The 71,453-nt window shown below is 51.2% G+C and overlaps 1 long non-coding RNA gene and 2 pseudogenes across 1 annotated transcript; all 3 read right to left on the bottom strand.

The window, feature by feature from the left end:
* Positions 1-26,007: 26,007 nt before the first annotated feature.
* Positions 26,008-36,391, bottom strand: LOC124975608 (peroxynitrite isomerase THAP4-like; annotated as a pseudogene).
* A 2,579-nt stretch (positions 36,392-38,970) lies between these two features.
* Positions 38,971-40,975, bottom strand: LOC124975607 (uncharacterized). Its single transcript, XR_007106907.1, has 2 exons — positions 39,788-40,975; positions 38,971-39,681 (listed from the first exon to the last, which is right to left on the bottom strand). It is a non-coding gene; the product is annotated as an uncharacterized LOC124975607 (long non-coding RNA).
* Positions 40,976-65,970: 24,995 nt separating this feature from the next.
* On the bottom strand, positions 65,971-68,525 carry LOC124975606 (paladin-like; annotated as a pseudogene).
* Between the last annotated feature and the right edge of the window lie 2,928 nt (positions 68,526-71,453).

The raw sequence follows: 71,453 nt of genomic DNA, 5'->3' as shown, positions 1-71,453 counted from the left end.
AAATATTTAAATTGATCCTGTTACACACACACAAAAAAAAAAGAGTGGGAAAAAATAATTAAGGAATAACCACTGTGAGGGCTCCCCTTACATCTCTGTGCACATATATGTGTATCTTGTCACAGTGACACAATGATTAAGAAACCCATGGCTCTGGGATTTCTGTCTGTGTCCAGCGAGGTTTCCTGCATTTCCATCTGGGTACCTTAAGGTAGGAAATGAGCAAACAGAAGCAAACAGCTCTTCCACAGTATACTGATTTCCCAGAATTTGACCTTTTGCCCTTGTTTGAATGAGGTTCTATCATGGGGTTTGCTTTCCTTGTTTTTGAAAAGGCCCTACAGATAAGGGATCATAATAGAATAATGATTTATTCAATAAATACTCTGAAGCAGCTGCTTTTCCTCCGTGTTTTGGAGGGTCCTGCAGGTCTGCAGAGGTTCACAAATTACTCCTGGATAGAACAAGGGGAGAGTCCTAGAAATGGAGCCCTGGTCAACCATCTCCTCAGCAATCCCAACTGGAGAAGCTTAGTTTTTTAATGGCAAAAGAACATTTCAAAGTACCCAGTGTCCACAAAACACTCGGGTTACCAGTTTTGGAATTCAGAAGTAACCACATTGTGGTTTAGAAGAGAATAAACTCTTTGATCTGAAAGATTCTGTTGAACTTTCTATCACAAGTTACAGAAAATGGACTAAAAGTAACATCTTTAAGGTTCATCTGTGAAAATGGGATCTCAGTGCCTACTTCCTGAGTACATTATAATTATTAAATGAGATAAGTTCATATAGTAGGGGCTCAATAAATACAAGATAATATACATTGTAGAATACAAGTTCCCTTCATTCTACCTGTTTTTTTTTTTGTTTTTTGTTTTTTGGTTTTTTTTTTTTTTGGTGCTGGGGATTGAACCCAGGACCTTGTGCTTGCAAGGCAAGCACTCTACTGACTGAATTATCTCCCCAGCCCCTCATTCTACCTCTTCTTTCTGGATATGAAGATTACAACTACCTGACTAATCCTGAGTAAAAGATAAAGTTGTCTCTTTTATACCCATAAAAGTGACTACTTTACGCCCTTGCCACTATTGTGGGAAGATCACTTGACCTCATCAATGAAATGGGTATGGTAGAGTGTCCCAGAGAGATCTCAAGACTGTTGTATAGAATAAATAATGTATGCAAATATGTTTTGTCAATGTAAATGCAACAAAATATTTGTAATGCCCAAAAACTCTCCAATAATAAGATATCCTCTCAATAAGTGTCCCCTTTCCCTTGTACAATGTCAGAGTTGTTTAGGCAGACTCCCAAGATTATATAATTAATGAATAATACCCTGTTGACAGAAATTAATTACATACTGAGGAATATTCTGGTAAGTTAATGATGACATCCAAAGGCACAGAGAACATGGGTGAATCTGGACAATCCTGGTAACTGCAATGGGGGCAATAGCTGTAGAGTCAAAAACTTACTCCACACAGGTCTGTAATTAGCTTATGCCACCAAGAGGCCATAAGTAGAAACTCCTATACATCATACTGACCATGAAATAACAAGGTAAATAGAGGGCAGTTTTTCTATTTTTCTAGCAAAATGACAGCAGAACGCATGGCAAATAGGTTTGTAAATATACTTCAAAACATCTCAATCCAGTAGGGTTTTCCCTAAGAATGAGTGAGCCCTGAGTTGTGGCTGAGCATCTTTTGATGCTACTTAAGGTGTGATCTGGGAGTCTCTGGGTGCCTTTCCCAACATTGCAGATGTAAATGATTTATAGGGACAGTGTGGTTGGAAACATGTTCTGTTCTTTAACTTTGACCTGAAGTTTGTTACATCTTGTCTCTGAAAATTTTTCAGTGTCTAGGGTCTAGTTCAGTTCTTGATTAAATTAAATTTAATTTTATTTGTTCTGATTAGTTGTACGTGACAGTAGAATGCACTTATACATTTTAATAGATCATCGATAAATAAAGTATAATCTCCCATTACATATTGCAGGGTAATATAAGTCATGAAGTCACATATGTACATGAGGTAATAATGTCTGTTTTACTCTACTACCATTCCTTCCTTCATACTGCATTCCCTTCCCTTTACTTTCCTCTATCTAATACAAGGTACCTCTATTCTTTATTAACCCCCACTTATTGTGAAATGGCTTCCACATACCAGAGAAAACATTCAGCACTTGTACTTTGGGGTTTGACTTTTTATTTAGCATGATATTGTCTAACTACATCCATTTACCAGCAAATGCCAGGATGCCACAATTTCATTCTTTTTTAAAGCTGAGTAATAGTCCATTGTGTGTGTGTTTGTGTATGTGTGTGTGTGTGGGTGACATTTTCTTTATCCATTAATCTGTTGAAGGTCACGTAGGTGAGTTCCATAGTTTAGCTATTGTGAATTAAGGTGCCATAAACATTAATGTGGCTGTGTGGTTGTAGTATGTTGATTTTAAGTCCTTTGTGTATAAACCAAAGAGTGGGATAATTGGGTCAAATGGTGATTCCATTCCAAGATTTCTGAGGAATCTTCATGCTGCTTTCCATAATGGTTGCACAAATTTGCATTACCACCAGCAATGTATGAATATACCTTTATCCCCACATCCTTACAACATTTATTGTTGCTTGTATTCTTGATAATTGACATTCCAATTGAAGTGAGATAAAATATTGGAGTAGTTTTGATTTGCAATTCTCTAATTGCTACAGATGTTGAACATTATTTCATATACTTGTTGATGAATTGTATATCTTCTTTTGTGAAGTGTCTGTTCAATCCTTAGTCCAATTATTGATTGGGTTATTTGTATTCTTGCTGTAAAGTTTTTTGATTTTTTAACATATTCTAGAGATTAATTCTTTATCTGAGGTGCAACTATTAAAGATTTTCTCCCAATATGTAGGCTATCTCTTCACATTATTGATTGCTTATTTTGCTGAAAAGGCTTTTAGTTTGAGCCCATCCCATTTATTGTTCTTGATTTAACTTCTTGGGCTTTAGAGGTCTTGTTAAGGAAGTCAGGTGCAAAGCCAACATGATGCAGATTGGGGCCTGCCTTTTTTCTATAGTCACAGGATCTCTGTTCTAGTGCCTAAGTCTTTGATCCACAGTGAGTTGAGTTTCATGCAGGGTGAGAGAAAAGATTTTAATTTCATTTTCTTACATGTTGGTTTCCATTTTTCCTAGCATCATTTGTTGAATAGGCTATCTTTTATCCAGTGAATGTTTTTGGCACCTTTGTCTAGTATGAGATACCTGTATTTATGTGGGTGTCTATGTGTCCATTTTACTGCCAATACCATGCAGTTTTTATTATTATAGTGTTGTAGTATAGTTTGGGGTCTGGTGTTGTTATGCGTTCTGTTTCACTTTTCTTGCTAAAAATTGCTTTGAGTCTTCTGGGTCTCTTGTTTTTCCAAATGAATTTTGTAATTCTGTCTTCTAGTTCTATGAAGAATGTCAGTGGGATTTTAAAGGGATTGCATTAAAATTTTTTAATACTTTTGGTAGTATGGCCATTTTGACAATATTAATTCTGCCTGTCCAGGAACATGGGAGATATTTCCATCTTCTAAGGTCTTCTTCAATTTCTTAGTGTTCTGTAGTTTTCATTGTGGTGGTCTTTCACCTCTTTCAGTAGATTGAGTCCCAAGTATTTTATATTTTTTGAGGCAATTGTGAATGGGATAGTGTTCTTCTTTCAGTTGATGCATTACTGATGTATAGGAATGTGTTGCATTTATGGGTATTGATTTTATATCCTGCTAATTTGCTGAACTCATTTTTTAGTTCTAGAAGATTTTTGGTGGAATTTTGGATCTTCCAAATATAGAATTATAAGATCAGCAAATAGTGATAATTTGAGTTATTCTTTATCTATTTGTATATATTTAATTTATTTAATCTAATTGCTGTGACTAGAGTTTCAAGGACAATGTTGAATAAAAGTGGTAAATAAGGGCATCCTTGTCTTGTTTCAGTTTTTAGAAGGAATGCTTTCAATTTTTCTCCATTTAGAAGTATTTTGGCCTCATGTTTGGCAAATATGGCTTTTCTGATGTTGAGGTATGTTCCTAGTGTCCTTAGAGTTTCTCACGTTTTAAACATGAAGGGGTGCTGCATTTTGTCAAATGCTTTTTCTGCTTCTATTCAGATGATCATATGTTTCTTGGTTTTATGTCTATTGATATGGTGAATTACATTTATTGATTTCTGTATATTGGACCAACTCTGCATCCTTGTAATGAACCCCACTTGATCATGGTTCATTCTTTTTAATATGTTTTGGTATGTGATTTGCCAGAATTTATTGAGAATTTTTGCATCTGTGTTCATCTGGGATATTGGCCTGAAATTTTCTTTCCGTGATGTGTCTTTGTCTGGTTTTTCTTATCAGGGTGATATTAGCCTCATAGAATGATTTTGGAAGGGCTCCCTCCTTTTCTATTTCATGGAATAATTTGAGGAGTATTGGTGTTAAATCTTCCTTAAAGTTCTCATAGAACTTAGTTGAGAATCCATCTGATCTTTGAAATGTGGTTAAAACCTGGGTTGTCTATTCAAATTGTACCTTAATCACTAATTATGTTACTTCAATACATTAAAATATAGTTTTTGAATTTTTAAGAAATACTATGGGAAGTTGGAAGGACAGCACTGAGGATAATCCTTTAAGAGATGTTGGTTCTTATGATTACTATTATTTTAAATGACTCTGCCACAAGTCCCTTGTTCTACACGTAATAAAAATAAGATGAATAGATAAACTTCTTGAATAAAAACGTGAAAGTTAAACATCATTTAGCAATACAAAATTCCTTCCACTTCTAGATATTTGGCCCCCCAAATATTTGATCTCCAAAAAAACACAAGATAGTATTATATGTATGATTAGTATAAATGAAGAGAGACACTATTCACTTATTAAACAAATATTCACTAGTGTACTTTATTTGCCTAGCTCTTATCTAAATATTAGTTAAATAAAGCAACTTGGAAAAATAAAACAATATTAAAAATTTGTTGAAGACATTTTAGAGAAAAGTCAAATAATTTATGTATAAAATTTAAAGAACAGCAATTAATAATTGGTTTTTCTCTCTTCTTCCTTTTCGTTATATCTGTACCAAACACAACCTTTTCCACATCTCTACACTTAATCCTTTTTTACAGTATTTTCCATGGCATGACTGCAAACAACACTGGGTTTAATGAGGTAGTATCTGCAACAGCTAATATTTATTGAGACTTCACCACAAAATAAGCATAATGATCCCTGCTCAGAGCAGGAGGGAGGCCAACGGCCACCTTGTTGTTTCCAGAGACTGACATGAGAACATTGCTAGGTGACCAGATTTTTCAAAGCTCAGATGGAGACAGATGGTGCTCAGAGATGTTTTCCTGATTTAGCCATTTACATAAAGAGCCTGACAGCCTGCATACCCGCTCCTTCCCTCTGTCCATTTAGGGAACCCTCTTCAAGGAGCAGAGCTGGGCCTCCTCCAACAGCAGGTCGGTGACGGTGATGAGAGGGGGTTCAGGACCCCAGAGGGGAGCCAGGTGGAGACCCCCCAAGAGGCAGCTTCCCCAAGCCAGTTCCCCACAGGTCCAGCCCTGGGCCTGGACACATAAGGCCTCATGTGAGCCCACCCTCCTGCAGGGATGGTGGGAAGAGTGGGTCACTCTGGGCTGTGAAAGGGGTGAACAGCCACCAAAGCCTCAGGGAGTAGCAGCTGGGCAGCATTTGCCCCCTGGAACCAATTGGGGAGGTGGTGGGGAGCCCACCCACCCCAGCACACAAAGGGCATTCCCACCAGTCAGGTGCTGTTGGGAGCAGCCTTGGGACCTCCTTGCCTCTTCTGTGTTCAGGTGGGGACAGCAGAGGCCAGGCAGAACTCTGAGTGTTCCATGGACCCCTGGGCTCCACAGTCACTGGGTCACATCATCGTCAAGGCCAGGTCATGGGTTAGGACATTCACCTGGGGCCAGCCCTGCTCTTGGCGCTGCAGACTTGAGCACATTCTGAACACGTGGCACTGCCTGAGGAAGGGACATTGCCACCAAGGCCATGGGCAGTGGGGGAAGGGCTGCAGCCCAGGTGGGTAGGACTAGTGCCAGTGTGTGCCGCCTCACTGCCCTGAAAGGAGGCCTTGCAACCATTCACTACCTTGGTCTCTCTGAACTCTCTTCCCTGAGTGGAACCACAGCTGTCCCCACCTAGCCACCTAGCCACCACCACCTTGTATTCCTACCACTCCCACCCACCATGACGTACTCCTCACAGGAAGCAAGATGGCAGGGTGTGCAGGGGCTCTGCAGGCTCCACAGGGTGGGACCTGTTACCTCTGTGCCCTCCGCTCCTCCCATGCTCCCTTCACACTGCTCCAGTCACACTTCTGCCTCAGGGCCTTTGCACTGGCTCTTCCCGATGCCTGAATGATCCTTTCCCAGGGGTACACAAGGCTGACTCCCTCCTCAGCTTTGCACCAGTGTCAAATGTCACCTCCTCAGCCTTCTCTGATGCCTGCTCCAGATGGCCTCCTTCTCCCATGCCCCACACCTCTCATACTCCTCCCCACCCCACTTGGCCACAGCATATTCACCTTCCAACGTTCAATTCACTTGCCACACTTCCTGTTCATCGTGTCCCATTACTGCAGTGTAACCCGCAAGGACAGAAATCTTTGTGTTTAAGTCAATAACACAGCCTCGAGATGTCTAGCACACAGATTGCATGCCACCAATACCAGCTAAATGAATGAATTGCCCACACAGGAACCCTCACAGGAGCCTTAATCTCCTTTTGCACCTGAGGATACTGAGACTCAGAGGCGTTCAGTACCTAACCCAAGGCCACAAAGCAAGGAGTACAGAACAGGGATCCAATCAGCTTCCTTCCCCAATACAAGGCTGCTCCGTACTTTAGTGAGTTAGATTGAGGCAAAAATGGTCTCAATCCTCTGCCCCCTGCTTTACCTGCAACCTTTGTGGACAGGATCATGTAGCATCTGCTGTGTGGCATCTGTGCCCACTCCTTGCTTTGATTTGCTTTGGCCAAGAGGATGAAGAAAAAGTAAAGTCATGCCAGCTGAAGTTCAGACTCAACCTTCTCCTGAGACACTGTCCCCAACATGGAGTAAGCCAGGCTGTTCCCAGTCATGTGATGGCAGATGCAAGCAAGAGCCCATCTGGGTCTCACCAAGCCACAGCTTTCCTGTGGACAAAAGAAGTGCTCGGTGCTGACTGCTGCTGAGGGATGGTTGTTATGCAGCATTGCTGTGGCAGCAGATAGCTGATGCACTCAGACCAGAACCCGTCTTACCTGCAGTGTCAGCAGTCTAAGTGTGAGTGGGCAGTTCTTGTGAAGGCACTTTCTGGTGGGTTTGGAGCAGAGGATGTGCCCACATCTATCATGAGACAGAAGCAGGAGAGGCTCTGGTTCTGGTTCCTCCACGGGAACCTTGGAGCCTGGGCAGAAGTTGCTGGACTCTCATTTGCCCAGCGACCCCTTAGCCATGGCTTCTCACCCATTAGCTTGCCACGTAGGTGTCACAGTGCAGGCCCTGGGTCCTGTTCTTCCTCTTCTCAGGATCTGACCAGGGAGGGCAGGTTGGGTGTGGTAGGTGGGAGGTGTGGCCTTTCTTCCTTAGTGGGGATCCCCTGAAGGCAGACATGGCAGGCACTATTTGTGAGTGACCCCAAGAAGCAGACAATTCAGTTAAGGGTGTGCTGAAGCCTGGGGCTCAACCCAGTGGGGACCCTGGGAATTCTGTGGATGCACCCCAGTGTCACCCCCTTGGGCCTGTGGGCTTTGGTTTCCAGCATCATCTCTGGGGTGCTCTGAATGGGGGTCAGTGGAGGAGATGTATCCAGTGGCAGAGAATCCCCGAGAGCCGCACAGCCTCAGCTGACCTGGTTACCATTGAGTACTTGCTATCTGTTTTAGAACAGCCCTGTCCACCCTCCAGCCTGGCCCTTAGCCTACTCTGGACACAGCAGGCTTCCCTGCCTTGGTCCTTTGTCCTTCTCTCCCCACAAGACCCAACTCTTGCATCAGCTCCTCTGTGAAGCTGCGCCTGCCTTCCAGGTAGTTGGTCACTCCTCCCCTGTGCCCAGTGGTCCTTTGCAGAGGCCTCTGTCATGGGGACAATATCTATCCACTGGGCACCTATGGTGGGCCAAGCACCAGGCTCAACAGTCCCTTACACGACCCACTTAATGGCACAGCTTTCTGAAGTGTGGGCAGGAGAATGGGCTCCATCCAGACAAGGAGCAGTGGCTCAGGGTCACGAGCCCAGAAAATGCAGGAGGCAGGACCAAGTGAGTCCTTGTCCTTGCTCCAGCTGAGATGCAGCCCCACAGCAGCACCACACTCTGGGTCCAGTGTCTTCCTTGCTGGGACATCAGACTGGGGAGGACGTAGCAGTCACCTGACCCAACCACAGCAGGGGATTTGGGGGGAATGCAGGGTGGGCACTGTACTGGGGTGCATGCAGCTGACAGATGTCATCCACGGCTCTGCCACCTTCCAGACACATGCTCCCGTGGGGCGTCACCAGCAAAAAATAGCAGTCTCATTTGAATGGTGTTACCAGAGGAAGAAACGAACTCAACTTCAGACAAATGAGAATTTTCAGAAGAGGAAGGCAGCATCCAAGCCTGGTGGAACACAGCCCAGCAATTTAGCACAATTAACTGAAGCTACAGTCTGTCAATAGAATAGCACATGCATTATCAGTTTTGCCACAAACCATTATTCATTATCTCTGGGTTTTGCTGGCTCACCCTCAGCAGGCTGCAGCACTCGCTTCTCTCCCAATCAGCTACATTTTAATCAGTTACTTTATGGGAAAATGTCCCTGGAAAACACGTGGCATCACTCCGTGTGTCAGTTGCTCTCAGATTGGAATGGGAATGTTCTGGGGTGCAGTAATGTGGTGTGACACTGTGCAAGTTAATTTATAGAAAAATTGATCATTGTTTGGAGCTGAGTGGGGGAGATGAGTTGCAGACTGGCTCGGCTTCAGATGATGTTAAATGGCCTCACGCTATGGAACCTGAAGGAAATCTTTGCAGGGACTCACCACGGTCTATAAATGTTTGCCCAAAATTCCCAGTTCGGTGCAGGGATCGACCAAGAAGACAAGAGCGAGATAGGGCCCCAGATTTCACGCATTGATTTAATGCCCTGAGTCTTAGAAGGTGGTGAGGAGCTTGGGGGAGGGGCTTGGGGGAAGGGGAGAAGAAGGGTCATGTAGTTCACACACATTTCCTGATCTGCGTTCATGGCCCAAGCAGGGTGGCTCTTGACCTTGAGGGAAAGAAGAACAGGGCTCAAAGGTAATTTTAAGAGGAGGCTGAACACCTGATACCTGCACCTGATAACTGAGATTGACAGCAGTCTGTCAACAGCAAATACTCCTGGGAGAAGCATATCTCACACCTGGCAGAACCTCAGGAGCTGCATTTGTGAGCACAGTGAGCCTGCAAGGGGTTGGCTGTGGGAGGCAGTGGTTTGTTTTTCTTTGTTTCTTTTTTATTTCAAGGCTGGAGATGGAACCCAGGGCCTTCCACACACCAGGAAAACACCTACCACTGAGCTGCACCCCAGCCTGGAGGCAGATTTTGAGAGGTGCCTCTACTCCCTCAGGGGGATGTGCTGGGCTGGTTTGAGTGTCTCTGCTGACTGGCAGGGAGGGAACAAACCACTAGGCTGTGTGCAGCTGATCCAGCTGCCCAGGAAGCTGGCCAGGGGGCAGCATGTGTGTTCTGGGGGAGGCACATCTGGTGAGCCCAGGAGACTGAGTCAGGCCTTCAGGGCAGTGTGAGGCTCAAAGGTGTCAGGCAGCACTTCATGTGGCATCCTGGTGTCAGGCTCCAGGCTGCAGAGGTGCCTGTGAGGCAAATAGTGAGCAGGGAGTGCTTCCTGCCCAGCCACCAGCATAGGCTCACAGAGCAGGTGGCACTTAATTGGGTCCTGGAGACTGGGTAGCATGTCAGGACATGAGAAATGAGAGAGTGGGCTTTAAAACTAGAGAGCTCCATGAGAGAAGCATGGAGGCAGGAGAAAAACACAGGCTGGAGAGGCGAGCGTCTGCAGGAGAGAGCAGAGGTGTGGAGAGCAGGGGGCCCGAGGGCCAGCAGGAGGAGCGGGAACTTTGGCTGGAGAATAAAAGATTTAGAGGTGACAACAAATGCCAGAGGGTTGGGGAGACCAGCCTGTCCTTGAAGCACTATTTCAGAGAAGTCAGTCCCCAGCAACCACCTGGACCTGGATGACCCCCAAATTGTCATTCCAGGACAGAGTCTCCCCTCAACTGCAGACTCAAATGCCCAGGTAGCTTGCCATCAGCCACCATCTCCTGAGCACCTGTGGGCACCAGGACACAGCACTGAGGGTCCAGCAGTGACAGACCAGAGAGGGGCCCATCCCCTGGTGCTCCTCTTCCAATGACTCAGCTCGCTGGGTCATCAGGCAGGTCATGCTCTCTGCCTGTTCGCTCTTCCTGTGCAGACTGGCATCTCCTCCTGTTCTCAGGAGAGGTCTGGGACCTGCAGGCCCCAATCTGGAAGGTCATGGATCTGCCTGGGCAGTGCACGTGGCTGATTCCTCCAGGTGCCATGCCTCCTTCACTGCCAAGGTTTCTCGAGTCTTTTGTCTGCCTTTCCCTCCTTCCTCATGACCACAGGTTGGCCAAACCTGTTGAGAGAGATGTGTGCACATGCCCACACATGAGAGTTCTGGGTCTCTCCCTGGACTGTCACCAGTCTTGGCACCTCAGATCCCTTCTGTGCAGTCCCCAGGATGACTTTACAGGACACAACTTGTTCATGCTGCTCCACAGCTCAAACATTCCCGGGCTCCCCACTGCTGGTAAGAAAAGCCCAAGCTCCATGGCAACACCAGAGACTCCGGTTATTGCCTGTGCTGTCTCCTCCATGTCCTCTCACCAGCTCCTCCACGCACACTCCAGCTGATTGCTTCATTGCTTGTGCGTGACCCTCAGTCACCGAGGTAGATGGGAGTTCCACTACATCACCTCCCAATGTCCATACCTCTTATGATGTGATTTTGCAGTTCTTCCCACCAAAGGCAAGGAACACTTTCTGCACCTTGACTTTGCTTGGCCAAGTGACATGTTCTCACCAGTAGAATGCAAATAGGTGTGACCCAAGGGGGAGGTACAAAGAGTACCCCACACACCCTAGCCTGCCCATTGCACATCTGCCACCACTAGGAGAGGGGCTTCCTGTGAGTACCTGCTGGCTGGGGTCCCCAGGAGAATACACATGGAGGGCAGTTGCTCCAGCACATCCAGACCTTAGCAGGAGTGCCTGGTGTTGCATTAGCCCACTGAGTGTTTGACCATTTGTTTACACAGCATGTTGAGCCACGAGTTGCAGATGCAGATACTGGACTATTGTTTTGTTTATTTCTTGTCTTTTTCTCAACCTAGAATGTCTTTATATACCCATTTTGGGCTTAAATATGTTTTCAGTGGTTCTTCCACCACCCCCAGAAATGCTGCCATCTCCTCTCTGATCCTGCACTTGGACAAACAGCAGCAGGGCAGGTGGGCAGCAGAGCAGGGGCTGGGGGTCCTCTGCATGCGGGGAATGAACTCATGCTTCCTCGCCTTCTTTCAGCAAGGAGGATGAAGGGGGAGCATCTCCCATTCTTTGAGGCTCAGGCATGGGAGCCAACCAGCTGCTCTCTGGGCCCTCCTGCTATTGCACCAACCTAAAAATCTGTGGGATATATTGGCATTCACTTTCCCAGCTATGGTGTGTCAGTCCCCAACCAGAACCCCATGCACTTAATATGCAAGGAAGACAGAATTACATGCTATTCCATGCTCTGGAATTTAAACAGTTACAAACACCTCCTAGAAAACATTGTATTTAGCAACTAGCCAGGTGGTGTTTTAATCCCAGTCTCTGCTCTTTCCAGCCTGTATCACGCACCAGAGATTTTGGTGCAAACATGAATGCATCTTCCATGTATTTTTGACAGACTCAACAATCCCTCCACCTTCCTTGCCTGGTGGTGAGGTAGTCCTCACTTATCCCTGCTGCCTCAGGAGTCTATAAATATAGGGAGACACACTCACAGAGAGAGACACACTCACATAGTCATACACACATTTGCACACATGCATACACACACATACACAAGTACACACAGAACTCTCAATGCTGCAAAATAGCACAGCTTAAAAGAGTTTTGGGCACATGTTCCCAGCCTCCAGAAGTCCCTTTGGCCCACTGACAGCAACCAGCAGTTGCTGGGTTTCTACATTAGTTATCTGCTTCCTACCATCTTCACAGACCCAGGAGGGGCAACAGAGCCAGAGCCAAGCCCCCTGTGCCAAGGCAATCTCAGTGTGGCACTGGGCTTCTCCTCCCATTCCTGTTCTTCTCAGGCCCATCTAAGCTAGAATGCAGGCTGCCCTTCAGGAAGGGGGGGCATGATCAATTCAATATCATTCAGCAAACATTTTCAGTGCACACTTTAGACAGTCTGCTTCCCTGCCTCACCAATTATCAAGCTTGACTTTGGGACTTGCTTTGATCCATGATGTCTTAGCAGACACGAAGAGAACAATGGCTTGAAGTGTGCTTGTGAGAAGGGTCTTGGCCCCTTTCCCACCTGTCTCCTTCTGGGAACAGGGTGTGTGCTGAGTGACTTCAGGTCCCCAGAGGATGGAAGCACATGGACCAGGAGTGGGCCACAGTTACACCAAGAAGGTTACCCCAGATGAGCCCCGATGAGATCAGCCAGATCCCTGACAGATGAGTGAGAAATGATTGTTCATGTTGTCTGCCCCTAAGTTTTGCAATTGTTTGTTAAACATGATAGCTGGCTCATTCAAAGGGGCAGGCTTCCTACCCTCACACATTCTCCCAGCTCTTCTTTCGAATATGAAATTGGCAGCAATGGGCATTGCTGACCTTCCTCAAAGAAAAGCATGCACTTGGAGTAGCTTTGTCAGGAATGGACAAATGAAATGGAGGAATGGAGGTCTTGTTACATGGATCTATACCTATTATCTTGTCCAACAAAAAACAACTTGCTATTATTGATCAATAAGGTAGATGCTACCATATTGAACAAAGCTACCAAGAGAAAAGCTGGCCCAATGGCTGAAGTCAATTGGTCAGAGCTAGGCTCAAAGCTGGGACCTTGGCCTCCTCGAAGCCATGGTCTAGCCAGTTGCACTAACCAGCTGGTAACAGGAGCCATCTGGGTATACTCAGAGAATGCAGTAGAGAGCCAGCCCTCAGAAATCCGGCCTTCCAGTGGTGCTGTCCAGCTTCAGAGGTGCTGAACTAAGGGGCCATTCTTCTGAGTAGGAAAGCAGAGCTGGAGGGCTTAGTGGCCAGGACATCCCAAACTTTCCCGACATGGGCAAGCTGCCTGCCCACCCCACACTCCCTGTTTCTCACTGTCCTCCTGATGGCTGTCCTTCCTGTCAACATCGCTTCCCTCAGCTCACCTCATCATGGTCCTGATCATATAAACCAGGAAAAAAACTTGCTCATCCAGTGAGTTGAATCTCAAATCACCCAGATAATCAATATTCGACTCCTGCGCTACAGAGTGGAGCATTGATTTGCTGCCCATCGTTGCTAAGCAACCAGAAGCTTCCACACCATCCTTATCAAACGAAGCCCTCCATTGAGAGCAGGAAAGCCACACGGGGTAGTTCCTTGAGGGCTGGTGGCATGTGAAGTCAGGGAGCCTCAGAGTGAAGGGGACTTTCAGATCTCAAGACTCTGGTGGGCTCCACCCAACACCCTGGCTCCACAGAAACCACTTGATCCTCTTTATTCTAGAAGTTTTCAAATAGTTCCACAGAGAGATGACACAGTGAATATCCACATACTCACAGTCTAACTCTAGTGATTATTGATCCTTGCTGGGTTCAGTTTCATTCTATCCTCACCCCATCCCTAGATCAGATTATATTTGAGCAATTCTTCAGCCTCGCCCAGAGGTATTTCAGTGTGCATCTCTGAAAGGGCTCTTCAAAAAAGAAAGAAAACCACAACACCATTATCAAGCTTGGGAGAACATAACCTTGATTTCTTCATCACACCAAATATCCAGTCAAAGTTCAAATATTCCTAAACATCTTAGCATTGTTGCAGCTTTATCTGAATCAGGATCCAGACAAGTCTCAAACATTGAGATTGATTAGTATGTTTCTTAAGTTTCTCTTTGTCTACCAGTGTTCCTTACAGCTTATGTGTTGAAAGGGAAGATCATTTGTCCTGTGGGGACTCCCTTCCTGAGTCTCTGCCCTGGTCTGTGGTTCATCCCACTCCTCCTCTGCAGGTCTCCCATGGGGTCACTGGTCAGGCTCAGGTGTGCTGGCTGGTAGCACTCCATCCCCGGAGCCAGCACCAGTCTTCACACCTGGGCGTCTCTCTGCTGTGTAAGATGAGCATCTGCTGGTGGTTGAGTGTTGGGGGCTGGCTGCCTGGGGAGTGAAAGGAGCCATGTGCAAACATGGGCTGGGCAGAGGGACCCCATCTGGGATGCATGGGGATCCTTGCTGGTCATGAAGGAGGAGGCAAACCCCCTTGAGAGGCGACATACCACTCTTCTTGAATAATGAGTTTCTAATCACTTTCTAACAGAACTGAACCTACACATGAAAATCAATTAGCAGAAGGCTTAGGCTGTCTTTGGGGGGAGAGCAGGAATGTAATAACAAATTGCCCAGCTGCTTCAACCACAGAAGTGAACATTTCATGTGTTTACTAGAGGAGGAGATGAGGGCTCCTTTAGAGAAAACAGTGGATCAGTTTTCCAAGCCTGACTAACTAAATTCTTCAGAGCTGCTGAAGGTTTCATCTGATGACAAAGAAAATCATTGTCAATACTTAATCTCTCTGAGTCTCCTTGTTGCAGTGAGTGATAAGGGAAAACCACATGGTCCCTTAAATTTAGCATATCCACAGAGACCGCTCTAGGACAAAATGCACAAACACTAGTAAATTACTTCAAAGACTTTTTCTTTTTTAATTAACTGGAGTAATTTTGTAATAACCCCACAGCTTGTGTCTTAAAATGGAAATCAGTTAAGGATCGAATCCATCTTTCTACTGTATTTCTCTAGTCCTGTGGCTCAACCCAGGAGAGGCCAGCCCCACGAAGGTGGTACTCAAAGCCTCCAATAAAACACACAGAACTGTCTGACTTCACTTCAACCCTGGCAGATGGTAACAAGTGTCAGAAGCATTTAATTAGCCTGGGCATTAGCTCCTGATTTAATGGACCCATCCAGCTGCATACCTGTGATATGTGGACCTGCAGAGACACAAACTTCTGAAGGGTTATAAAGAGCTTTTTGAGAATGATGGGTTACAGCATTGCAAGTTCCCAGGCTGCCATGAAAGGCAGAGGCCAGGCTCGCTGGTCTCCCTTCACCATGTGCACGCTCAGCACTTTGAGCTTCCGAAGGCAATTCAGTGCATGCCCGATTTCATGGAGGATCAGGGGCTCTGCGTACAGCTCTATAGCACCACTGAGTCAGAGGGATGGTGCCCTGAATATAAACCCTGGCATTTATGTGCCTTGGAATTGCTTTTCAAAGCAAATCTCCTCACATGACTGCGTTTAAGCCTCACAAGGTCCTGTTAAGCAGAACAGTTATCATCCCATTTGACAGGTCAGAGAAGTGCCATCCAAAGACTGAGGTCAACAGTGAACAATTGCTAAAGTCAACACAGAATCCCTCTGCCTTCCTTCAGAGCCTCTGGTTCAGGCTTCAGCCAGCCTGGTACTGGTGGGGGCCTAAGGGCATGACTGTATACTTTTTCCAAGCACTGGGCTGCTCTTGGGGTCTGGGACGTGGGAGACACAGCCAATAGTCACAGGAGGACAGCCTGGGACGGTGTCCTTTGGGTGATAAGTAGGATCTAAACCCTGAAACTCTGCTGCAGCCTGGCTCCTCCGTGAACTTGGAGGTGACGAGGTTTACAGCTGCATAAGCAGGTAACCTCCACACCATGAGCAAGACCTCTCCATGATACAGACCAACATTCCTTCATCCCTTGCAAGGGAAAGGCCAGCTTCCACTCTGAATGACCACCCCCTATGGAGGTACACTCAGAGTCGAGACACTCTGTACTCTATCTTGGTGGGTCCTTGGATTCCAGGCGGGCTCTCCACCATGGAGGAGCATGAAGTCACCTCTGTGTCTTTGCAGGCACTTGGGGTAAGTCCTCAAGTCCAGACCCTCCCACTTAACCAGAGGATTGTCACAGTGAACTAAGAGACTGTATCTGTCATGCCCTCAGCCCATATTCTTGAGGTCTTCAGCATTGGCAGTAATGATGGCAGAGGAAATGGTTTGGAAAGAAACACGGTGGCAGCTGCAGAGACAAGCAGCCAAGAGGGACTTCAGAGGGGACATCAGCTCCCCCTGGTCCTCCTTGCAAGTGGGTTTACATCCTAAAGCTCCAGGGGTCCCCACATGCCTATCCTCAGCCCCTCACAGCTAATTCCCAGGGGGAAACCTGGGCTGCTTTTGCCCTAGGGCAGGTAAATGCAGCTCTCTGTGTGAAGTCCTGGCACCTGAGGTCTTTATCGCCCCCCTTTGAACTCAGCCATGGGTGAGAACCACCCTGAGAGGGAGCCTCCAGTGAGGGTGTTCTCCATCTGGCTTGCATGCTGGGATCTCTGGGAGCTTTGAAGAGTGCCTGATGCAGGACCCAGGACTGGAGCACAGCTCGGGCAGCAGGAACTTAAACAGCCTCCAGGTGAGTCTGATGTGTGGTGAGACTGCTCTAATGCTTTTACTCTTTTGCTGTAAAATGAACCCCTGGAAACTCTGGGCACCTTTGGCTTGCAGAAAGTCACTCGGTTCTGTGTAGCCTTGGCTCACAGGTAAAAACAGACCCTGGAAATCTCCACAAATTGGCAAATTAACTGACTCCCAGGAATGACTTCACTTCCTTCATGATTAATAATGATCCCCAACCCCGTGTGGTGTTTGAACACCATGTGATCCCTTCCATTGCTCTCATTGGAACATGACCAGCACCATGGGACAGCAAGTACTTTATTGTTCTCTGAACCTCTTTCCTCGTGTATGAAGTGGAGCCAGGTGACCGGCCATGGTTGCTGGGTTTGGGGAAGCCAATAATGTGACCCAGCCTCTGACCCAGAGCTCAGGCCCTCTCCCTCTTAGTCCTCATGACACCCCTCACTGCAGAGCTGGGAGGAGAGGCAGGCTGTATGGACGCAGGAGGGGTGTCCTTTTCTGCAGCACAACAACATCAGAGATTGGAGAAGATCTGTGGCCACCGTGAGCATGAGGTATGCCCATGGCTGAGCCTCAGGCCACTATCTGGGACAGGAGCCCTTCCAGATGTCCCCTTGGGGTCACAAACTATGGGATTGGTGCTTCACACTAGAGCAGGCCAGCAGGGAGGGCAGGGACTGGCCTGCAAGGCAAGATCCATCTAGAGTGAACCCTGAGGTACAGAAGGCAGGGTGCTTCTGGAGGCTGATGACCGGCCACCTGTCCTCCTCCTGTGACACCTGGAACTCCATGACATCATAATGGAACTCTGCTAGACTGTGGCAGACACTTTGTTCTGGATGTCTTTTCTATTTGATATGACTCTAATAGAAGGATTTCAGTGTCACCAAAACATCACCTCCCACTCCTTGCATGGAAGCTATTGGAGGATGTGCTTCAGAAAAACAAGAGGAAAAAAAGACAAATTGGGATCTAAGTAACAGGAGGTTCAACCACAGGAAAAGAGTGGAAGAAGTACCAGAATGATAAAAAAGGGAAGAATGCTGGATACAACTGCTCTATATTAGAGAGAAAAAAAAAAAAAATGAAGGCTCCAAGAAAATATTGGAACAGGTATATTACCTAATGTCTATGACTATTTGGAAGATGTGATTGATAGACATCAGAAATTTTTTCAAAACATCTAAGTAAACATTAGCAAAAGTTAAATTAAACTGCCTGAACTCACTGCCAACATGTCCTTGGAAACCCACAAGCACCTCCGAGCCACGAATCCACAAGAATCACAATGAGGCTGTTTCCATGAGAACAGGAGCACATACACAATTTAAACAGATCAATATCAAGCAATGAAATAGAAGAAACCATTAAAAACCTACATTCCAAGAAAAGCCCAGGACCAGACGGATTCTCAGCCAAATCAACAAGACCTTCAAAGAAGAATTCATTCCAATACTTCTCAAAGTATTCCAGGAAATAGAAAAGGAGGGTATCCTACCAAGCTCATTCTATGAAGCCAATATCACCCTCATATCCAAACCAGGCAAGACACATCAAGGAAAGAAAATTTTAGAGCAATATCCTTGATGAATATAGATGCAAAGATCCTAAACAAAATATTGGCAAACCGTATCCAAAAACATATTAAGAAAATTGTACACCACAATCAAGTGGGCTTCATCCCTGGAATGCAAGGATAGTTTCACATCCATAAAAAATGTAATACATCAATAAATGTAATACATCATGTCAGTAGACTTAAGGATAAGTATCATATGGTTATTTCAATTGATGCAGAAAAAGCGTTCAACAAAATACAACACCCTTCATGCTCAAAACACTAGAAAAAATAGGGATAGTAGGAACATACCTGAACATTGTAAAGGCTATTTATGCTAAGCCCATGGCCAACATAATTCTTAATGGAGAAAAACTAAAACCATTCCCTTTAAAAACCAGAACAAGACATGGATGTCCTCTTTCAAAACTTCTATTCAACATCGTTCTTGAAATATAGCCAGAGCAATTGGACAGACTAAAGAAATTAAAGGGATATGAATAGAAAAAGAGGAACTAAAGCTGTCACTATTTGCTGATGACATGATTCTATATTTAGAGGATTCAAAAAACTCCTCCAAAAAACGTCTAGACCACATCAATGTATTCAGAAAATTAGCAGACTATAAAATCAATATGAATAAATCTAAAACATTCTTATATGCAAACAATAAAACATCTGAAAGGGAAATTAAGAAAACTCCATTTGCAATAACCTCAAAAAAATAAATAAATAAAATTCTTGGGAATCAATCTAACTAAAGAGGTAAAAGACCTCTACAATGTAGACTAGAAAACATCGAAGAAAGAAATTGAGGAAGAACTTAGAAGATGGAAAGATCTCCCATGTTCTTGGATAGGCAGAATTAATATTGTCAAAATGGCCATACTACTAAAAGTGCTATACAGATTCAATGCAATTCCAATTAAAATCCCAATGATGTACCTTCCAGAAATAGAGCGGGCAATCATGAAATTCATCTGGAAAAATAAGAAACCCAGGATAGCTAAAGCAATCCTTAGCATGAAGAGTAAAACAGGGGGTATTGAAATACCAGAACTTCAACTATACTACTAGGTAATAGTAACAAAAACGGCATGGTATTGGTACCAAAATAGACAGGTGGATCAGTGGTACAGAACAGAGGACATGGACACAAACCCAAATGAATACAATTTTCTCATACTAGAAAAAGATGCCAAAAATATGCAATGGAGACAAGATAGCCTCTTCAAAAAATGGTGCTGGGAAAACTGGAAATGCATACGCAGCAGAATGAAACTAAACCCCTATCTCTCACCCTGCACAAAATTCAACTCAAAATGATTGAAGAACCTTGGAATCAGACCAGAGAACCTTTATCTTATAGAAGAAAAAGTAGGTCCAAATCTTCAACATGCCAACTTAGAATCAGAATTCCTTAACAGGACTTCCATAACACAAGAAATAAAAGCAAGAATCAATACCTGGGATAGATTCAAACTAAAAAGCTTTCTCTCAGCAAAGGAAACTATCAGCATTGTGAAGAGAGAATCTACAGAGTGGGAGAAAATCTTTGCCACTCATACTTCAGATAAAGCACTAATTTCCAGAATATATAAAGAACTCAAAGACTCTACACCAAGAATACAAATAATCCAATCAACAAATGGGCTAAGGATATGAACACTCTACAGAAGAAGATCTACATGCAATCAAGAGATATATGAAAAAATGTTTAACATCTCTAGTAATAAGAGAAAAGCAAATCAAAACTACCCTAAGATTCCATCTCACCCCAATTAGAATGGTGATTATCAAGAATATAAGCAACAATAGGTGTTGGCGAGGATATGGAGAAAAGGTACACTCATACATTGCTGGTGGGGTTGCAAATTAGTGCAGCCACTCTGGAAAGCAGTGTGGAGATTCCTCAGAAATCTTGGCATGGAAACACCATTTGACCCAGCTATCCCACTCTTTGGCCTATACCCAGAGGACTTAAAATCAGCATACTACAGAGATACAGCCACATCAATGTTCATAGCTCCTCAATTCACAATAGCCAGATTGTGGAACCAACCTAGATGTCATTCAGTTGATGAATGAATAAAGAAACTGTGATATATATACAATGTAATATTACTCAGCCATAAAAAATGATAAAATTATGGCATTTGCAGGTAAATAGATGAAATTGGAGAATATCATGCTAAGTGAGATAAGTCAATCTCAAAAAACCAAATGACAAATAATCTGGCTGATAAGTGATGATGACACATAATGGGGGGTGGGAGGGGGCAAGAATGGAGGAAGGAGGGACTGTATAGAGGGGTGGGGGGAAGAAAAAAATAACAAAATGCATCAAACACCCTTACCCTATGTAGATGTATGATTACACAAATGGTATGCCTTTACTTCGTGTACAAACAGGAACAACATGTATCCCATTTGTTTACAATAAAAATAAAATAATAAAAAAGAATCCATAAATTAAAAAAAAGAAAGAAAGTAAAACACATGCCTGAATGTAGGATCGGACAGAAAAGCTGCTCGATGTTTTGCTTCTGTCTGTTTTCGCAGGGTTGGGATGGAACCCAGGGCCTTGGGGAAACAGCGGGTGCTCTGCCCCTGAGCTACACCCCTAGCCCCATTTTACATCTTTCCAAAAATGATATATTTAAAGAAAAGAAATCAAGTGTGTGACAGACGCTTTGGCAGACAGATGTGGCCTGAGCAGACACCGGTCCTCCTCAGGGTGGAGACACTAGGAGGCAGATGGACCTTAAGGAGGCTGAGTCTGGTAGGAGGTCCTCAGGTCACAGGGAGTGCCTCAAGAGGAACTGAGGGACTCTGCCCCTGCTTCTTCCTCCTTTTTCTTCCTGGCTGATGAGGTGAGTGATTTTGCTCTGCAACATGCTGCTACCATGTCCCTGAACAATGGGATCAATGGATCATGTACTGGAACCTCCAAAATTGTGAGCCAAAATAACCTTTTCTCTTTATAAAGTCCAGTATCTCAGGTATTTTGTTATAGTGATAGAAAACTGACTACACACTCTTGGACTTCCCAGCCTCAGAACCAAGAGACAAAGTGCACCATTTTTCCTTTATAAAGCATCCAGGTATTCTGTTACAGTAACAAAAACAGATTAGGACACAGCTGTCAACCACTGAATGTCAAGAATTGGTGGGCAATTCCCTCCAGTCTCCTCAACCCTTCCATGACTTTGAGGAACTTTCTACTCAGTTGCTCAGAAGATTCCAAAGGAAGCCAAGTGCCAGTTGCCTGTTCATGAATGTGTCTACCCTCCCTACCTGCTTTCCCTACTCCCTCATGCTGCTTTTTGGGACCACCTCCCTTGGTTTGGAGAAACCAGAAGACATGGACTAAAGTGGGAGGTGGTGAAGGAACGGCGGACGTTTGTGACTGAGTCAGTGCCCCTAAAACACTTGCTCCATGCCTAGCATGTAGTATGTGCTCAACCAATGCTTCCAGGTTTTTTTTGCTATTGTTTAACATTATAAATTGCAATTTACCATTTTAAAGTCTATGCTTCACAACATTCTCCTGGCTGTGAACCATTGGCATCAGCTCTCTCCCGAAATCTCTTCATCCTACGAAACTGAACATTTCTTCCATTAAAAAGCAAGCCACCCTTTGTCCTCTGTGCTTAGCTGATTGTCCACTTCTGTTCCACGGATGTGCCTACGTTGGTGACCTGGTGCCAGTGGAGGCACAGCATTGTCCTGTAGTGTCATGCTTCTTACCCCCATGTCCGTCTGCAGGGTTTACCGCATGGTAGCGGCGTCAGCGATTCCCGCCTTTGAGGGCTGGGTGATGGTCCCCTGTGCCAAAGGACCACACTGCATTGGTCCGTTTGTCCTCCCATGGGGTCTTGGAAGCCTCCCTGTGAGCTATTGTAAAGGAGGCTGACCATGGCCGTTCAGGCCAACTTGCTTTTCGTCATTCACTCCTAAAGTCCTAGGAAGTCCCATGTGCTGATGTCCCAACCCACACAAGAGGGATGCTTTAGCCACCCTCCAGGGCACATTGGCCCTGTCTGGAGACATTTCAGTTCATGACGAGATGGGCTGCTACCAGCACCGGGTGGAGAGAGAACAGAGAAGCTGCTCCACACTCAGGACCGGCACCACGAATGACCTGGGCAGCGAGGTGCAGCATGCCATGCTCTGAGGCCAGCAGGCCTTTCTTTTTTTGCAGCCTTTCTTTTTTTACTGACTGGGGGTCGAATCCAGGTCTGCCCTACCACTGAGCCACCTCCCCAGCCCTTTTTATTTTCTTTGGGACAGAGTTTCACTAGGCTGCAGAGGCTGACCTTGAACATGTGATCCTCCTGCCTCAGCCTCTGGAGTAGCTGGGAGGACAGGCATGCACCTCTGCACCAGGTGGAGGCTGATCTTTCAACCTGGGCACTCTTAACCCTTACCGCCCCACTCTGTATTCAATCATAGCAGCAGAGGTGGGACCAAACCAGACCAAATCCAGTGTCCCAATAGCAACAACTTGGTGACAGCTGGTATCCCACAGAACTGTGAAAGGTCTGTGCTGTGGTTTGGATGCGTTTTGTCTCCCCCAGGGCTCATGTCCCCAGAGTGGTGACATGAGAGGTGGTGGGCCCGTTGGGAGCTGGGCCTTGGTGGGAGGTCATTAGGTCGCTGGGGACTAAGGTAGCTCTCCTGGAACCCTGAGTTAGTTTTCTCAAGAGGAGGTTGTTTTAAGAATGAGCCTGAGCCCTAAATCACTCGCTGCTTTCTGCCTGGTGCTGTGACCTCTTGTTCTTGCATGGGCCCCTACCTACCCTTATGATATCATCCACCATGAAGTCCTCACCAGAGCTGAGTCGATGCCAGCACCATGATCTTTTAATTCCAGCACTGTGAGCTAAACAAACCTCCTTTCCTTATAAAGTTACCCAGCCTTGGGTATTTTGTTACAGTAGTGGAAAATGCTTGTATAAGCCGACAGTTTCAACATTATAATTTCATGGATGCTTGCAGAAAACTAGAGACACCAGGGTCAGAAAAAAGGGGATTTTACTACTGAGGCACAAAAAGCGTGTGAGTTTTGTGTTTGAGCTGGTACCTCCCAAGCCTCACATGGAGTTTATTCCACAGCCAATAAACTTACAGCTTAGAAATTCCAATTTTTACAGTGGACACAGACCAACCTGCCCTACCTCTATGAGAGGGGGATACTGTCATTATTCCATGGACAGCAAACACACCTTCACTCTGCTCCACAGGAAGACCCTCTTGCTACCCTCCAGTGCTGTTTGCTCTACAAACATTTTTGAAAAAAGACGGCTGGAGCCAAAGCGTCCACAACCCTGCTTCTGAGATGTGCAGATGTTTGAAAGACCCATGGATAATTGTCTCCCAGTGGCATCGGTGACACCCACTGGGCAGTGGCTGTCTTCTGTGGCATCACCTGGACTGGGAGTGGAACAGGGGAGAGTTTAGTGGATCAAGTGTGGAATCTGGAGTCAGACCCTGTGGACTGGAGTCCAGGTTCTGCTTGAGCGAGTTTCTCTTCTGGTCTGTGTCTCAGCTTCTCCTTCTGTAAAATGGAGATCCCAGTAGCTCCCATCTAGTAGGAGGCTGGGAGAGGAGTGGTATGTATGCAGGCCCTCAGGACAGAGCCACAGGCCACGTCAGTGTTAGTTGTGGTTATAATTAATTACACGACCATGCTAAAAAAAAAAGAAAAACTCACAAATGGCCATGAAACTGGCCAGGAGAGACCTAGACCCGTCAGTCCAGCCTCACGATGGATCAGACGACTTCCTCTTCTCCCTGTGGGGTGACAGTCCCATGCTGCTCGAGGCCACAGCTGCCCCTTCTGCTGCTCAGAGGCATAGGCATCCACATGTCCACAGTATGAAGAAGCTGACCATGGACTGCACCTGAGGACTCAGTCAACAAGATGGTGGCTCCTTACAAATTCACCTAGAAATTCAAGTGATCCCAACAAATGCTTTTCTAAAAACTGACAAGCAGGTTCTACATGGGTCCCAGGAGAGCCAGAAGAATTGTGGAAAAATGCTAGACAATGAGTATCAGCTAACTTAATACAAAGCACAGCATCCACAAAGTGTGAGGTTGGGAGAAAGGTGGAGTCTGGAGGCCGAGCCCCACCCATGGATTCACAACCCTCAAGTGGAAGGGAGTCTTCGAGAACCAGTGCTGGAGCCAGGGAGTGTGGTGGGGGTACCCAGCCACTACTGCACACTGCAAGGACCAGTTGGCCCCACACCACAGACCTCAAGCCAAAGGAAAGGCCGAGAAGCCTCTTGAGGAACATGAAATGAATTCTCCCCAGTTTGGCTTAAGTGAAAAATTTGACAGGACACAGAAAACATTACAAAACAAGGAACTGATAACAGAGCTAGGTGTTCTGTTCTTCAAAAAGCACCACTTAAGAAGGGAGGGTGGGCCCAGGACTGGAGCACAGACCCAGCAGACCCTGAGGGCAGCAAGCACTCACCCACAGGATGGCAGATGAGCCTTGAGCCCAGGAGGGTTCCAAGCCCCACATGTCTCAAAGTGCAGTGTGATGCGTGAAGGTGGAGAGACAGAATGAGACCCTCGCAGGAGACAGAGAGGGTGGGGTGGGTCTGGGTGGGAGATCACGAGCAGGGTGCAGTGGCCACACCTGTGATCCCAGCAGCTCAGGAGGTTGAGGCAGGTGGATCACCAGTTTGTGGCCAGCAACTTAGCAAGACCCTGTCACTAAATAAAAAATAAAAAGGGCTGGAGCTTAGTGTGGCTTAGTGGTTAAACACCCCTGGGTTCAATCCCCAGTACACACACAAGGAAAGAAAACAAACCAAAAATGTGGGCAGCAGCACCAGCCCCCAGAACCTGTCCACTCCCCAAGACCCAGCCTCCAGAGGTGCCCAGACAGTGCCCAGCAAGCACTGTAGAGGAGCAACCTACCAACAGGCCACGCCCCCAGTTCTTGGTCCCACTCCCAGGTCCCCACCTCGTAGTCATAGCCACGTCCCTGGCCCCACCCCCACTTCTTGTGAGTCCCACTAGGGAAAAGGGCAGACACACACAGGCAGGTATTGTCTGCCCACTTGCCAGCCCTCCAGCTCAGGGACGTGCCCCAGGGGACCCTGTGGGCGCCTGAGGAGCAAAGACTTCCTGCAAGGGTCTCATTCTGTCTGTCCACCTGCATGTATCACACCGCACACTGGGGTGGAGGTGGGAGGATCATATGCAAACTGACCACAACAGTAAAGATTCTCAAACAGCCAAAACATGTTCCACCAAGGAACTGAGACAGATGAAGAGGCCCAGTGATAGTTAGCAGGTGGCAGGTGGTGCCTCCTTGCAGGTGTGGGCAGCAGGACACCCCTGGGAGGGCAGGCAAGCCCCTCTGTACAGCAGGCAGGGGACTCGGAGAGGTTTTGGAAGCAACTGTGAGGCTTCAGGAGGCAGAGTGCGAGGATCAGGAAGACAGCTTTGGCAGGGCACCCATGCAGAATCACAAGGGCAGGACTGCACCCTGAAGCACGTGGACTGAACATCTGTTTCTCCACCTGCAGAGCTACTTGTGCTGCATGTAACTGGCTGAGGGCAGTTTCTGACTGTAAGAGCTCCTGCTAGACACTAGGAAAGGTGACTCTGGGTCCTGGGTCCTCTCTGAACCTCAGGGGACAGTGGGCAGCCCTGCTTTGTCCAGGCTGCTGCCAGGCGTGGTGGGCGGCAGTACAAGTGGATGGACAGCAGATGGAACAGACAAGATGGGCATGGCCAGGCCTGGGGAGCAGTACATAACGGGCAGCATCCAGTAGCCTGGGCTCTGCAGGATCTGCAGAGGACAAAGGGAGGCAGCCCACCCAACATGCTGGACCCAGGTGGCAGCGGGGAACACAGCCTAGGAACAGTTTGGGTCAGGGTGTGTTCAGGAGGCCTTAGGCACTATTCCTGACCACAGGCAGCATGACCCCAGCCTACCTGTCGGTGCCAGGTGGATAAACAGAAAGCCCCCTCCCCTGTACACACCTTGAGGACATCAGGTTCAATGGAGAGAAGCCAGACACAAGAAAATGGTCCCAACTTTGGAAGTGTCCAGAACTGGCCAGTTTGGAGACACAGATGAGTGTCTCTTGAGGGCTGGGGAGGGTGGGGACCTGGGGGGCACCAGATTTCTTTTGATATGTGGATATGCTCTAAAATTGACTGTGGTTACACTAAAAGTCACATAATTGCACACTTTAAGGAACTAATTGCTACAATACGTGAATCATACCTTTAAAAACTGTAAAAAGCATGTCCACAGGCTGAGTAGCAGATGCATGGAAAATAAAAATTAAAGGGGACATAGAAGAAGTGGATACTCTGCAGATCCTGCCCCATCTTCATGGAGCAGGGCTTTGGTGCCTCAGACCAGCAGCCCAGTCCTCGGCTAGGCCCAGAGCACAGGGCCACCAGGCGAGATGCCCAGCTCTGAACCTGGCAGTTGAGCCAGTTTCCAGCAGCAGGAGTCTCCTTCTTTGGGGTCCCCACAAAAACCTCTCTCCCCTGGGATCTGCATGGCACACCCAGGAGGGTGCACCATGGGCCTGCAGCCTGCAGCACTGCACACCTGCCTCTCTAGTGGACCCTGGGGTGACTTCTGCCTGAGGAATAGGAGCCTGTTTCCTCCAAACCCACCTGCCCCTGTCCCTTTCCTGCCTTCCCTGTGTCTCTTCTGTGGGGGTCTCAGCTGCCAGTGCCACTCTGTGCTCAGTCCTCCTCGTGAACCTGGCTGGGGGCAGTGGTGGGACCCCCAGCACATCATGCATTTAAAGAAACCTCATAGAAGAAATGCAAAATCAAAACAGAAAAATATTAGAAAGCAACTTGGAAGGAAAAAAGGAATGGAGAAAGAAGAAAACTAACCCGTCACAAGTACCTCAGTGAGAAGCTGTGGGCAGGCAGCACCTGCAGCTCCAGTTATTCAGCAGGCAGGGGCAAGAGGAGAACCCCTGGCAAGAGTTCAGGATCAGCTGGGACAGCAAGGTGAGACCCCATCTCAAAAAAAAAACAAAAACAAATGCTCTCAGAGAGGCAGGAGAAGCTGCCATACCCGTGGATGAAACCAGAGCAACATGTTTAAAAGGGCAGGTAGGAGAGGAAGAGGGAGACCATCCATGGAAACGAGCCCTCCAGCACAGCTCAGAATTCCACCACGGCATGGAGATGGTGATGAGGAAGTTTTCCAGAGAGCAAGGCAAAAGGACCAAAACAGAGAAAACAGTCTGGAGAGGTGGCTCTCACACTGAGACGCAGGCATCTCGTTTCTGGTGTATGGAAATGGGCTTAGGTAACTGGCAAGAGAGTGGGGCTGGATGTGGGAAAAGCACATAAGAAAGCAGATGAAAGAACCCTTTTGAACACCGAGGAGATGTGTGAGAAAGGAGTCACCTCTGGCTGCAGCAAAGTCAGCCTGGGAAAGCAGGTGCACTCATGCCTGGGGTTGAGGGAGCACAACCTCCTCCACAAGAAGAGGAGTGTGAGTCTGTGTGAGGCTCACCAAAGGAACACTCACCAGGGGCAACAGACATACTGTCAACCCAGATGCTGACCAACACTAGCTGCAGGAATGTGGTGGGATGGTGGCACCTACCAAACCTGCAATTCCCACCGAGGTCAAGGTGTAGAACAGGACAGCATGGGGACACTATGACCGGGTCAGAGGCTTCAGGATGCAGTAAAGCTCATGCTCAGCAAGGTCATGCACCCACAACACCTTCATTGTGAAGAAATTCCAGGCCAGGCACAGTGGTGCATGCCTGTATTCCAAGCGGCTCAGAGGCTGAGGCAGTAGGATCAGGAGTTCAAAGCCAGCCTCAGCAAAATTGAGGTGCTAAGCAACTCAGTGAGACCCTGTCTCTAAATAAAACACAAACTAGGGCTGGGGATGTGGCTCAGCGGTCGAGTGTCCCCCCAAAAAAATTCCAAACACATGGTCATGGCAGGGTCATGGCCTTCTGCCCAGCAGCACCTGGCAGGGCAGACAGCTCCTCACCAAGCACCAGTCCCTAACTTCCCACATCCTGGACCCCGACCCCAGCATGATGTGTTTCCATGATGATTCAAGGGGAAGATCCAGGCCTGCTTCCCACCTGTGGTCAGTCAGATCAGCAGAGTGCCGGGGTAGGAAACAGATGCAGCAGCAGAGGACACAGGCCTGGGTGCTGGCTTCTTAGGCTACACCCCAGGCCCCCACTCCAGTGCACTGCCTCCTCCCCCAACAAAAGAGGAACATTTTGTTTAATTGATAAAACCCAAAGCTAGTTCTCCAGATAAAATGAACAAAATCCAATTAAAACCCTGGAAGAACAGATGGCCACTGGCAAGTGTGAGGAGGAGAAAGAGGCCGACCAACGAGGCAGTGGGGCAGTTGGCTGAGGAAGAGATCTGGGCAGAGGGAGCGAGACAGGCACGCAGGACCCACAAAGGCCACCCAGCACCAGCAGCAGCCAGGGCGCAGGCCCTGCTCCCACAGCCAAGAGGCCTGACCACTGACAGGGACTGCCTGGTGAAAGCAGAGCCACTCAGAGCACTCTACCTGGACTAGAAGGAATGCGGCTGGAGAGGCCATCACAGGAGGACCTCCCTGTCCCGCTGGGCCCACCCTTTCGGACATGCCCAGTTCCTGCATGGGCTGCCTCAAGTGGAGAAGCAGAGTCCTCCAAGAGAGGCTGCAAAAGCCTCTGGAAGCCAACCCCCCACAAGGCCTGCGGACTGGGAGGGTGCCCAGCAGCAGAGTGTTCACCCAGCACCAGGTGCCAAGAGCTCTAAGCACACTGGCCACACAGCCCCCAGTCCCGCCAGCCCCGCCAGCCCACCAGCCCCGCCAGCCCTGCCAGCAGGCACTCCCAGGCTAATTCACACATTCGATGTGACCTCCATGTAAATGTTTGGAACCTCGAGTCTTATTCAGAAACCCATCCAGAAAGGGAAATGCTCAGTAAAAAGAACCTGTGGATAGAGGCACTTGGGACCCTCCTGCAGACACCAAGGGCACAAACACACCAGAACCTGCAAGGAGTGTCACGGGGACAAGCTGCACGCCCTGTGGTGGCATCCATGAGGGACCCTGCTCACCCCTAGAGAGCCAGGACTGCAGCAGTCACCAGGTGCACCCATCTGGGAGGTCCGGGTGCTAACTGTAAAGGAAGCCGTGAGAGCACAGGAAACACAGAGCAAGAACCCAAGCCAAGGAGAGAAAGGAAACCTGGCGAGAAAGGTGGCTACAGAGAAGCTCCCACCACCAGACAGGCCAGAAAGCAGACTGCAGGTGAACAGCCACAGTTGGCCACGTGTCCACCCACACCAGCAGCAGCACGACCCCAGCAAGTGTGAGCCCTCCACCAAAGGCTGGATTCAAATGTGAACAAGGGACCAACTGCTGCCATCAGACTCAAAGCATCAGAGTGAGGCCAGGGACTGGGGTGGCAGCAGCACACACAGGAGTGAGCCAACCTGTGACACAAGCACGAGGGTGTTCATGAGAGGGAAGCAACCTGGCAACCACCTGCCCATCAGCCAGGGAGGAGCCAGGAGGCCCGGGAGATGGGCTCGGGGGAGGAGACACAGGCACCAGCAGAGGCCCTGCTGGCCATCGCGCACACACCACAGCTATCTTGGGGAGGGCTGGGCTCACCTGCTCCACATGGGGCTCCTTGGTGAAGGAGATCCTGGCAATGGAGTGGGACACGATGCACAGTTCCTGCTCATTCACCTCACCCTCCTCCAACTTCACAACAACTGCGAGGGGTGGAGCTCAGCTGTAGCCTCCCATTCTGGCTCCAGTGCGCAGCTTCCTCCCCACAGGAGGCTGGCCTCTGAGTCCTTCTCCCTCCACAGAAGGCTGGACTCTGAGACTTCCAGCACAAAGCCCTCTTGCCTGCACATGGCCTTCTGGGTTTCGAGTGTGTTACAGTACAGGATGGGTACTCTGGGGGGCTGGCCTCTGCAGAAGTGCCCTGAACCCAGCCCTCCTACCAGAAGCCCCCACTGGAGCACTGTGGGGTGGACATACCCACTGACTTCCACCCACTGCCATGCCTACCAGGGTCTGAACAGCTCCACTCTATGCTGGGTGCATCCTGAACATTCAGGAAGGGAGCAGTTTTGGGGCAAGTGGGCAAGGTCAAGGTCATGCAAGCTTTTTGAGAGTAATTTCTTTTTCGGTACTGGAGATTGACCACCAGGGCTTAGGGCCTCACTAAGTTGTTGAGGCTGGCCTCTAACTTTGGATCCTTCTGTCTTAGCCTCCCGAGTCCTGGGGATTGCAGGAATGCACCATGACCTGGCAGTCTGAGTGACTGAAGTAATGAAGGTGTTAAGGGTGGCTGATGAACGATTTCAGAAGGACCTCAAACTGGGTCAAGCCAGACTTCCAGAGAAGGCCCTTGCTGCTAGACTATCCTCCTCAGGAGCCCTGCTCCTCAGGAGGGGGCCGCAGCCCCTACACACACCACGCATCCATAGTCCCCTAGCAAGCATACCTGGGAGGTCATCTGCAAGGCCCTTGGCCCTGCTCCGCTGGGTATGGGCATTACCTGTGTTCTGGGTGCTAATGAAGGCCACCTTGTTGGTGTCAGGCTTGAGGCAGATGAAGCCACACTCTCTGTGCAGGGGTTTGCGTGTGCCGGGTGGAAGGAGTTGAACCTGCAGGAAGTCAAGACTTGGGTCAGGCACCGAGCTTGCTAGCGCCCACACCTGGGCGCAGAGGTGCCCAGCAGCAGCCCAACACACAAGTGGCCTTGGACCCTGCTGTCTCTGCCCCTGCAGGCCCTGGGGTCCTGGCTGGCTATCACCGTTCCCAGGCCTGTTGTTCCCCACCTTCCACCCAGTGCTGTCCAATGCCCATGGGCAGTGGACAGCTCTAGGACCTCCTTCTGTTGAGCCCAAGTCCAGCTGGTTTATGTGGTGGAGACAGAGCAGGCACGGGTTTCTGGCCGGCACACACCCTGTGGCAGACGCAGGAAGAGGGACACAACTCTGCTGGGCGAGCACCCAGACCAAAGCCCTTTCCCTGCACGGCTTAGGACGCCACGCTGCCTGCGGCCTGTCTACAGCTCTCATGGAGAATTTTAGACAGGTCAGGCGTCATCGGCTGGGCTGGGCCTGGGGTGCCTGTGTGCAGGATGCACACTGCAGGGTCCAGGGCACACGCGTGCCCACCTGTGCAGGCACCAGACCCCACTCTGCTGCTCTCCCATGACAGTTATAAGATGGACTTTCTGATCCTCTGATGCAGGCCAGAGTTCAAAAGGCTGACAACACTGTTCTGCATCATCTCTACCACCCAGAATCCCACTGCTATGGGTTGGACTGACAGTTGGCCCCTTGTCAGTACACCCTGTGGACATCTGGTCCTTCGTCAGTCCACCACTGCTATGCGGACTGTGAGCAGATGGGCACGGCTGCCGTGGGGGTACATCTTCCCTGTGCTCCCTGCCCTTCTCTGTTTCCTGACCCCACCATGGGCTCCCTCTACGGAAGCCTTCCCCATGACACGCTGCCTCATCTCAGCAATGGAGAAGGCCCTCTGTGAACTGAGACTTCAGGGACTTGAGCCCCACAGACTTTGCCTCCTCTCAGCTGCCCTCGGGTCTTCTGGTCACAGTGAAGCAAAGCTGACTCAAACACTCCTTAGGGTCACATGCCCTTGTCTGCTCAATGAAGAACACCACACTTGGGCCCAGCAGTGATGCCTATGTCCAGCAGCCTGGGAGGCTATGGTGGAAGGATCCCTGAGCCTGGTTGTGAAACAGTGTTTGTAAACAAGTTCTTCTAAATCTCTCTGAGAGTGGATGTATTATAAATACAAGTGGAGCTTCTAAAATCTGAAACTCAAAATAGCATCATGTCAGGACTCAGAAATGCTTAGCCTATGGAGTATTCCAGATTAGGTTGTGCAACCGGCAGTCTGTGCACACATCCTAATCCAACACTGTGCAACCTGGAACAGGTATGGTCCTGAGGCCCAGGCTGACTCGCTGCCTCTGTCACACAGCAGAGGCTGGAGGAGCACAGGGCCCTCTCATTCCAGAGGCCTGGGAGCCTCTGCCTCCTCCAGAACAGAAGGGCTCTCCTAGTGAGTGTGCCGTGGGACCCAGCTGAGGACCTCACTGTGGCAAAGACTCTAAGACCACAACTCTAACAGAATCCTCAATTCCCAACCAGCTCAGGGCAAATCAGGAGGAAAGCCACACCCCTTGTTCTCAGTGACACTGGGGTGACTAACTTCCACATGGGAATTCAGCTTGAGATCAGATAAAAACAAGCATGCACTTGCTCCACGCTTGGTTCATAGCAATGACCCTGGGGTCTGCCTAACACCTTCACACACATAATGGACTCAGAAAGATCATGCCACCACTCCTGCCTCAGATGGCCTGCAGGTTCCTGCTGGACCCTCTCTGTTCTGGATCAGCCTAGAACCGGAAGCCCACCATAAGGGATTATGAGAAGTTGAGCATGGGCTGGTCCATGTGGGAGATGTGCACCTCCTCCTGGTACTGGAAGGGCTGCAAGGTCGGGCAGGTCCCAGCTCCCAGAGAGTCAAACAGCCAGGTGCCCAGGACAGCAGCTCCACCACTGGGTTCATCTTGGGAGGCTCTGAGGACAGAAGGACAGCAGTCAGCAGCCTCCTCCTGTGCACCTTGCTGAGCTTCCTGTGGAGAGTCACACGCCATCAGAGCACACCTCAGACTGGCACCACTGGCACCAGCTGTGCCACGTGGTCAGAACCTCATGAGTGACCACAGAAACACAACCCAGAGGAGCCAGGGGGCCAGGGCGGACAGCAGCTCCTGCATGGGATTAGGGACCTGGAGATGCAGAGTAGGGGTGTAGGGCTCAGGGTCTTCCCCAGCTGTGTGTGGGAAGCCAGGGACGCAGCTGGGCTGAGAGGCTTGGGGGTGGGCAGCAGTGGGATGTTGGGTGGTGGGGACTGAGTGTTGCTGAGTGACTTCGTGTGACACGAGGTCAGCAGGGTGAAGTACCTCTGCATCCCCCACCTTGGACCACTTGTCAGGGCTGCCTCTTGTGGGCCAGGGCTCTTCCCAGTGCCTGTGTCTGAAGGCTGGAAAAGAACACTAGGGACAGCAGGAGTGCAGGGGGCTCTGCCCACCCTCCAGGCCATCTGTTAGGAGAATGGGCAACAGGCGCAGAAGCCCTGGGCACCAACCACAAGACAGTGGAGGTGGAGGGGGTGACTTGGCCAGATGATAGGAGGGGCAGTGGGGGAAGGGCCAGGTTCCGGACCCCCAGGTCAGAGCAGGTGGACATGGGATGGAGGGGCTCTGAGGGTTTTGGCCTGAGCTACTGGAAGATGAGCTACCATGCTGACCTGATGAAACAGACCAAGGACCAGCTGGAGACCCAGTGCTGGAGGCCCAAATGCAAAGGTCAGCACCTGGGCACCTTCCTCCTGGTTTTTCAGGTTGACTGACAGCTGCTCAGCACTGAGAAGGGGTATTCCCCTCACACCTGGGCCTTCCAGACTCTGGCCCCATGGCAGGCAGGGCTACCGTCACAGCCTGGCCTGCCTCCACATCAAGCAGGGCCAACTCACGAGGCCCTTGCCTGAACAGGCTGAGGTCGAAGCCCTGCCTGTGGCTCTCACCAGCTGACCTGGTCCTCGGGCAGTGCTGCAGCCCAGGTGTGGGCCAAAGCAGCAGCCTGGGCACAGAGGAGTGGACGGGGGCTGGTCTACCAGTGATTCAGTCAGTGGACTAGAATCTGACCTGCTGCGCCTCACAGAGTGGTAACCTGCAGCCTTGACTCCCAACACACACCTGAGCCTTCCAGGGAGAGTAGCATAGGTGCCCTGCTGTGGCCCTTCACAGAGGCCAGCATGAACCTGTAGCACCAGGGGTCAGTGCACCCAGGCACTTGGCTGGAGGGCAGGGAGCCTGACCTGGAGGCTCAGGAAGTGCTTGTCCAGCCCTGCCCACACACTGGAGGCTGTAGCTTATGTGAAAGCCGTCCTGTTGGCCAGCAGGCTCCCCAGGAGGTCCTGGGTGTCCCTCTACTCAGCAAGCCCAGGCCTGGGATGAGCCATGCCTGCACCCAGATGGGGTGATGCGCAGTAGCAGCAGCAGAGCTGGACGCCACTCAGGAGGCAGGGCCAGGGTCGCAGGCCAGGAGGGACCACATCACTCACTAAAGGGACATCTGAACCCACGTCTTAGTGGGCACGACTCCACCTTCCCCAGACCTGAGGTCACCCTCCCTAGGCAAGAAGCCCACCCAGCTGTCCTCATCTTCGTCCCTCTGATCCAGCACTAGGTCATGCTGCAGCTGGCCAGAGGCATGAGGGAGACTTGTTCCCAATGCCTAGAAGGCAGTCCTCACAGACAGGGCGAGGAAGACAGAACCTGAGACACACTGGCATCTGAAAACCATCCACAAGTCAGAGTTGGAGAGAAGCAGAAGAGAGGCAGTGACCTTGCTCCTCTGTCCCTCAGTCTGTCTGTGGTCATCCTAGGGACATGACCAAGTAGGTCAGAATGATCTCCACCTCTTCTGGAATTAACAAGAAGAATGCTACGATGAAAGCTTTTCCCTGAGCTTGATTTCCAGGCAAAATAGGTCACAGAATAGAATCCACAGCCACCAGAACTTGGGGGCTGTGGGAGCCAGCTGGGAGAGCCAGGGTATGGCTGGAAGACAGAGGGAACCAGGCCAGGGCTGCTGGAGGCAGGTGAATGGTCCCTGTTCACCAGAGGAATGGAGTGGGCAGGCAGTGGGGAACAGCCCCCATGACCCTCTAGGCTGCTAAGAATAGAGGCTGGGTAGGCTCCACATCTCCTGAGGTGCAGGGCAGGCCAGCCTCTCACCAGGCAACATGATTGTCCTTCAGCAACCCACTGGTCCCAGACCCATGCTGTCCTTGGCACTCAGAGCAAAGGGTGTGTCCACCCCTGGTTTATCTATTCATTCTGAGACAGGGCCTCAGCCTCCTGAGTTGCTGGGACTGCAGGTGCACATGCTGAGTCCAGCCACTTCTGTGAAGAAAGACCAATCACCTGAGTGCAAGAACTCAGGGAAGAAAACACAGGTAGGCCACAGGCTGGAGGAAGCTGGGGAAGGAGGAGGAAACCAGCAGGAACGTCATGCACAGGGGTCACAGGGCAGCGCCAAGACACTCAGAAACAGAACTGAGAACAGCAGGCAGACCAGCACTGCTTTGGGACGAGAAGCACACCTCCTCACCAGAGCCAGGAGCTAGCTCTTGTCACCACCATGGGCAATCACCCTCCCAACTGATGAGAGGTGAGTGGATGCAGTGTCCAGATGACACAGCCAGGAACCAGGTCCTGGGCCAGCAAAAAGACCCGAGCACACACCACACAGGCCTGGCCACACTGAGGGACTGTGGGGGCTTCTCCACACAGAAACCTTGAGGCAGAGGCCAGGCATGGGCATCAGGAAAGTGGTGGTCCCTGAGGCGTGCTGAGTGCCAGAAGAATTCCCAGCTCCCCAGTGACCTAGACCATGGCTGGAGACCATGCTGGAGACAGGGCTCAAGTCAAACATGACCAAAGTAAGTCTCCCACCTTACGCTAAGGGCCACTAGGTGTCCAGGCTGCGAGGCTTCACCCAGGGCCTGAGTGGCCCAGCAACCAGGTTGCCAGAGCCATGACCAGACGAGGTCATTTGCTGCTCTAGTCTTCTGATTGTCAGGAAAAACCAGAAATATTGGTTTGGGGATAAAATGCCCCAATTTCTAAAGATTTTTCCGAACTAAAAGAGCTCCTCCTGTTGTGGTGTGAGTCACGTACCCTTGTCCCTGGCTATCCTGTCCACCAGCCCAAGGAGTTTGGTCTCATGTCATGGGCGAGTGAGGCAGGCCTGAAGCCCCACAGTCAGGGCCAGTGGTGCCCACTGGCTGCAGTGTGGCCTGAGGTCAGATGCTGATCCAGGAGTTTCTGCTGCGGCCCTCCTAACTCCTAGCAGAGGCTCACCGGAGGAATCCGCAAGTACACGGAGTATGGCAGGGAGACAGAAGAGATGCAGGAGCCCATGGGGGTGGGGGTGTAGAGGGGGAGAGTGGGGGGCCTGGGAGGGAATGGAACTGTGTGACAAGGCCTGGGGGTCTTGTGGGCATGGTGGGGGCTATGGGTGAGGCCTCAGCTGGGCGGGACTCTCAGAATCCAGGCTGCCAAGGACCACAAGCATCTTGGTGCCCAGCTGACCCACGTGGATGGTGGGAATCAGGCAGGGCAGTGTACTGCCCCTGGGTGAGAGCAAGGTTGTGCTCTGTCCCATCAAAGTTCTGTTGACACTGGGTGGCCAGGTCTAAGCGAAGTCTTGATGACAGGAGCTGTGCCTGGGGGCTCAGGTGGGGAGAGGCTGCAGTTGGAAGCCCAGGGCCGGCAGGACAGAGTTGCCAGAGCAAGGGGAGCTGCTTCTGACGTCACATGGTCAGAGAAGCGCCCAGACGCAAGCAGGAGGAAGCCCCTGCACAGTGCTGATGGCAGGAGAGGTGGGCAAACTCAGGAGAGACAAGGCAAGGTGCTCAGGCCTGTGTCAGGGAGAGTGGGAGGAGTGCCTGGATATGGTGGGTAAGGTGCGCCTGTGCGCCCACTGAAGTCCAGCAGGTTCTCCAGGAGGTACAGGCCCTGGACCACTTGCAGGCACCATAGAGCCCTCCCAGCCTCTGCTCCTCATGGCCTCAATGTGGACACCAACAGCAGGCTGGGCAGGGACACCTGAGCCTGGGTCCCTGGTTCCCCGCCCACCCCCACACCCTAGGTCCTGGCCACTGACCCTCAGCCTTATTCTCATGAAAGCAGGCTCTGGCCTGTTGGTGTCTGCCATGAGCTGGGACTGGGTTGGCGCTCTGCATGGTGGTGGGTGTGGGGACAGGAGGGGGCTGGGGAAGAGCAGGACCAGCCTGAGCTGGAAAGCAGCAGCCAGAGGGTGGTTCTGGGAGGTCCTGGGGCAAAGGGGAGGTAAAGGGTATGGGGATCCCACAGCACTGCCTTTCTCCCCAGGGGTCTGCTGCCTCCTAGGGTCCAGGGAGAACCTAGGCCAGCTGCCCTGACTCCACCCATTGCCTCATGCCCTTGTGTTAGTGTCCTTGGCCCCATGTGGACTGTGTGACCTGCAGCTGTTTCTTGATCTCTCTGATCCTGGGAGAGTGAGGGTGTTGTCTGCCCCTCCCATAGGCCTGCTGGCTCTCAGGACACCCCTCAGGCCTATCACACTTCACACCAGCCCCTCCCAGTGTTCATGGGTGCTGGGCTCTTGGCCTGATGGCTTGGACCCTCCCGGCCTCTCTGCCTGTGGTGTGCCCACACTGGTCTTGCATACTGGCCCTCCAGCTGACTTTCCTGCCAGGAGTGCAGGCTGCCGGGCTCCCCCTGCTGGAAGGCTACCACCCATGCTTCCTCTGCTGTAGCCACCATGAGCTGCAGCTCCCAGGCTCCTGTCCCCCCATGACAGGACAGCTGTGGCCCCAGTAAGCAGCGGCCACTGCTGCTGGTCCTTGTGCTTCCCTGAGGGCTTTGAGTTCACCCCTGCTCATTTCCATTTCTTATTTTTTTTTTTACTTTTTTAATAACATTTTTAATTAAAGTTTTTGCAAAGGTAAAATATTAAACTCAAAATAGGTCTTAGTACATGAAAGCACTAAGTTCTCTAATTGTATTCCAAGATGGTCTTTAAAACATAATATCCCATATATAAAAGAAGAGCAACCTTGATCTACAATTGTACAGAATGAATTTTGCAAACATAATAAATATATTTACGCCCTTACACATAACAGTATGTACAACAGCCATTGACAACAGTAGCTTGGAACAACCCCCAAGTTGTAGCCCTGTGTATATCAGACTGATTTAAGGAAATCTGACTGAAGGAAAGAGTAGTTAATAACACAATATGATTCTTCCTCTAAAAGAGAAGGAATATAGCTTGTTCATCAAAATAAAAAAAAATAGTTTGATCTGTTATTCTTAAACCACAGAAAAATAATGATACACTAAGGCAGGGTTCAAAAGGGAATCCTGCCTTTCAGAGTAATTTAGCAAAGTAGAAGATTAAAATGCAAAACTAATACAAACCCATGAGGAAACACATAAAACTACTTTTTAACCAACAAATTCAAAATTTGCTATAGCTCATTTAGACAGGTAGGTAGGAGACAGACATTATGAAATGAAAATGTACAAAGACAGATCAATAAAATATTACATTGCACAAAAGCTCAAAAAAGCACAAGATGAAATAATCTGAAATATAGGAATTTTCTCAAGTGAAAGAAAATGCTAAAGTTATAAAGGGAATTCCCAAGAAGAATTGTGTTTTCCTATACAAGGCATATTTACTCCCTAATAATAATGGTGAATTATTTCTATGATAATAAAAAAATTACTCATAGAGGGAGACAATTCTTTTTAGTTCTCCATAAGAGCAAGGAAAAAAAATCCTTGACTTTCACTATAGTAAAAGAAAACCTTTACACAAAAGCTATTATATTTTCTAAAACCAGGATCTATTTTGCTTATCAAGAACACATTTTCATCACTAGACACAATACTCAACTCTTGTTGCAATCATAGAACATGAGTGGCTTTGATTTTTAAAAAGTCAACAGTGCAAATTATGATGACATTTAATTAACAGAAATGTGAACATCTCAAAAAATATAAAAACTTATCTAAAGAGCCCCCTCATTTAACAGATATTCTACTCTAGAAATGAATTGCACATTGAAGAGTTGTTTTAGCCACATGCAGTGCTCTACAGAAATTAAATGTGCTATCAGGCTCATTTCCACTTCTGATCAAAAGTCAGCAGTGGTTTTATTTCTCCTGATTATAAAAGCAATATATTTTACCATAGAAAGATGAGAAGACAAAAGAGGTACAGAAAGGACTCTTAGAAACCTTTACTAACAAGGTATTCCACATGAAGGCTGGGCAGAGGAGCTGGGTGTGGTGGGCATGCCTCCCACTCTGACCCCGCCACTCAGAGGCAGAAGCAGGAGGACCACAGGTTCCCAGCCAGCCTGGGTGAGGCCGAGTGGCAAGGGCTGTGGAGGTGGCCTTGTCATTAGCGCCTGTGTGCATATGTGCATGCATATGAAATAAAGGTCAGCACAGGGTCTGTTTCTCCAAGGATGACGTCCAAATGGCCACCAGCAGGCTGGGGTGCAACTCAGGCAGAACTTGCTAAGCTCTCCAGGTCCTGGGTTCCAACCCATCTGCACACATGCAGGCCAGCAGGATGAACTTCTGTCCAGCACCACCAGCTTTTAGGCAATGATGGGCTGAACCTCCTCATTCCAGGATGGCTTGTCCCACAACTGCAAGCATGGTGGCTGTGTGAGTACCAGAACCTGGCCAGGCATGTGGCCTCTTAGAAGACAGCCTGGCAGGTCCCCAGGGTTAAAGATGGAGCTTCCATATTACCTGGCAGCTCTAGACAGAGGCCCAAGAGACCTGGAAATGGGCAGCGGCCTTCTTCATCCTGGCCGAGAGGTTCCTCTGTTGGCAGACAGACATGGAACACTGTTCAGCCATGGACAAGAGTGACCAGTGCCCTGCACCAGGTTGGCAGGACCCTGGGCACCATGCCGGGCACCCTGCTGAGTGAGGCATGTTGGACAGGAATACCCTGCACTCCAGGGGGAAAAGTAGGTTAGGAGTGACCGGTGGGTCAGAGGACACAGGCATGGTCTGGAATAGGACAGTTGTGGACTGTGTGGATGTACAGGAGGCAGTATCCCACTTCATATGGTTACATTCAGCCCTGTTTAGCACTCCTGCAAATGCCTGCATCTCAGCTGTGCCAATGTGGCCATCCATGGAGTGTGCAGTCCTCTGCAGAACAACCTCGGGTCTCCCTGTTGGGCCCCATGGGACATCCTCCCCTTCACCCTCCACTGGTGTCTGCTGGAGGCCCGGGGCTCCAGTCTGGGATTGTGATTGGGCCTGGTCAGGAGGTCCTGTTGCCCTGCTGTCCTTGAGCAGAGCCCTGGGGTGGGAGCTCAGCTGTGGAGGGCCAGGGCCCAGCAGGCATGCTGGCCCCTTGGCAGCTGGCCTATGGAGTCAGTTAACCAGGCTTGAGGCTTGGGTGTGGTTGGACAGGGGAGGGTTTTGCACAGTGTGTAGTCTGAGCTCAGGGCTGTTTCTTCGTGTGGAGGTGAGATGAGTAGAGCAGCTTCACCTACCTGAAGTGGCAGTTTGATGGTATTTGGTACACTGGCGTGGTGACCCTGTTTGGTCCACCCTGCCAAGCCACTGACCTACTCTGGCTGCAGGCGCTGTTCTGGATGCTGCACATGTGGTCTTGCTCAGTGCATGTGCTGTGCATCTGGCTCCTTCCACTGGCTGTTCTGAGGTGTCCACCGTTCATGTGTTTCTCTCAGTGCTGGGGTGGAGCCCAGGGCCTGATGGCTATTGGATAGCTCTTCTGGCTGGCCCCTGTCCCAGCCTGTGTGTGAGTCTCAAGAGGGCTCTTCTTTGATTTGTGAACTGACTTGGTGTGCTCAGGAGTACGGCTGGCCCGGGGCTCAGGAGCACTTGTCTGGGGCCATGGTCTGTCTCCCCCGAAGTGGCACCAGCTCTGTTCTGCCACTCAGTCAGTCAGTTGTCTGGGAAAGGTTCTTTCATGTGGCCTTGGCTTCTTCATGAATGGATGACGGGGGCGATCCTGAGGCGGACAGGTGTGCCCAGGGAGCCCTTGCTGTTCCTTCATGCAGCCCCAAGTCTGCTGGGCCCTGTGTCGAGGTGCCTCCCTGGGACCTCCCTTGTCCTTGGGCTGGGCAACCTCGTCTGCCCTAGGGTGGGTGGGACTGACCCATGGGAGATGTGGCAGGCTCCTCCAGGCCATCAGCTGGCCGAAAGCCACTGGGAGGGAGGGCCTGTAGGAGGTACCTGGACTCCTGGGCACCATCTGGGCAATCTCCCACTTCCAGTGCCTGACCAGCAACTCTCTCTGCAGGCATCACGTGGGGCAAGGTGGTATCCCTGTATGCAGTGGCTACAGGACTGGACATGGACCATGTGTGTCAGTCCCAGCCCACCATGGTGCATGCCTTGGTGGACTGCCTGGGAGAGTTTGTGCACAGGACCCTGGCAGCCTGACTGAGGAGGAGTGGTGGATGGGTGAGCCCCTGGGTGCAGTGGTGTGGGTGCAGCTTGGGGTGCCAGGAGCCAGGGCACTGATTCAGGGCAAGGGAGAGTGGATGGCACTGGGGCAGCACCCAGCTGGCTCTTGCTGTCTGAATCCTACACTGGCTTGTTTCCTGCCCCTCCCCATCATGCCCTGCCCCAGCTAAAGACCTGTGAACCATAGAAGGTAGCCAGCACACCAGGCCCCTGGCCTTGGGAGAGGCAGTACTCTGGCCCCCTTAGTACTGCCCAGAGCACCCTCTCCTCTTTGGAGCCCAGTCTCACCCACTGGAGGAGGGCTCACAGCCTTGGGGGTCGGTGTCAGAGGCAGACCCTCTGCTCTCTTCATGATCCACTGGTCTCCAGGGCCTGGGCACACTGTGGGTGCTGCTGGGCCTGGGCATGAAGGCAGGCTGCACCTGTAGAGTGGGTGGTGGGGCTCAGTCCCCTGGCTGCTGGGCCTGTGGTCCCATCTGGACACTGGACTGCTTGGGGAGGGTGTATTCCCAGCAGAGACCTGAGACTGCTGACCTCCTGCCTCTTTCCTACAGACCCTGGCAGGCCCTGGTGCCCAGGAGCCAGCAGGAAAGTATGCTGGGCAGCACCAATGCCAGTCCAGGAAGTGGGGCTAAGGTGTAGGCATGCACCCATCCCTCCTGAAAGGTCTCAAGTCCAGGGTTCCTTGGCTTCTGGAAAGCCCGGCCTCTGCTCCACTCCAAGGAAGGGTCCAAAGCTGTTCAGTGGCCCTGTGGGATGGCTGTTTGAAGCTCCTCTGGGATGGCCAGCAAGCAGGGGGCATTTGGGAGCCCTGGTGCAGGTGACCTCTCTCCTTCTCCACCCTGAGCTCTCCCTTCTGCTGCCCAGATCCTCAGGTGCCTGTAATCCAGTTCTGTCCCCTCCCCAGGCAGCCTTGTGCTGACTGTGTGGCTCATGTGCTCTGGGCCTGTGTGGCTGGACTTTGCTCTGACAGTCCTCTCTTCCCTCACAGACTGACGTCCTTAGGTACATGGTCAGCATGGACCCTGGCCTCCATGCACACTGGCTGGTGGATGCACTCTGCAGTTTTGGCTGCTTCCTGAAGGCTGTCTTCTTTGTGCTGCTGCCAGAGAGATGAGATGCCCAGCTGTACAGAAGCTGTGGCTTGGCCCCTGGGGTCCACCCCCGGAGGCCAGCAGCACCTGGGAAGAACCTCTCCCCTCTGAGCCCCCATTCCTCTGCAGACCCAGACCCCTGGCAGGGGTAAGCAGAGAGGGGCTGACTTCAGTGTGGCTGCAGGCCCTCTCCTGGACCCCTGCCAGGAAGTCAGGGTCAGCTCCCTGCAGCACATGCTTCCTGATGCCTCCAGCCCCAGAAAGCCCATCTCAGAACACAAGATGGCTTTGGTCCTTGTGGGCAGTGGGCCCTGCACAGTTGGTCTGAAGGAGACTGGCCTGCTGAAACTGGAGAACAAAGAGCTCCTACTGGCCTGATCCACAGCACAAGGCTCCCATGCTGGTGGCCTCACCAATTTCTAGAGGGAGGGAGTGTCCCTGACCATGGTGGGTTCCAGGTCAGTGTCCTGACCAGTGGACCTCTGATCCTGTGGGCAAGCAGGATCCATTGAAGCTTTGCATTGTGGAGAATGATCACAAACCCTGCTTTTCCTGTGCCTCCCTTGTCCGGTCCCTGAGGATTCGACACCGGGAAGTCCAGCCCCTGGGGTGCACTAGAGGCCAAGGCTGGTCCAGGAGGAGTCTGCAGCCCCAGCAGCCCAGCTCAGCCCTGCTGAGCAGGGCCCTTGCCCAACATGACTGCTTGAAGTGCCCCTCCTCCTGGCTCCTCTCCCCACCCTGTAGCTGCACCTGCCCCCAGACCCCAGTGGGAGACAATGTGCTGGGTCATCTACCATGTAGAGAGGGCCCTGCTGGAAGCAGCCCCAGGGTTCTGTGGCCTTCAGGTTTCATTGGGGGACACAGACTGGTAATAAAGTCCAAACCAAGGTTTTTGTTTTAGTTTCCCTGTGTCCAGTGATGTGTGAGGATGCTGTGTGAGGTGTGGTAGTACTCTGGTCTGATCAGGTGAAAGGGTGCAGATGCCTACTCAGTGACATGCCCAGGATGCTGTATGAGGTGTGGTAGGTTCTCTGGTCTAGTCAGGTGGAAGGGCACAGACACCTGCCAGTGATGTGTGAGGATTCTGTGTGAGGTGTGATAGACTCTGTGGTCTGGTCAGGTGAAAGGGTGCAGACGTCTGCTCAATGACGTTCAAGGATGCTGTGTGAGGTGTGGTAGTTCTCTGGTCTGGTCAGGTGGAAGGGCGCAGATGCCTGCTCATTGATGTGCAAGATGCTGTGTGAGGTTTGGTGGGCTCTCAGGTCTGGTCAGGTGGAGGGTGCAGATGCCTGCTCAGTGATGTGCAAGGATGCTGGTCAGACAAAATTGTGCAAACACCTATCCCAGTTGAAGCTACTGACAATCCAGGGTTTGATGTGGCAGTAGAAATACAAAGGACAGGGCCATTACCATGGGAGGCTCCCAGGCCCTAGGTGACCTCAGAACATCAAGGAGCAGATGGGATTGCCTGGCTGTTTACAGGAAGAGGAGCACAGGGTTCAGTCCCCCCAGGTACCTGGAGGACTGTGTCTGCCCTCCTTCAGCCATGGGTTCTCCAGACCTTTGGGCCCAGAACCTCATTCCTCTGGAGCTGGATCACAGTACCAGTGAGAGCCTGGCCTTGCAGGGCAAGCCCTGTGAGCTTGTGGGCTGTGAATGAGTGGCATTCTGAGGAAGCAGGGCATCCAGGAGCCCGGGATCCCGTGGAGGTGTCTGGCCAGTGGAAGCTGCTTCCCACCCCAACAGGCAGCTGTCTACCTGTCCCAGAGCGTGACCTTGGGGAAGCTGCCCTGCAAGAGGATGCAGATTCTCTCACACCACCTGTTTCTAGACACCAACCCTACAGACTTCTGGAGCTGAGGTTGACATGGGACCTTGAGGGACTGTTGTAGTTTTCTCACTCATGCCAACCACTGGGAACATGGAACGCAGACTGAGTGTGGGAGAAGTAGCACAGTCCACCAGGCAAGCAGAGGTTCTGCACTCAGTGTGCAGCCCAGAGTCCTGGAGGGTGTGCTGGAGTGGCATGTCCTCCCTCCCTGGACCACGGGCAGCCTGGACCTTGGCAGGCACTCCTGCAGAGCATGGCCCTTGCCCAGGACTGGCAACTCAGGTCCTCAATCCCAAGTCTTTCTCCACAGGCACAGGTGAGGTGGTACCACTGATCAGACCCCCATAGGGCCCACACCCACAGACATGCACCTCCACACTTGGGGTCCTGCATGGGTCCCTCTAGGTTAGGGCTGGCTGTCCTTTCCCACAGGCCTGCAGAGGCCTCTGGGGACCCTGGCAGCTGAATCGAATGGACCAGAGTGAGGGCCTTCGAGCCCTCACAGGGATGCTGTGCTTTGCTGTGCCCCCAGAGGCTCACACATGTGCACACACACCAGGACAAAGGCCAGTTTGCTCCACAGCTGCAATCAGCCCCTTTCACTCTATCCTCCTGTGTCCATCTGCTTCCAGACCAGCACAGGGCCTAATTTCCAAGGCAGGGACATTCTCCCAAGGCCCGCCCAACTCCAGGTTGGGTCATGGGACACTGCTGGAAAGTGGACACATCACAGGGTTGAGACACCAACCACCAAGATTTTCTTGCCCTGCTGGCCCTCAGGACAGTACAGCCCACCCTATACTGCCCAACCCTGGTGCTCCTGCTGCTGTCCTGGCTCCTTCTCCCTCCTGGGAAGCCCCACCTGCTCTTCTCACATCCCTCAGGCCCAGGCAATGTGGACAGGGTCCCAGAAGCCTCTTGGCAGCCAAGTGAAGTCAGCTCAGGGTGGACACTGCTCTGCATGACCACCAGCTGGGTGGTCTTGGCTCCACCTGCCTGAGGGGCAGCAGCCTTAGCAAAGGGTGCAGGGGTTGTGGCTCTGCAGGCTGCCAGGCTCCCTTCTGCACCTCCCAGAGCAAAGTCTGTGATCTAGTCCATCATAGGAAGTTCTCCATGCCAAGGGCCCAGAGAAGCGGCAGGTTGAAGAGGCACAGATCAGCAGCCTGGCTCCAGGAAGAGATGGCCCATCAGGGCAGGGACAGATGCAGCATCAGTGGAACAAGCAACCTGAGCCCAAGGCAAGGAAAACTAGGGATATCTTCAGGGCCCCAAAGTGGACATAAACAGGTGCAAAGAGAAATGTGTTTTGGTGGCAAAGTTGGACACCCCCCCCCCGAAAATCCACAAATCAAATGTAACCCTTATAAAAGAAGCAGAATGCCTTCTCCTGAATTTAAACAAGCTAACTTAAGATCACAAGAGGAGTAAAAATAGCCTGGACACCCTAAAATGGAGAAGGGTGTGTGTGGAGCTTGCTGGAGGGCTGGGCACCCTAACAATGGCACCTGAGAGGGAGGGGGAGTCTGGGACAGTCAGGAGGGAATGCTGGCAGATGGAAAGAGGGCCCACCCTGTGGAGCACAGGGCCTGCTTGTGCATTGTAAGACAGCCCAGGAGGCTGCCGAACATTCATCTTCCAGGCTTTGCTCTGGGGTGCCCAGGAGTGGGGCCTGGCAAGCACTCCCAGGTGCTGGCAGCAGAGTCGGATACAGCCCCAGTCTCCAAGACTGCCAACATGGGCCGTGTGCCAGCTCAGATCCTTGTCACAGGCCACACCCACCCCAAGGCTGGACACAGACCTGGGCTCTCCCCTGAGCTGAGGTGTCCCCATGCCCTGGGGTTGCAGCTGCCTAAGCCTGTTGCCCATCACTGTCAGGTCTGCCTCCCAGGGGAGGCCTCTGGTAAAGGGGTCTCCTGGTGTTAGGTGCATGCCAAGGCTCGGCAGTCCTGGGGGCCATCGCCACACCTGAATCCACTCACAGGCACTCAGCAGCAAGTGGGAGATGTAGAGATGACCTGGGCTGGAGCTGGGTGGCCAGGAGGGGTCACCAGAAATGAAAGCAAGCTGTCATGAGGTAATGAAAAGAAGAGACACGGTGCTGGCCGTTACCACTGCCTGGCTCCTGAGGCTCCTGATTTGGGGAATAGGCCTAGACTCTTGCTCCTAAAGGTGATGGAAATGACCATCATTCTTTTTCTCTTTTTGGAGACAAGGTCTCACTACATTGTGGGGGTGGTGGGAGTGGGGCTCAGGCAGTCCTCCTGCCACAGCCTTTAATGGCTGGGACCACAGGTGTGGTCACTGGTCCCAGTGCTGCAACCCTTTGCAGTCCATCTTTTGTCTGCTACACTGTAGCCCACTCTATTGAAGTACTTTAGATCTTGTTAAAAAACTGCAGGAAGAAAGAGAGGATCTTGCCCACTACGTGAATTTTCTCTTTTGTGGTGAGGAGTGGACCCAGTGGGAGCTGCCCTGCTGAGCTCCGCCCCAGTCCAAGACTAAGTTTTTAAGGAAAAGACTGTGGGAGGAAATCAGCAGCAACAGATAGAAACACATGCCATTGACACAAGAGGTAACAGGCAATATTCTCAGTCATAAAAATAATGGCCTTTATTTGTTATTTCTATGTCACTCCAGGAGCATCTGCACAGGGGCGCCCAACAACTGTAGCCTCGCAGGGCCCAGGATCTGGAGATTTGGCTATGGTGTCACCTTCTTGTAGGTAATGTGAAGATGCTGGGTCAGTGGCTGCATGGTGGTTGCCATGGACACCGTCTGTTCAAGTTTGCCATCAGAATATAACCTGAATTTTTGGGTAATCTGAGGAGAGAACAAGACAGATTGCCTTGTTTGAAGGGCCAGGACTGTAATTTCTTGTTACCATTCAATTCTTTCAACTATTCTCACTGGATTTCACTTTAGAAATGGGAAAGAGAATAGGTTAAAAAAAAAAAAAGAAAAGAAAACTGGGAGTAGACTAACAGGTGCTTCAGTTCTTCCCCACCAAGACCTCAAGTCTGGCACTGGACAACCTCTCTAGCAGGATGACAGAAGGGTCAGGGCATTGCCAACCATACTGAGGATTCCTCCAGCTGCTCCCCAGTCACCTGGGCTCTGATGCCAGCCCAGCCATCGCTGATACCTACAAATATGTCAGAAATATTGATGGCAGGTGGAACCTCTCCAACACTGGAAAAAATAGCAAAATATGAACTGAAAACTATGAAAACGCAAAGCTCCCTCAGTGGTTCTCTGACATCAGCTCTTCTCCAGGCCACACTTGTCCAACAGCAGCAAGGGAAGCCTAGTTCCAACCTCCACCACCTCTGCATGCCCTGGGAACTGAGCAGTGGCGGCAGCCATACATATAGGTTGTGGGCTGTCTGGATAGTCCACCAGCCCTCTTGGTTGAAAATGTCACTTTAACAATTACCATCCCTGAAAAGGAGCCAGCAGGTCTCCAGGGACACAGGGCCTCAGACCTGATGCCCATCAGAGCACACCAGCTGCTCAGGGAGAGGCCCACTGAGGGCCTCTGATGAGGACTTCTCCCTACAGGCTCTCTCCAATCTTGGGAAAAAAAGAATGTGGAGCCACCAGCACATCCCAGGAATGGGCCGGCAAAGCTCCTGGGCCAGCCCCTGCCCCACAGCACTGCACCCTGACACCTGCTGTGGCATGCCCAGGACTTGGATATGACACATCTGCAGCCAGACAGCTGTGGGTTCAAAACCGACTCCTTCATCTTTTGTCCGTGGGTAGAGAACTGGCCTCTCAGCCTCTGCTTCCTAATCTGGAAAATGGGGATAACACTTGACTCTGAGGGCCAAGGGGAGAGTTGGGTGAGTCTTCCTGCAAAAATCCAACACGGCCATGCAGCAGATGGCGCCTTTACCACTAACGGGTGTTCTCTTAAGCTCTCTGCAGAACCAGTCAAGGAAAAGTCCCTGGCTCTCCATCAGCCCCACTCCCACAGTAACCAGTCCCCAAGGCCCCTTCTCCAGGATGCACTGCCCCTCACTCAGGCCATGTTTCCAGGGACAACCGTCCAGCCCTGCCCATCTCAGAGTCATCCTCCTGCCTGGACATTCACCAAGGCCCATTCAGGGATCTTCTGCAAAACCCCACATGTCTACTTTGAGTGCTTCCTCTTCCCTGCTGGCAAGGCAATGGTCTCATCCTAAGGTCACGGATGGCAGAACACACGACAGCTGACACCAGGCAGAGGAGACCGGGAGCAGGTTGTCAGTCACTTGTGTTCCCACCCCAGGGTGGGGTGACACTGCCTGCCATGCAGGGCCACATGGGGGGGCACTTTGGGGACAGCATAAACAGAGGCCACAGGAGGCAGGGCAAGGATGCCTCAGATTCCCACCAGAGGATGTGATTGGCTTGTTTGAATAATTCTGCAGACTACCAGGAAGCTGAGGCCCATGACTCAGGGGTTAGCAGGAACTGCCTGCTGTGCTCTTGGTGAGGAGGGTGGTTTGACTGGAGGACCCTGCCCACAGAAGCAGAGCGGAGTGGGGGACTTCCAACCAGTACCCATGAGGCCCTCCTTGCTTCATTAGATGGACAGCAGGGTGGCCTGGTTTATAAAGCAGTGATATGACCAGGACCCGGGTTCCTGTTGCATAAGGACCAGAGAAGCTGCACAGAGCAAGATCCTAAGACCAAGTCCAGCACAGGGAAAGCACCACGTCCCCCAGCAACCACATGGCTGACCTAGCCATTGGGTCAGAGAGCGGGTTGGCAATCAAACCTGGGTTGGAACCCTGACTCTGCTCTTCCTGTTGTGTGGACTTGGCCTCGGGACTGAGCAAAGGCTTGGGCCCTCTGGGGGCAGCCCGAGAGCAAGCATGACATCCGGTGCTCAGGCTTCCTCCCCATCACCAAGGGGAGGCAGAGAGGAGGGCTCTGGGGCCTGCAGGATGGGTCTAGCCACTCACTGGACCCACAAGTCCACCATGCGACTGCCCAGAGTGGACACACCAGAGGCTGGGCTGTCCCCTAGGGTTGGCGCTCCCCACTCACTCCAGTCTCTGTGATTGACACAGTGCCCCTGTTGGTACCCTCCTCTCCCATCCTAGGACAGAGGGCTCCTGGGAAGCCCCTGATTCTAAGGCTTCTCCGGAGGCCACATAAGTGAAGATTTGATCCCAGATCCAGGTCAAGGGCACATCTCTTGGTCTGCATTTGGCTTCTCATTCTACTTAGTGTAGACCCCCGAGGAAGAATCTGACTGCTGACCACCAGCACTCACCATGGGGCCTGGAGGACAGTGCCAGCCCCTTCATCTCCCATCAGCAGCTGTGCTCTGTGATCCACATCCTCAGGATCCCTCACTGGGCCTACTTCCCTTTCCCCCAGCAACATGTTTGCTTTCTTTGTTCCTCTACTTCCCTCCCTCCCCTCTCTTCCATCCTAGGACCCCAGCTCCATGAGTTAGGTCCCAGATCTAAAGCTTCCTGCAGGTTGTCCATGGGAAACTCAACTGTTTAATGCTCTTCCAACTCCTGGGCACAGGATCATATAGAGAAAGCCTCTCCTTCCTCCCTCTTACCCAAAGGCCTGCCCAGGATGGGCAGCATAAAGAGAAGAAGGGGCACAGGACAGGGACAAACTGTCTGGATTGATGACAGCCATATCTGGAGGGGTGGAATGGGAGTGTTATGAGTTTCTGATGGCAAACAGAGGACTTTGGAGGGAGGAAAGGAGGGAGAGAGATAGAGAGAGAAAGAGAGAGAGAGAGAGAGAGAGAGAGAGAGAGAGAGAGAGACTTAGTCCCTTTGTGCTGCTATAATAGAATGCCTGAGACTGGGTAAATAATTAAAAAAAACAGATTTATTTGTTACAGTTCTGGAGGCTCAGAAGCACAAGGTCAAGAGACCCACTTCCAGCAAGTCTTGCTGCCATCATCTCATGACAGAAAGCAGGAGGGCCAGGGAGACAGTGTGTGAGGAGGGAGGGTGGGGGACATGCTTGCAGACAGAGCCCTCCTGGCCTCACCACCACCTCAAGGCTACAGTCTCAATACTGCTTCATTGAGCATCAAGTTTCTATGGACCCAGGGGACACACTGAGACCCCCTGCATGCACAAAGCCAGGAAAGGGATACAACCAGGGGCTGGAGAGCAGAGGGGAGTGAAGTCTGAAATTTCTAGGAAGCCAGGTTGGCAAGCACTTCACCAGCAGCAGGGAAAGCTGGTCTCCAAATCCAGAGAAGCCCATTGGCACAGCAGCCTCCCGGGGGCCTGGTGGGGCCCCACTGCACACAGAAGGAAACAAGATCTCTAGAGGCCTCTCAAGGTTGAAAGGTCACAGAGCATAGCCAGCAGAAGCGGGGTGCACCAGGGACGTGGTGACATGTAGGATCATCAATTTCCCTCCCTCTGTGCTGCCTCCCTGGGGGCTGCCTGGAGGTTCTCCAACTCTGCCAGAATTCCCAGCTCAACCCTGCAGGCCTCAGGAGGCTTCCTCTCTCCCAGGGCCGGCTCCCCTGCCTTCACTAAGCTGCCAGCAAAGCACAGTCAGCTCCAGTTAGGAGCAATTGACGCGAGGGGCCCTGACTGTCACGGGGCCAAGTGCTGGGTTTCTGCCACTCACGGCCTGGTGGAGGTGACTGCAGGTAACTCGGCTTGAACCACCACATAGGCGTTCGGTGAATCCCGGAGGGTTCTGTCTCACCGCTGCTCATCAGTAGAGCGGTGTGTGCGCATGTCCTTGTGCGCCAGGTTGCGTTGTTTGCGCGTGCATCTGTGTGCGTGCATTCGCAGACGTCTGCGTTTCCGTACCTGTGTACGCATCTCTGTGTACACACTTGCATGTCCACCCCTGTCCACAAGTTCAGGAGTGAGCTAGGTGTCTGATAGCGGGAATGAGATCTAGCTTGACCTCATAAAGCCCTGAGCCGAAGCATCCCCAGCAGTCTTGGAGGCTCTCTGTGCACGCAGGCACGGCCCAGTACCGAGACAACTGCACTCACACCCGCACCCAGATGCGCAGTGCAGGCTGACTGGCGTAGGGCAGGAGGTGCATAGAGCCCAGCCGGCAGACCTCAGCTCTGAACAGACTCAATGCCCACGCCTTCCAGCCCCCATGCCTTCCAGCTCCCGCAAGTGGCTGCTCTGCCCGCCCTCCTCGCTGGCTGCTCTCAGGGAGCCCCCAGGCTGTGGCTATGGGGCTGACTGGGGACACCCCAAATTCTGCCTCCTGCTTTCCAGCACCGAGACCCCTCAGGCCTTTTGCTCCAAAGGGCAGGGCAAACACCCTCTGCAGGACTAGCCAGGCCTCTGCACCCTCAGGACCTGTCTTGAGCCCAGGCAGAGAAACAATTCCAAACCTGCCCTTCGCGCCCCTCCTTAGCCCATGTTAGGAGTGACTCAGGGCCCTTCCTGAGTGCAACCCTGCACGTTTTTCTTTTTCTTTTCTAGGCTGCACACTGAAGCGCCTACTGGTGCCTGGAGCGCCCCCTTGTGGCAAAGTTGCACAGGCACAGCATCTGGGACATCAGTTTCCCCCTTCTCAGTACCTGAAAGGGGGTGGGAGGCTGGGGAAAATCCACCCTCTGGGTTCCTGCTGAAGCTCCTCCTCCTTCCAGGGTTCTGGGTATGGAGGGAAGAAACCTGAATGTGGGTACTTTCACCAGGTAGAGCTCCGTGGATAACTGGAAACAGAATACCTATCTGCCTGGACCTCCGGATGAAGCTGTGCCTCTCAGAGCAACGTCCCCTGGGGACAAATCAAGGCCCTCTTTGCAGGATGTTCAGATTGGACAGGGATCTCTCTGCCCAGGAATGGCTACCAGAAGAGTCCACAGGACCAGCCCCTATCCTCCCAAGCCCTGTAGAACATTCCCAACCCTCTCAGAGGCAGTGTGAAGAAGGTCAGAAAGAAAGAAGTATTTTTCTTTAAAATATTTCAGATCATAAGCAGACATCATTATAACAAGAGCACATACCTACACAGCACCTACTAAGCAGCAGGACCTGTTCTAAATCTTTTGGCTACATTAGCTCATTTAATCCTACTAACGCTTTGATGTAGAAAATTTGCAAAATACAAAATCACAAGGAAGAAAAATTCTGTCTGTAATACTGCAGTGCATTTCCTCTCTGTTCCTAGGCTGTGTTTGCAGCTTTAACATACTGGATGCAGCACATCTGCTCTCTGCCTTTCTGCTTAATATAATCACAAGAACTGGGTCATTAATCTTTGAAAGTACCTTTAACGTCTGCTTTGTATTACCTCTTCTGAGTCTCCTGTTATTTATCTGTCATTCTCAGGGGGCAAAATTCTGCTTTTACTAAGTGTGCAAGCCTGTGCAAGGGGAAGCCACGGGGCTCCATTTACTCCAGCCCCTTTGCCTGCTGTATGCTGATGAGGGCCGTGAAGTTTCCCCACAGCCCCATCTTTGGAAGCTCACGTGTGTGTTTACATGTGTGTCCTAGCACATGTGTGAACATGCATGTGTGCACAGACTTGCCCTTTAAGAACTCACGCTTTCTGGGAATCTGTTCTTCTTCTTCTTTTTTTTTTTTTTTTTTGTGGTGCTGGGGATCAAACCCAGGGCTTTGTGTTTGCAAGGCAAGCACTCTACCAACTGAGCTATCTCCCCAGCCCCTGGGAATCATCTGTTCTTAAGAATTAAACAATCAATCTGAGCACGGTGGCACGCACCTGTAATCCCTGCAGCTCCGGAGGATGAGGCGGGAGATCGTGAATTCAAAGCCAGTAACAGCAAAAGCAAGGTGCTGAGCAACTCAGTGAGACTCTGTCTCTACATAAATTACAAATTAGGGCTAGGGGTGTGGCTCAGAGGTCAAGTGCCCCTGGATTCAGTCCCATGTACCCCCCCAAAAAATTAAGCACACTCAAAACAAATATGTGTACAAGCTTGTTCACAGAAGCACCAATCACCAGGCCCATGCCCACCAAGGGTGCGTGGAGGAGCCCAATGTAGTGAGCCCACGGTGGAACGTTCCACCATGGGGGAGAGGCTCTGACACGTACCCAGTGAAAGATGCCAGACACAGAGTCCACACCTGTGATTCCATCTACACCAAAGAAACACCCAGACTGGGCAATGCAGAGAGACTGGAAGTGGATTGTTGGGAGTGAGTGAGGATGTGAGTTTTGTCTTCAGGCAAGGAAAGAGTTTGGAACTGGGTGGAGGTGACAGGCGCACAGGGCTGGCATGTGCTGAATGCCACTGGCTGTGGGGTCATAGATTTTATGTCAGTTTTGCTTTGACCAATTTGAAAAAAAAAAAAAGATCTTGTACCAAGTGCCACTCTCAAGCCAGGCTTTTCACAGAAATTATTTCTTTTTACCCAGGTGTGGTTCCCTGGGGACTCAGGGGTATCAGGCAGTCTGTTCATTTTGTTGGCAGTTGGAGCTGTCACCGGACAGCTCCCTCCAAGTCGTGTCTCATGGTCAAGGAGGCCTGGGGTCCTGATGAACATCTGAGAGGGCAAGAGTGGACACAGCAAGGGCCCTTGAAGTCAGGACAAGAGGTCACAGGACATCTGTGGGTGAACAAGTAACATTGCTGAAGATATAGCTGGCCTCTGCCCTTGGCCACTGGGAGGTGATCCCTCAGTCCCTGCAGTGTCCTCCCTCATGGGGACTTTGGTCCCTGGACAGCCCAATGGTGTTATTTATGATGGGGTCATGGACACACCACATCAGTTTTGGTAGCTGGAGACCTGGACACCCAAGGTCAGTCCCCTGCAGCTTGTGATGGAGCCCAGCAGAAACTCTGGACTTCCCTGGGTGGCAGTGGTCTTGAGTGTTCTCATGCTTTGTAACTGGGAGGAAGTAATGGCACCCGGATTTCATGGGAAGAATGACCAGAAGCCCCACATTTGGGTCCCACTCAACCCTAATCCTCTGAGTCCTCTCCCCTGGCTGGTTCTACTTTGTGTCCTTGATGTGAACCTGTGATAAGCACAGATGCTCCTTGGTAACTTTTAGGGATTGGTTCCAGGACACCCCACAAGGATACAAGGATACCAAAACCCGTGGATGCTCAGGACCTTTGTATGAAAGGACTTAGGGTTTGCATATAACTTGTGCACATTTTCCCACTTGTTATAAGTCTTCTCTAGGTTACTTAAAATACCTGATTTGATGTAAATACAATGTGCCAAATCTCTGTACTGTATTATTTAGAGAATAACAATGTGGGGGGAATGCCAGCACATAGTCAGAACAGACACCATCTTTTCTGAATACCTTTGGCCCAAATTTGGTTGAGCCTGCAGATCTGGAACCCCTGAGAATGAAGACTTACTGTGTCCTATTCTCCTGAGTTTTGTGAGCTGTTCTAAACAATGATTAAGCCCAAGTTGGTCACGGGAGCCCCTGAATTATGGCCAGTTGGTTCCAAGTGAGAGTCACTCTGGGAACTCCTGAACTTACAGCTGGTGTATCAAGTGAGGACAGTCTACTGGGGACTGTGTCCTCACACTGTGCAGCTGGCTAAGCTCCTTCCACATCACTTCTGCCAGGCTCTGTTGGCCAAAGCATGTCAGGAAGTCAGACAGTTCTAGAGGCTGACCCCACCTTTTGATGGGAGGCTCTGTGAAGTCACATGCAAAGGGAAACACATCTGGGAAGAAGAATGGGGGGTCACTTCTACAATTGCTGTGGGGGAGTCATCTGCCAAGTCTGCTGTATTCAGAGACCCATGTCTTCATGAGGAGCCTCTCAAGAGCCAAGCAAAGCTTCTTCACTCTTCTTCTCTAACACCTGGGTTGAACCAAGAACCTGGCACGTGGGCGGAGCATGGCCATTGCATGATGGATGGCCCTGGTGGGAATATCTACACCATGGGAATTGGTAAACAGGTTGCCCCCTGCCCAGAGAGCCAGCTGTTAAAATTTGCCAACACAGCCCTAGGAGTGACAGTTAAAAAATAAAATGATGATGATGAAGATGATGTAAAGCCAGCCTTGGTCTCCTTAGAAACTCAGAGCCCACAACCAATCCTTCTCTGTAGGAAATTCATACACAACCAGGTTCCAGTGTCCACGGACTGTCCAGCCTCAGCATCCCTGTCCCCATCCCTCCATCTTAATGCCTGTCTTCAGCCCTTAGGGTGACTAGGGTACCAGTCTGCCTAGGGGTCTTGGGTCCCACCAGGTCCCACATCACACAGTCTTGAGCCAGACACACCAGGATCCACATGCCCGCATCATGACCCCACCCCAGAGTGGAAGAGGGCTTGCCTAGCAGGTGCAGGACTCTGGGTCCCACCCCAGTACAGCAAAAGAAAAAAAAAGTCCCCACACTAGCACTGACCAGTGCCCCAGTCCCTGCTTGCCTGACAAGGGAGGTCAGAGGTGTACCTCCCTCTTCATGCAAATGGAACCAGGCTCAAAGAAGCTTTAAGCTCTTGTGCCCTGACCCTTGGAGGCAAGCTAGCAGAGCCCACCTGGACCCTGGTGACAACCTCAGCAGAGAGAACCCAGGACTCAACACTCCAGGAAAAGTCCAGCAGCTAGGGGTGATTTTTCCATGCTCAGTGGACACTCTGAGCACCCAGCACTCTGGGTTACTGGCCACAGCCTCTTCTGTATACAGATGGCGATGTAGCCCTGAGCACCAACAACCCCACCTGGAGGCCCATGGGAGGGCTTCCCCATCAGTCAACCCCCATGCTAGACAGAGCTACCTCCAACTCCAGCACTGACAGTGCCAATCCTCAGGGACCTGCTGAGGAACTCCTGGACCCCAGGATCCAGTAGCACAGAGCGGCACCTGCCAGTCACCCTTCCTGGAGAGGCACATGCCCCTTGGGGGCTGTAGAGCAGCTTGCTTTTGTTACATCTGCAGCTGAAGCACCATTTCTGGAAATGACAGGTGATTGTTCACAATACCCAATTATTTTGTTCTGAACAATTATGTTTAATTTTTTCACTATTTTACAATTAAAGTGCATGTGTCCTAAGCACACAATTTCAAATGTGCATCCCAGGTCCTCCCACACCTCCATGGAAACAGAGAACACTCTCCCTGACCACTCCCTCTCCGCTCTCTGCAGCCTGTCCCCCCACTCCACAGAGGCGACTGCTATTCCAGTTTCTGTCCTGGCAGATTAGTTTTGCATATTTTGGAACTTCACAGAAACAGAATCACACAGAATGTACACTTTTATGTCTGGCTTCTTCAACTCAACATAAAGTCAAATAATTATTTTTAAGCAATTTTAATTTTCCATGCAGTCTGTGTGTTGGAGGGGGCTTCTAGATTTGGATTCTTTATGTTGAAATTCAAACTAGCTTTTGTCTGACCAAGTGAATCTTCTCTGCCCCACCTCCTCTGGCTCCAGGTTTCAAAGACCCTATTTGATGCCGACAACTTCAAAAGGACTTGAACTTTGACCTCCGGCCTCACCCTTGGCACTGGGGCAGAAGAGGATGGGGCTCTGGGGACCCCCAGGATGAAACACTGCCACAAGAGGGCTGGAGGTAGCGTGGTTTTGTCTAGGAGACAGCAATGAAGTGATTCCATGATGGGTGTGGATCCTGCTAGGAAAGAGGTCCAGGCAGGCCCTGGAAGCCACTGGAGCATCCCTCATCCTCCCCCAGGGGAGTTATGCAGATAGTGCTGATTGCTCTGGCACACATGTGTGACATCACAATGACTAATGCCAGCAGTTACACCCAGGAGTTACACTGGATCTTGGTCATATAAACAAGACTGGCCACACAGGCCTCCAGAGCTCGGGTTGATACCCTGTGACCCCAGGCCCCTGAACAAGGTCACACTGAAGTTTAGAATCCAGGTGGCTCAAGCCCCCAGGTAAACAAAGACACTCAGCAGGCAGGAACTTCCAAGGACTGAGAGGTTCCTCTGGGAGCCATAGGCAAGGGCCAGGCCTCTTTGGGGTGAGATGAATCCCCTCCCACACACCAGGTGACTGACAGACTCACCATTCTCAGGGCTGGGATGAACTGTGGAAGGGTGCTGTTTGGCCAGCTGCAGGGGGGTTTTTCTTCCAGGTGCTAGTGCAGCTGCAGTTCCTAAAATGTGTCTGTGGAACTGGAGTCTCTCCAGGCAGTGAAGAGCACATGGGGTCTGCACTCAGAAGGTTTTGGGAACCAACCTCCCTCCCTGGCCTCCTCCCTCACTCTCAGGGGCAGCAGGGGAAGCCCTGCTACCAAGACTCCATCACACTTCACTTAACCCAGCATCTCCTAAGCCACTTAGCTAGGGAGACCTTAATCCTGTAATGTTTCCTAAGGTTCCACAAAGATATTTCAGTGAACCCAGCATTTCAGTCTTTCTTCAAAATCCTTCCTGACAGATTTCTCCTCGTTTTTTTTTTTTTTTTTTTTTTTTTTTTTTTTTTTTTTTTTAACAACACTGAGCTTTTTGCACACTTAGTGATCATCTTTCTTGTAACTGGTGTGTCAAAAGAGCCAGGCCTGCTTCTAGTTCCAACTCCGTGAGTTGTGGGATTTTTTTGTTGTCGTTTTGTTTGGTTTGGTACTGGGATTAAACCCAGAGACACTTAACAACTGAGCCACAACCCAGTCCTTTTTATATTTCATTTAGACACAGGGTCTCACCAAGTTGCTCAGGGGCTCGATAAGTTGCTGAGGGTGGCTTTGAACTCACAATCCTCCTGCCTCAGCCTCCCGAGCTGCCAAGATCATAGGCATGCACCATTGTGCCTAGCTGACTCCATGACTTTTTGATTGTGGCAACTTGTAAGTCTCTGAGCCTCTCTGACCCTCAATTTCTTTTTCACTTTGTTTCCTAACTCAGACAGTTATAGAACTAAATTAGGTAATGCACACAAAAGGTTTGGCCCTTCACATGCACTTGATAAATGGTGACTCTTATTATACTATTTATTTGTTAAGTAACTAAAAGTCTTCACTAAACTTCCTCTTTGGCTACCCCTCTCCCCTGGGTACTGAAGATTGAAGCTAGGCTCTAGCACTGAGCCATATCCCCAGTCCTCTTTTAAAATTTATTTTGAGACTAAGTTGCCAGGCGGCTTTGAACTCGTGATCCTCCTGCCTCAGCCACCCAGTTCCCTTTGGCTTCTTGTTGTTCTTAACACCAGATACCAGGAGCCCCTACATCATCCTATAGGATGGTTGTGATCTGGGCTCAGGGAAACTGCACGTGACCAGGCTTGCAAACAAATGACAGTGAATGCTTCTCCCAATGATTCAAATGCCCTAGATCAACTCAGGAACCCAGAAGGAACCTGTCTGAACCAAGAACACCATGCTCAAAGTGACCCAACACCATGCTTGCTGGTTCTCTTCCTCCGTCCCTTCATCCTCTCTCCCTCCACCTTTGAGGGTGTACCCTGTGCAGAAAAGAAAGCTGTCCCTGGGAAGATATGACCTGCAGCCCCACCAGAGGGGACCCACCCTCAGGTGCTGCTGTGCCCTGCCCCCTTGGCCTGCCCAATCTGGTGGGTACCTCTGAACAGCTGAGTGACCAGGAGGAAGGCCTTGGTTCTGGAAGGCACCCTGTTTTTGGAGCCTGGATGGACTCCTCTTTCTTCCCCCACCCCTGGTGCTGGGAATGGACCCCAGTCCTGGCATGAGCTAACCACTTTCTCTACACTCCATCTTCCTCTTCCTAAATTCGGAACTGGCTAAGACAATCCTGTGCTTCCAAATCTCAACTGGGGCCCCAGCCACCTTGACTGCACCAGACTTGGGGCTCCCCTGCCCAGGACCCTCCCCAGCACAGCTGGCCTTGGAGTTGTCCCTTTCCCTCCAAGGCCCGTACCACCACCGTTGCCTGACTGGCAGGGCCCTCAGGGTCTTTCTCCCACCAGGACTGTGCCCACCTCCCTGGGTCAGGCTCCGCCAGCTCCAGTCTCTGCTGTCATCTAGTGGTCACAAGGCTCCCACAGGAAGAACCACAGTAATGGGGAGGTTTGGGACTCTGGGATGGCCTCTGTCCTGGGGACCCACCCAGGGCACTTCCCTGGTCTGGAAAGGGTCTCCTCAATGGAAAGGAACGATCTCTCAGAGATTTTGAAATGTCACTGTGGAGGTATGAGGTGTTTTCTGGAGAAGACTCGGGCCTCCATAGAGAAAAGCCCAAGGCTTGGTCTGCAGAAGCCAGAGGACCCAGCTCAGGGCCCAGGTTGGAGGTTGCCTCCTTGGTGGGGATTTACGGCAGTCACCCCACGGGCACACAAACCTGGAGGAGCCTCTGTCTGGGCCTGGGTGGGTGCTGAGGAGCATCAGGTTCTCCCGCAGGGCGGTGGTTTCCAGTCCACAGTGCTAGTCCCGTATTTTCAATCAGACACATCCCAGGAAAGGAGACAGCCTCGGTGCCATTCCCGCAGAAAAGTAAGGCCCTGTGAGCTCACAAGCCAATGGTGCACACACTCATTCAAAATGCACTGAGCCAGCACTCCTGGCCAAGAGCAGCCTGGATGCCAGGGCCGCCAAAATCACTAAAATATGGCCCCTGTCCTTTGACAAACTGTCATCCAGGCAGAGAAGAGCTCCAGAGCGGGAGGGTGCTGGGGCGGCTTAGGATGGTCTGTAATAGCAGGAGGCCCCTGAGTCTCAGCCGACTGAAGGAAACCAGTCCCACTTCCTGGCTGTTGAGAGGAATCTGGCAGGTGAGCAGCTGCCCAGCCCTGGGCAGACCCACCGGGGAGCTGGGTCACCAGGACTTGGATCCTGACCTTTCACACACCCAGAAAATGGTGACCACCTCAGGCTGTCTTCCAGGCCTAAAGAAATAAATGCAAAGGCTGGTGTCAAAGGCCCCTCATGTTCGTCTCCTGGGCTGTCACAAGTGACCATGCAGGGTGACTCACAGCAACAGAATGTGCTCATCCTCTCACAGTTCTGGAGGCCAGAAGCCTGAATCGAGGTGTGGGCAGGACTGTCTCCTTGTGGAGGCTGCGAGGAGAGTGAACCCTTCCTTCCCCAGTCCAGGCTCGGTGTCCAGGCCCCACGTGTGCCTCCCCCATCTCTGCCTGTATTCTCATGCATGTCCCTGTGTGTCTCTGTCTCTTCTCATGAGGACGCTAGTGACATTTGATAAGGGCCACTGATCCGGGATGACCTTATCTCATCTTGGCCAAATCCTCAATGAACTCATTTCCAATGAAGGTTACATTCACAGGTGCCTTTGGAGAGAGAGACACCATTCAGCCAGCAACAGCCCTTCAAGCAGGGTCACTCACCCACCACTCGGGTCCCAGTCTTTCCCGCAGGGTCTTCCGCCCCAAGCCTCCTCTGTGGAGTCTCTGTCACTCATGCTCAGTCCCAGAAAGCAGTCCGCTGCAGGCCCTCACACTGGGTTTGCCCGTTCTACCCCAGACTGCTGCAGATCCATTCCAGGTGAGCCCTGCCAGTCCCCAAGGCTATGGAGGGTGCCTTCCCTATGAAGTTCCCCAGGCTCAGCTCCTGGCTCAGCCCCTGGCTCTGACTGCTCCCAGAATGCAGAGCCTTCTGCCCTGGCTGCACCTTCCTGCCACTGCCTAAGGTCTGCTTCAAGGTCAGCAAAAAGGAGTTGGAACCCTTCAGCTGAGGGGAATGTCCCCATGAGCAGCAAATGCCCTGGATGATGCCCTCATGGCCAGTCTCTGAGGGGTCAGTGTCCACATCATTGCTGTCAGTGGAAAGGAATCTTCTAGAAAGCCAGACTTCCTTGCATCCAGCAACCTTTTAAAAGTAGGCTAAGAAAAATTTCCCCCAGGCAGTCAGGGATGCACTGTCCAAGGAAGACCCTGGATGACCATAGCAGGGCCACAGTCTAGAGGGTTGGGTACACGTTAGCACCAAGAGAGGCAGGTCTCACTCCTACTAGGTGCCAGTTAGGGGGTGAGGCTTCTGGGGGAAGTGAAATCTCAGCCGTGCCAGGGAAACCGAGGTACCCTCCAGACCACACAGGATTTTTCAACAACTGTCTTCGTTTTCTGTGGCAGCTGTGACAAAGTGCCACAAACTTGGGGACTTACACAGCAGAAGCATATTCGTTGACCATTCTGGAGGCCTGAGGTCCAAGATCCAGGTGTGGCAGGACCAGAAAGGGGGACCACTCCAGGCCTCACTCCTTGGCTGGAGAAGGCCGTCTTCTCCCTGACTCTTCACACCCCCAGGTGTGTGTCTCTGGGTCCACACTTCCCTTTATATGACCCTAACTCAATTTCCTCTGCAGAGAACCAATTTCCAAATAAAGCCTCAATCCACAGGCACTGGGGGTCCAGACTTCAAGCCTTGCCTGCTGCGGGAGACGTGTGACTCATGGCTCCAAAGAAGCAGTGGCACCTTCTCTTCAGTGGGAGGCAGCCAGGAAGGTGCAGAGCTGCCCATCAAGCTTAGCCCCTCACTGTAAGATGGGCGGACAGGCTGCACATCCTCCCTGTGCAGCCCAAGGAGACTCCAGAGGTACCGATCTGGAGGACGTTCTTGTCATGTTCAATACACAGCACCCAAGAGGCCAGGAGACCAGGAGGCCATGAGTCTTGGAGGCTGCAGATCAGGCTTCACCAGGGAAGGAGCTTGTGGAGCAGCAGACCAGAGGCAGCGCTGTCCCCAACCCTGTGGGGCTCCTCCCTCCTGCCGCCTGGTGGAATCAGCAGCAAGCCCTGGTGTGGAAGCCATGCGAGAACCTCTTGCATAGAACGTGCCTATATTCCAGAGACAACGTGTTGAAGACAACTCTGTTTCACATCCTGAGATTCCTCTGTCAGCCCCCGTTGACAGGCACAGAAAGATAAGCAGAGGACACAGATGAACAGCCCAGGGCCTGTCTCTCCTGCTTACCACAGTCTTCAAGACCGGGATTCTCCTCTGAAGCACAGCTCACAGTTTTGAAGGGAAGAAAAGCTTTTCATTCCTTCTGTCCCTCACTTCCTCTGTCCCTCACCCATCATGCGGGAAGTTAGGGGAAGGATGATCCCCACTGCCCTTGGCTGGAGTGGTGGGGACAGACAGGTCCCTTTTACCCCACCACATGGCTCCAGCACAAGCTGCTGTGACCACCGTGTGTGCAAGTCCCATGTGGAGCCAAACCTGTGGACTGGAAAGGAAGCAGGTGGGAGAGGCAGACTCAGGGAAGAGCAAGGTGCTGAGCACCATGGGAGCAGCTGGGGTCCCAGGTGCACCTCGTCCCCAAGCTGCTGCTCACACACCCTGCTCCTGTCTCAGGCATCTCCGGCTGCCGTGATACTGTATTTATCTTTTCTTCTTTCTTTCTTTTCCTTTCTTTCTTTCTTTTTCCTTTTTTCTTTTTCTTTTTTTTTGGGGGGGAGGGTACTGGGGATTGAACCCAGAGGCACCTTACCACTAACCTTTATCCCCCCATTTTTAATTTTTTTATTTTGTCACAGAGTCTTGCCAAGTTGCTGAGGCTGGCATCAAACTTGCAATCCTCCTGCCCCAGCCTCCCAAGTCGCTGGGGTTACAGGAGTGCCCACCACACCCGGTTGGCATTTATATTTTCATTAACCCACAGCCAATGTTTTCTGCCAAGCCCACCTCATGGCTCTGACTTTGCCAGCTCCTTTTCCTCTGAGGCCTTTTCATGTGAAATTGAGGACCTGGAGGCCAAGACCTCTCTGTCCTTTTGCATAACTACCTCCCAAACAGAATAAAAGATTTTGGGAGCAGTCTGAAGTGTGGACAGGGGAGGCCATAGCAGGCAGGCAGCCCCAGGGAGGTCTGACCTTCCACATGGCGTGGACGCTGAAAAGGCACATCAGGAGTAGTCCAGGTGGTGATGTGAGCACGCAGGTTAGGATGACCATGCCTTACGAGGCTGGCAGAAGCCTTTGCCATCTTCATTGCCCATTCCCTTCTTCATTCACATCTTTGGTGCCATGCCGTGCCAGACCCTGATGGAGTCACTGGGGATATAGTATCTTTTAAGAAACTCTTTTCTAAGACCCTGAAAGTTCAAGAAACAAAATCAAGAGTCAATATATGGGATGGAATCAGACGAAAAAGCTTCACATCAAAAGAAACAATCGAGAATGTGAAAAGAGAGCCTACAGAGTGGGAGAAAATCCTTGCCACCTGCACCTCAGATAGAGCATTAATCTCCAGGATATACAATACCTAAAAAATATCTACACCAAAAAACCCCAAATAACCCAATCAATAAATGGATTAAGGAACTGAGCAGACACTTCACAGACGAAGATATACAATCAATCAACAAATATATGAAAAAATGTACAACATCTCTAGCAATTAGGGAAATGCAAATCAAAACTACTCTAAGATTCCATCTCACCCCAGTCAGAATGGCAATTGTCAAGAATACAAGCAATAATAAGTGTTGGTGAGGATGTGGGGGAAAGGTTCATTCATACATTACTGGTGAGAATGCAAATTGGTGCAGCCCCTCTGGAAAGCAGTATGGAGATTCCTCAGAAAACATGGAATGGAACCAAAATTTGACCCAATGATCCCACTCCTTAGCATATACTCAAAGGACTTAAAATCAGCATTTATAGTGTCACATCGACATCAATATTTCTAGCAGCACAATTCACAATTGCTAAGCTATGAAACTAACCTTGGAGTCCTTCAAAAGATAAATGGATAAAGAAAATGTGGTATATATACACAATGGACTATAATTCAGCCATAAAGAAGAATGAAATTATGACATTTGCCGATAAATGGATGGATCTTAAGACTATGATGCTAAGTGAAATAAGCCATTCCCCAAAATCCAAAGACTGAATGTTCTCTCTGATATGCAGATGCTAACACAATAAGGGGAGGGGAATAGAAGTTCATTGGATTAGACAAAGGGGAATGAAGGGAAGGGAGGGGAGGGGAATGGGAATAGGAAATACAGTGGAATGAATCAGACATATGTTCATATATGAATACACAACCAGTCTAACTCCACATCATGTATGACCACAAGAATGGGAAGCTATACTCAATGTATGTGTGATATGTCAAAATGCATTCTACTGTCATGTGTAACTAAAAAGAACAAATAAATTTTTTTTCACATTAATCTCTTAATGCTCAAAAGTTCTGTACAAAAACAATCACAAATGATTCCTCATAATACCCCTGTGAGGTAGGTAGGCAAGTATTATTCTCCCATTTTACAGATGGGGAAACTGAGGCAGAAAGGTGAAGTGATCGGCCAGTGGTCCCAACACAGCTGAAAGTCAGAGTCAACCATGAGAACACAGGGATCCCTCCCAGTTCAGCCCCAGTCTCCGACTCCTCAGCTAGACCTTGTCTGCAAAGAAATTAAAAATCTTGAGTACATGAAAAAATAAAAACAAACCTGAAAAGGTAGTGAACAGACATACAGTAATTCTGCAAAGGTAACTCAGCTAAGAAGGTCACCATGTGCCCACACTTGGCAGGTGTGGACACCTCCGGCCTCTGCTCTCCCTTCTAGGTCTCACGGTCCATGAGCAGTGCACCCACCTGTTCCCTGCAGGTGAGCAGGAGCTTCCAAGAGAGAGGCTTCCCTGGCCCCACCTGGTGGGAGGACAGGCTCCTCACTGGGTCCCAGCAAACACCAGCCCCCAGTCAGAAGTAAGTCTCAACCCACACAACCCCGTCACCTCTCTATGCTGCCTTCCCCGGGACCCCCAGCTCAGCAGGGTCTGGTCCTTTCTATGGCCCAGGGAGGCAGCACAAGATCCTCTGTGAGAATGTTCTAGAATCCAGGTGACCCCTCCTGCCGTCCTTGGCCCAGTTTCACATTCCATGATTGGCAAGGGCCACCCAGCACCCATTGTTGATCCCCAAGTCCTCGGGGCTCCTGCAGCAGGAGGTGGGGGTTTGGAGCCATCTTGTCCTGGTGGGATGGGAGAGAGGCACAGAGGGGCCTGCAGCTCCAGGCTCTGGCTCCTCCGCACCTGCAGCCCAGGCTGCCAGGCAAACGGAACAGACCTCCTCTGCCATGCTGGAAACTTCCTCCTGCAAGAGGGATGCCCAGCTTCTTGGGAACCTCTGCCATCCTGCCAGCCCCAGGATGTGGGAAAGGAAGGGGAGCAAAAGCCTCAGCAGTCAGTGACACATGGCCATCCTCCAGGCCTCTGGGTTGGAGACAGAGCGGGAGACACAAGGAAACTGGGCGAAGCTTCCTTTAAATTAACCAGTCCACCACAGTACTGTCCCCTCATTCACCTCAGGCAGCCAGGGACCCCACGGCTTGTGCTCAGGCAGCAGAGGGGAGGGTGAGAGGGAGAGCAGAAAAGAGGAAGCAGGCAAGGGAACCAGGCGGGCAGGGGAGCCCCAGGCCAAGCTCAGAACCACCGAGAGGGACAGAAGGACAGAGGTGGCCACTGGCATTTGGCAATGGGGGAGTACACTCCTCGGAAGCCGAATGCCTGTCATCCTGCAAGGTGACCACCCTGGTCTCCCTGGAGGCTCGTGACTCTGGGTCACCAGGAATGACTGTGCCTGCCATGTGCCCTACACGAAGCTCCTTCTGAAAAGGCTCCCAAGCTCCAGTCTCTCCAGGTAGCTGGGAATTGGATCCTCAAGGCCGACACCCCAGGGCCAGTCTAACCACAGAAACTCAGGGCCCCCAACCTGCCCTGCAGGAGAGACAGGGAAGTCCCCCTACAGGAAATCCCCAGCAGCATGGGGCCAAGGTTCTGCTCCTGCCACCAGTGTTGCAGCCACTAGAAGGGCTGGCTGGCACTCCAGGCCCTCCAGCTCAGGGAAGCCCAGCTAGTCTAGGATCTCGTAGATGCCGGCCTTTGAGGCCACCTCCCACATCCAGGCGCTGAAGGTCCTCTGCCAGGAAAGGGCCTTCTCCAGGTAGATGTAGGCATTGAAGAGGATCAGGTAGACGTAGCGCTCCATGTACTGCATGCTGTGCAACTGCAGCCTCCAAGCCCCCTGCTCCTCCGTGGTGGTCTTCGCCTGGCAGTAGGTGCAGATGATGATTTCCTGCAGGTGGTAGTGCATGGGTGTCATGGTCTCACTGACCGTGTCCAGTGCTGTGTCCACTTCCTTCTTCATGCAGTGCCCATCAGGCAGCAGCTGCACCACTTCCATCACCACCTGAAACTCGCCCTTGGTGAACTTGGCCTCTGGCATGCTCACCAGCTCCTCCTCGTCCACCTCGGAGTAGCCTTGGATGCTCCAGAAATCCAGCAAGGCCACCACCATCACCGTCATGGTCCTGCCCTGGCCACTGAGGCAGGTGAACACAAAACCAGAGCCTGGGTTCTTGGCAAGGGCAGCTGGCAAGGCCTCCAGCAGCCGGTGAAAGTCCTCCTCCCACGGGGTTCATAAGTCGGGCACCAGGATGTGGTGGTAGGCGAGGCTGGGGCAGGCCCTGCGGTGCTGGTTGAAGACCTCCTGCATGGTGAGGCACGTCTGGAACCTGGGGCTTGGTGCCCTTTGTGTCAGGGCGGTGTGCTCAGGTGGGCCTTCAGCTGGGTCTCCAGGGCCTCCAGCTGGTCAGGGACCAGGAGCGGCCCCAGGTCACTGCAAACTGTGTGTGTGACTGTCAAACTGCAGCACAGCCTCCTCCCACAGGTTTACCCAGACCACCTGCCGCAGCTTCCTCTTGGCATCAGTCAGATAGGTCAGGATGCTTCCCAGGGCCTTGGTGCTGGGCTGGGCTGTGCTGTAGATGGGCATGCAGGGCACTCACTGGAAGTTGGCCACATCCATCTCCCTGATGGTGCTGAGCACGTCTGGAGAGATGAGGTCATCTACCTCCAGGGAGCCCTTGGCAAGGAGGTCCCTGGGAGCCAGAGGCCTAGCAAAGCTCAGTGTCACAGGCAGGCAGTATAGCTCAGGGTGGGCACACAGCCAGTGGCTGAAACTCAGGACAAAGGCCAGGGGTATTACTTGTGGAGATAGTAGTTGAACAGGACCAGGTAGACGTATCGCTCTAGGCTCCACAGCACCCTCTGCCAGGCCTCATGCTGGCCACCACTTCCCTGCACCCTGCTCTGGATGCCTTCCAGCTGTCTCTGGCTTACCAGGACCACTTCCTTCAGGTCGTGCAGCTCTGCATAGGTGGCGATGGCCCTGTCCACCTCCTCTACCACCTTCCTTCCCTGGGACACGGTGCAGAGGAAGTTCTGGATCACCCGGAACTGCTCCATGGGCAATGGCTTGGTGTGCAGAGGGATGGACTCTGACTGAGAGATCATCCCACTGTGGTGAAACAGCAAGAGGGTGCCCAGGACCATGCCCAGGTTGGTCCTGCCCACACCTGACTGGCAGATGAAGAGCAGGATTTGGGGAGGCCCATGGGCATCTCAGAGCCACAACAAGCTGGGGGTCTCCCTGATGACTCTGATGAAGGCATCCAGATGGGCTTCTTAGGGGGCACCTTTTTCAGGCAGGGGCAGGCCCTGTTACCTGTAGGTGAGCTGCAGGAAGATGGGCCACCTGTACACCTCCTTGTCACATGCGCATTGTCCTCGCCCCAGATGGTGACGGCCTGGGGCTCTCCCCGCAGCTCCTCTGTGCTGTGGTACATGTGGTAAGCATTGTCACTCAGCTGGGTAAAGTCATGAATCTCTTTCTAGATGGCCAGCTCCAACCACTCTGCCGGACTCTCAGGACCCAGGCCCTGGAGATTCTCATGGAGGTTCTGCTTGTCTCGAGGTGTGTAGGACACAAAGTCCTCACCAGCATGCAAGAACAGCACGGGCTCCTCCCGCACACAGAAGATGACGCCTTCCTTGTGCCCGTCCTTCTGAAGTTTCTAGAGGACCTGCCTGAATCCTGAGAGGCTGGGCTGCCCCATGCCAAACACGGCAAGCCCTCTGCACCCCTGCCAGAAGTCGGGGGCCCCGCAGCTCTCCGAAGTGCCCAGCTGGCCCACCTTCTCACTTACATCCCACACCAGGAAGTAGCAGCGCTGCACCAAGTAGTGCTCAGGGGTGACCTTGGAGAGCTGCCCCATGCGTAATGAGCCTTGAGCAGCTCGTCATAGACCTGGAACTCCTCCTTGCAGTTGTACGTGATCACGACAGGCACCACCTTGTTGGGGATGATGAACTTGGCCTTGCTGTTGTGCAAGCTCATGGCCTGGAAGGAGTGGGTGCTGAGGGAATGCTGGCCGAACATGGTGCTGCCACCCTGGAGGCCTTCAAAGGGGTGCCTGCCGAGACTGTCTGTTGGGCTGTGCAGACCATGGTACCCATAGTCTGTCGGCAGCCTCAGGACCTGAGACCTGTTAACCCGTGGCTCCAAGGGGCATCCGTGCTCCTGAGGCTGGCTTGCTGTGCCCAGATTGCGGGCACTGCACCAAGTCAGGAAGCGGCGGGGCATGCCTGGCATGGGCTCCGGCTCACTCCTCCCCACTTCCCCAGCCCATCTGTGGGACAAGGAGTCTCCTGAGGGCAGGCCAGGCCGACCAGGCAAGGCCAGGAGGGCTGAGTCCGTGGTCGCCAGTGGAGGGGCAGCACGCCAGGGCCATTGCGTGCGATGTGGCTCCTAGCACCCGCATCCCCCACCAAAAAAAAATTTAAAGAAAGAAAAACTCTTTTCTAGCCTCATGGAAACCAAACGCCCCTTCATTTGTGAGCAGGTAGTAAACAAAGTTTGTCCTGATTCCAATGGACTGCTATGCTCTCAAGTTGTTTACCCCCAGCTTCCTGAGTTGGAAGACCTAAAGATGGAAATTTTAAGAGGTGGAGTCCATTGGGAGGTCCTTAGGTCATTGGGTCATGCCCTCAGAAGGTACCTTATGACCCCACCCTCTTACACACCCTCCTGCCATCCACCATGATGTTCTCACCAGAGCCAAGTTGTTGCTGGCACCACCCCCTTGAATCTCCAGAAGTGAGAGCTATACAAACTTCTTTTCTTTATAAAATTAGCCTTCCCTGGGTATTTCATTACAGTTACAAAAAATGGACTAATACAGTGACCCACGAGCAAGGTGTCACCAGCGGATAGAAATGTGTCCTGCCTGGCCACTGAGAACACCAAGGAAACCCAGACTCTCTCTGGGACTGGTGCCCCTTGACCCTTCACCTCCACCCTCTACTCTTTCAGGTTGTAGGGTACTCCACCCCATGTCACACAGTCTGCCCCCATCATTCTAGGCACCCATGGTGAGAGCAAGAATGTGGCTCTAGCAATGTGAGGGTGGTTGACATGTGAGTCTGCAGGAGGCCTTGCAGCAGCCCTGCTGAAAAAGACCCAGGTGACCTCCTCATAAGACACCTCCCTCTCTGGATACACCTGTAGATGGAGCCATGCTCCAGGTGGGATGGAGTCCGATGAACCATGTCTGGAACCCATTGTTCTTTGTTCCAAAGTCACTGCATTCTGTCTGCAAAGACTTTCCAGTAGGTGGGAAAGGTGGCCGGGCTCAGGCAGCACAGGATGGTGGAACACCGACCTTGTGCACAAGTGCTGACGTCCGCAGATGAGACTCTCTAGAAGCCAAAACTTAGATATCAAATTATTTCATCACCTAGAGAGCCTTTCGTCCAGAGTCCTCTCTTCCTCTCTTCCTCACCCCTCTCCTGCCTTACTCATGTCTCTGGGTGCTGACATTATCCCCATCACAGGGCCAGTTGTCCACGTTCCCTGTCTGGTGCCAAATGTGGGGCCACACTGGGAACGGCTCTCCCATGAGATGCAGAGCCATAGATCTGCTCCTGCCCCACACCCAAATTACTATATCATAGATATCAACGTAAAACAGAAGCCATCCCAACACTAAAAGAATACCTGATCAATAGATTCTAGAAGTAAAGAAAGCCTTCTAAGTGTGATGAATATTAATCCCTTAGGAATATAAGAATATGCTTTATTTTTTGCCACTTCACCGGCATGTCAGGCAGGCTGGTGGGGCCTCGACTCCATTAGTCCAGGGCTTGTATCTCAACTCCTGAGACTTAAGTGGGGTGAGTGGAAGGGATCTGGTCTGGACTGCTGGGCCCATAAGGTTGCTCTGTCAGCATCACCCTCATCCTCCAGCTCTGGGGGTCCCTATCTGTCCACCAGACCCTCAGGCACCAACCTCTCACTGCACCTGGTCTTCATGAGTAGGACTACTGGATTTGGCGAAAGTGAATAAGTGAAGGACACGTGGTTGATTTGAATCTTAGATAAACCATGAAAAGTAGGTGGTAGGTTCCAGGTCCTAGGGTCCAGAGTCAGTGGAAGCAAAAACGAGGCCAGAAAGAATTCAAACACAGACAAGGACTTTCCTTGCAGGAAGGGGTTCTGCTGGAGAAAGAATGGAGACAGCACCCACCAAGGGTGTCCAGTTGGCTCTGGCTTCTTGGTACCTTTGCTCACCACAGAGTCCCAGAAGGCTGAGCTAACTTCCCAGCCTCCTGGCTCCAAGAGTCTTATCTGGATTATGGCCCAGGAGACTGGTGCACTTTTTAACTCCTACTTTTCTGATATGTCTGTTAATCCTGTAATACTAAGAACTAGCTTGAGGTCTCAATCCCCCAAGAGATTCTGCTCCCCTAATGTTAAGGGGAACCCTGTTTTTATGTATCTCAACTACGTACTGAATACAATCTCCCCACACACACTTTGTCAGATTTAACTGGGCTCCTTGAATTTCCCCTGACAGCCCTCCCTATTCATTATGATGGCTCTAAAAACCAAGTCACATGCCCCTTCACTCAAAAGAGTCCAGAGAAGGTCAGGAGAGGACCCTACAAAGGGTCCATACAAGGACTGATGGGAGGGTCGTCACTTTCCCTAGGAAGCCATCCTGCCTAGGCGCCATCTTGGGCCATGAGCTCACACCTGAGCCACAGTCTCCAGGACACATCCTGCCCCTTGGCTCAGACCTGGGCCCCTGCACAAATTGCTGGCCAGGGCTTGCTGGGCTCTGATTGGCTGAGATCCTGACCACCTTGAGTTAGCTCTTTAAGTGAAACCAGGGGTGGACAGGGCTGCTTTCTCTAAAGACAGTGTGACTCTGACCAGTCCCCTCAGGGCCTTGTCCTCATAGCACACGGGCCACAAGCCCTCCAGGCCACTCCTTCCTCTCAGCTTCACCTCTAGCCCATCCACACTCACACTGCTGGCTCCCTGTGCTCCTGGATGGCTTGGCCCAGTGGTGTCTTCTGCCCCAGCTACCTGGGATGCCTTTC

The sequence above is a fragment of the Sciurus carolinensis genome, unplaced genomic scaffold (genome assembly GCF_902686445.1).
Source record: "Sciurus carolinensis unplaced genomic scaffold, mSciCar1.2, whole genome shotgun sequence".
Classification (NCBI taxonomy): domain Eukaryota; kingdom Metazoa; phylum Chordata; class Mammalia; order Rodentia; family Sciuridae; genus Sciurus; species Sciurus carolinensis.
This window is presented reverse-complemented; position numbering and strand designations above follow the sequence as displayed.